The sequence below is a fragment of the Podarcis vaucheri genome, assembly GCF_965113315.1.
Source record: "Podarcis vaucheri genome assembly, chromosome: 11".
Taxonomy (NCBI): Eukaryota; Metazoa; Chordata; class Lepidosauria; order Squamata; family Lacertidae; genus Podarcis; species Podarcis vaucheri.
In genome coordinates this window covers 12,287,189-12,359,277 of record NC_138749.1, presented here as the reverse complement: position 1 = coordinate 12,359,277, position 72,089 = coordinate 12,287,189, and positions in this window count along the sequence as shown.

Below are 72,089 nucleotides of genomic sequence, written 5' to 3'. Positions count from 1 at the left end.
AAGTGTAGATTAATTAAGTAATTAAGGAACAAAAGAAGAAGAGGCACACTAATCTAGGAACTTCCTCTCTGCCCAGAACGTTGGAGGCTATACACCACACCCCTCAACAGTATTTATAGGAACTCAAACACCAGATTCTGCTCTGTTCCAGTAACAAGAAGCCGAAAGCACCAGCCTGAAGATGACGAGTGAGATCTCGTCGAAACATCGCACAGACACCCCGACTCTTACACGGGAAGACACCCGAAGACACCAAAACCTGCATTCCTGTACCCGTGAAAATCTACGAAAGCATATATATATATATATATATATATATATATATGCAGGTTTTGGTGTCTTCGGGTGTCTTCCCGTGTAAGAGTCGGGGTGTCTGTGCGACGTTTCGACGAGATCTCACTCGTCATCTTCAGGCTGGTGCTTTCGGCTTCTTGTTACTGGAACAGAGCAGAATCTGGTGTTTGAGTTCCTATAAATACTGTTGAGGGGTGTGGTGTATAGCCTCCAACGTTCTGGGCAGAGAGGAAGTTCCTAGATTAGTGTGCCTTTTCTTCTTTTGTTCCTTAATTACTTGAGGGATATCTTGAGTGATTTCATGAGTGATATTCTGAATACCACTGGGTGGGTCATTAAGTGTAGATTAGTTGCTAAAGCTTTTGTGTCTTGACCTCTTGAGCTTGTGAAGAGTTTTTCTGAGAAGATGGCTGTGCTGCATTTAGTTGTGCTCTGGCTTGGCTTCGTGTATAGGGGCGAGCTGTGGTTTTGTGCCTTGTGCCAGCCAGATCTGTGTAGGGATTGCAGGGGGGTGCAGCATCCGGAGGTGCCACTATAGTTTGGCTACTGGATGGAGTCTGTAATATGTCTGTGGAGAGGGTCTGGGTTTGGGTCTGGTGTGGTTGATTGGTGACGGCGTTCTGTGTGCCTCTGGTTCTGGTGTCGGTTTTTGTGGGGAGGGCTAATTTCCAGATGTCTGGCAGGCGGGACGTGTCGTCACGCTTGTTCATGTTGTGAGGGTGTTTCTCTATCTATGGCTTCCATGATTATTCTCTTGTGGTGATGTTCCATGTTAAAGAGCAATTTGGAATCTGCAAAATTAATTTCGTGTCCTGTTTCTTTCATGTGTTGGAAAAGAGAGGAAGTTTTTTCTTCTTTTTTGACGGCATTCTTGTGTTCTGCGATACGTGCATTTATTCGTCTGTTTGTTTGTCCAATGTACGTGGCTGGGCAGACTTTGCAGGGTATTTCATAGACCCCTTGGTTTTCCAGCTGGATTTTGTCTTTTGGGTTTCTGAGGATATTGGCTATTTTTTGGTTGGTGCAGAAGGCTGTTTTGATATTGTGTTTATGGAGGATTTTGCTGATTTTGTCTGTAGTGCCCTTGATATAAGGAAGGAGGGCCATGCCATTGTTTTCTTCTGTGTCTTGGTTTTTGGGGGGTGTTTCTTTTTGGATTAGCTTCGTAACCACCAGCACCAGCCTGAAGATGACGAGTGAGATCTCGTCGAAACGTCGCACAGACACCCCGACTCTTACACGGGAAGACACCCGAAGACACCAAAACCTGCATTCCTGTACCCGTGAAAATCTACGAAAGCATATATATATATATATATATATATATATATATATATATATATATATAACTTCCCAATACAGGGCTGCCTTCAGATGCCTTCTAAAAGTTGTGTAGTTCTTTATCTCCTTGACATCTGATGGGAGGGCATTCCACAGGGAGGGTGCCACGGCCGAGAAGGCCCTTTGCCTGGTTATCGTTTGGTCCCTATCCTCCCCCCGATGATGCGCATAAAGGTGATACTGAGACTAAGAAGGAAGAGACTAACAGCCAGTGCTACTCCCTGGTCTAGCTGGAAGTAAGGCAGGCAGGCAGGTAGAGACAAGCCAAGGACAGTGCCCCATTTCACATAATGGACCAGCCTCTGTTCAGGTGTCCCGTTGAGGTGCAAGGAGTAAACAGGAGTCATTTCCAGTTTCCTTGTTTTCTTGCCATGCTATGATTTTCTATACACAGCAAAACATTTCCACACACACCCACAACCCGCCACTAATACAACTTTAAGAGCAACCCAGGCAGCAGCCACAATGAACAAAGGTCTCCTTGCCAAGTGAGTGATGGGAATCCAGCCATTGCCTTCACTTTGGACACAATCACTTCAGTTGACATGCGGGTGAATTAGTTGCAACAGAGAGTCTGCCTGGACCATCGTATCCAAGCCGTGAGTCTCATTCCCATATTTATCTGAAGAATCCTGAGTAAATAGCTGCTCCGTATGAATTTCAATAAGGCGCGGCAGAAAATTATTACCTGTAACCGTCTACATTTGCTTTCTTTGTTGACTGAGGAGATAAGTTTGAGCCGGAAGCTGTCCTGACTTGAATATTGAATAAATACGATCAGTTCCAAGGGCGCATGGCTCTGAGACTTCTTTGACACTGAATTCCCAACCACAGCCTGATATGTATTTAGGCTAATAGAAATCACACTTGATTTGAGAAGAGCAAGAAATGGAATCGGGCACTATGTCGAGATTAAACACATACAGAGCTTGGAAGAAGCAAGTTCTTTTCAAAGAAGCTCATTGAACTAGTTCAAAATCTCTAAACTACACCTCAAAGGTGTTTGCTGGGTGAGCTGAATGTCAATTAAGTTCATTTGGGGGTAGAACTTTGAATGACTCCTAGTTCATCTTCAAGTTCATTCTCCTACTCATTTTTATTTTTTAAACTCTTTGGCCAAGTCCCCAATCCATACTGCTCTTCCCAAATACTTATACTCAAGGGATAACTAGGCAACAAATGTCACATGGGGTTCCTTTATTACAAGAACCCATCATCTCCAACTGCATATTTTGGAAAGTTGTCTGTTCATTCCCTATGCATTTGTACACCTTGTATGATAGTGTATCCAAATTCTGCATCAAGGGTCCTGAGTTCAAGGTTTTTGTCTATGCTTGGATACAATTGGATGCCATTTCAAATCAAGATGGCAGACTGAACCTTTCAAAACTTCACTGATTTTAACCACTGATTTCAAAACTGCATTGATTTTGTTGAGTTTCTTAGAATTCCCCAGCCATGGTGAGTACAAGGCAGCTGGTTTAGAATACTGTAGACTTTTTGTTCTGCTGGCTGCACATATGAGAGCATCTCTGTTGCTCATTAAAGAGGTGACAAATGAAGTTGGGGTCAGTGGGCCGTAGATTTTGAGTTGCTCATTGACCTCCCCAGCCTTTCCCTCCAAAGAGCTGGATTTTACAAATGGCATGCTCAATAAGGTTCCCGTAGAGTTTAATTGGTACGTTCATTCTCAGTGAAGCAGGTTATGTACCCCTCCCTGCCCCAACATCTTTTTGTCTAAAGGGAAGAAAAAGACACCCAGACTTGCTCTGGCACCCAAATTGCATTAACTCGATGGAAAGCATAATAGTTTTCTCACTATACTGCTAACACTCACTCAGGTATTCACAGTTCCAGAACTCTGCAGTCAAAATGATGAAGCGGCTAGGCTTTGCAGTCTAAAATGAATCTTTAAAATTTTCCCCTTTCTGAAATTGCTGTGTCTGAGGGAGAACTGGCTGGCCCGCATGAGGATGACGCTCTTTTCCAAACCGAGAGCAACTTCATTTGTACAGTACTTTGGTTTTGAAACTTCCTTTCTTCACGGGTCTTTTCCTTAGGAAACAACTCATCTGTTGACAGCAGTGCATCACAAAGGATTCTGAGGCAAATTCTAGGGCCAGGGATGAATGAGGAAACAGAATTTGATTCTGAGGCAAATTCTGAGACGTTCAAATACTGAAGAAGTGGCTCATCTGATACCTTTCTGTCCATGTGATGGTTTCTTATTGTTCGTTAGTTTATATGTTACATTTATAGTCCACATTTCTTCCAAGGAGCTGAAATGTGGTGTACATGGGTTCTCTCCCCCCGCCATCTCCCCACAGCAACAATAACCCTGCTAGATCACTCAGTGAGTTTCACAGCTCCCTGCAAGAAAAAAAGAGTAACATATCAGGAAGAAAGATTCTTTCCCAAGCTGTGCCTTAATGTTCTAGTTTTCTTATCACGTGTACTGAAAATAAGGAGAGGAGCATTCAACTATGGGATGTCCCACCTGCAGCATGAATTGGTACAGTACCATCTCAGCATTGCACCTCATTCCCACAGCGCTCTGTTGCATGCCTAGATTGAGCTTGGGTTCATGTGTGACACTGTCTGGTCCAGTTGGCCTTCACTGTTCTCTCCCTGCCAACGGAGAGTGCAAACATGATCACACCCGACCCTCTCTTGCAACTGCACTCAAGATTGATAGTATGGGCAAACTCTTTCAATCAAGGCAGCTTGTCAGCCATTACTAATCTTCTCTTCGAGGGACTCAGGGGAATAGAGTTTGCAACTGGTATATGTGCTGTAAATTGTTATGCTTCGTAAGGAAAGTTTCTTTTTTAAAAAAAAGATATCTGCCTTCTCAGGGAAGCCTCGCTTTCGCTTTGTAGCAGAGAGTGAGAGATGCTGACTTGCTAATCAGCAAAGTCCGTATTCCCTCTTGAAATGTAGAATTAAACGAAACATGCTGGGTTCACTAGGAACATGAGCCCTTTTTCCTGCACTGCCAAAGGACCCTCTGGTGCTTGCTTCATACAGACATCAGATAACTTTAACTCAGATAGTTGTTGGGGGGGGGTTGCTATTATTATTATTAGAAGCAGTAGCACTGATAGGCTATGAGGCAGAGGGATGAATTCTATTTTCAGAAGAACACAGACCCTATTCAGACTGTATCACTTGTAGAATGCTTAGGGGGCATGACATGATTGAATGTTTCCATGTAGAAAGAAATGTGGAGGTGACGCTCCGCCTGTGCTGAGGCAAGCCTCGCACCAGGCATGCAACAGTGTGCCAAGGAGGAGCATTGCGTCCATGCTCCCTGACCTTTTGCCTTCTTGGCTAGCAAACAGGGTTTTCCCCTGACCATTTGTCCTCTCACAGATTTGGTTACTAGGCATAACGTTTGGCTGGAGCATGACCGGGGACACAGATGTAATCAAGTATTGGGGAAAACATTTTAGGGAAACACCTGCTGACACATGTATTTGCTAACGCTAGAAATGTGCTTAGATGGAAATATGTCATGTTCAGAGTGGTTTCACTACTGTTTCCAGTTGTTGACTTCTGCTAATAAAAGGAGCCTCTGCAGAGCTAGTCGGCAGCTTGCTTGGAGCATGCTTGCCAGTGTGCTTCTGCACAGCTCACCTGCATGCAACCTCCTGTTGTCCTCCGTTAGTCCTACAAAGAAAGAAAGAAAATATTGCATAAAGCAAAAGATGGAAGGCCCTGGACTACATGCCACTGACAATCTACTTTTTCATAGGAAGGGTGATGTCATGGATGGAGTGCTGAGTATGAACTGGGGTTATCCTGGTTCAGATCCCTATATATTAGGGCTGTGCACCACATTTGGTCAGGTCGTAAACCAAATCAGATATATTTGGAGGGACTTGGGCATCGGACAACTCAGGTACAGACAGACAGGAGTTGCTACTGGTCAGGATGGATGGCAAAAAGGAATCTGCCTTATACCAAGTCAACCTACTGATTCATCTGGCTCAATATTATCTACACAGAGTGGGAGCAGCTCTCCAGGGTTTGAGATAAAAGTCTTTCCCAGTCCTACATGGAGCTGCTGGGATTGAACCTACAACCTTCTGCATGTAAAGCAGAGGCTGTTCCACTGAGCGATAGCCTTTTTCCAGTCACACCTCGCCAAGGCAACATGAGAAAGTGAACAGTTTGTGTTTCCTGTTTTCCCAATCCAACTTTGCGAGTCAGGAAGCAACAAGAGATCCTGGACATTTGATTCACCCAAAGAAATATTCTACAGTAGATGCTGGAATCCAGTATGACCCATCATACCATGTTTATACTAATGTGATACTTGCTGGCAATGTGGCTCTCATACCAATTCTTTGGCAAATCTACCATGGAAGTGCTTTCAAACACAGCTGTTTGGGCAGAAGGCCTCTGGATAAGAATTTTGGCCTGCATTTAATAATGTTGGGATGTTTTCTGGCTGCTTGAGCACTTACTGAACCCCAACAACTCTGGCTGCATGAATGCTTTTTGATGGCCAAGTCATCTGTCTTCCACCATTGGAATATACACAGTTGGATAGAGTGGTGCTTCATATGTGAAGAATGGGTCTCCTTTTGAGCGAATTGAATCTCCCTTCTCAGAATGGATTTTTCTGGGGGTGGGGTGGGGTTGCAGTGTAATGTATATACAGTACTTAGCTGTTTATGATTTAGATCAAAAATAGGAGGAGGGCATCACAGCTGAGCTATGATCAACAGTCTCTCGTGACCCAGGAACAACAGGCTGTGCTAGTACTCAGGACTGAAAGACAAACTAAAAAGCAGGGTCAAGGAGCATCTTGTCTTCTGCCAGAGGAGGCCAGCTTGAAAAGCTGCAAGGCAAGGCATGTTTAATCATCCAGCCGGGGACAACATTACCAGATCCTAGGCAAGGCAAATCAGTACCTTGGAGAGCTCCCAGTACTGACTTGTACTCATTCAAGGAAAGCTGTTCACAGCAAGATAGAATTGAAGAATGTCCAAAAGATGCAGGACCACACCAGAGCTCAGGAAGACTTTGCTGCTCAAGGGAGCAGCTCAGGGAGTCTTCTTATACTATTTCCTGCCCATGTAGGATAAGGCTATTAATGGTTATGAACCTTAAAGGCTATGTTCTACCTCCACTGTTGGAGGCAGTTTGTTTCTGAATACCAATTGCTGGAAACCAAAGGAGAGTGAGTGCTGTTGTGCTCAGGGGCTGCATGTGTGCTTTCCAGAGGCAACTGGTTGGCCACTGCGAGGAGAGGCTGCAGAACCATTGGCCTGATTCAGCAGGGCTTTTCTTATGTTGTTAATGGCCAGGCTGGGCAGGCAAAGTCTTTCCAGGGGCCTAGCCAGATGCAGCAACGTGCAATTCATTGGCCTACCACATGGGGCAGCCACACACAAGCCCAAAGGCTCCTAGCTGAGCCATGGCAGCTATAACTAGGGCTGACTCTGTTTCCTGCCAGGGTCCATCTAAGATCAGTGGTTTTCAACCTTGGGTCCTCAGGTGTCATGGATGACAAATCCAATCATTCCCAGCCAGCATAGCCAGCATAGTTAGGGATGATCACAGTTGTACACCAACAACATCCAGGAGCCTGAGGTCAAAGAAAACTGATCTAGTTCACCATTCCATTTGAAGCCAACCAAATGAGACTTGGAGGTTCACATGCAGGACACAAGGGCAGAAGATTCTTCCAAAATATGAACACTCTTCTGCAGCTTAAAATGGTGCAATTACTTTATTATCACAGGTAGATTGGCTCTTGTTTTTCGTAAAGCAGGGAGGGGAAACTTGTGGCAATTCAGATGTTTCTGGACTACAACTCCCATCAACCCTAGTCTGCATGACCAAGCAATGGATGTTCAGCAACATCAGAAGGGCCACAGGTTCCCCATGCTATGGGAACCAAACAGGAAGTAGTGTAAGATCACCTGACTTTGACCCAGTGCTTCCTATCTCTAGAGCTTTGTGGTATAATGAATGATGGGGTGTAGCTTGACATCTCTGCTTTGGCTTCAAACCCCACAATACTTTGAAATACATGTTGAAAGAAAAAGATGTTCAGTTTTCTTTCAACACTGCCACAGTGCCACTGCAACAGCTATTTTTTGGAGGACACTTCTGAATCTGTATGTAGGGTTGGAGAACCTGAAGATTCTTAGGATATTTAAATAATACGCACTTAAGGGAAGGTGCGCTGAAAAATGTTCACTGGGGCTATTCTTGCGATGGCTGCAAGTTGACCTAAGTTTTCACCAGACCATAAGAAATGACTGATATAAGAATGAGTTGATGGTCAGCTATTGATTTTCACTTTGGGGGGGTGAAAATAGATGTATCTTCATCCTGGCTTTTAAAAAATTGAACTCCGTTTTTTAGATCCCTGATCTAAAAAAGATCTGCAGCACTGGGGTCAATACTCCTTCATAAACAAGCAACCATAAGAGCATATGGGTAGGTTTGGTTTTAAAAAAAATGAGTCACATATTACTTTTTGACCTATGCTCCTTCCACAGCACAACTATCTTTCATATTGTACAAAGTATGGAATTTGTTTCCACAAAACGTAGTGATGGCCACCAACTTGGATGGCCTTAAAAGTGGATACTACAAATTCATGCAGGATAAAGACATCAATGGCCAAGATATTCTCCCTCCACAGAGCATATGGCTCTGAATACCAATTGCTAGGAAACAGAGTTGAGGAGAGTGTTGCTTGCAGGCTTCCCACGGGCATCTGGCCGGCCACAGTGAGAACAAAATGTTGGAATAGATGCACCTGTGCTCTTAAACTGGCTTTTGATTCATGTCCCCATGCAGAACTAGACAACTGCAAAACCCCAAACTCAACACGGCAGGCTTACCATTCATACAGAGACAATAGACATGCAGCCAAGATCTTGGCTCCAATAATGATTTTATAGAAGGACACTACTAAGCATGGGAGGCGGGTGGCGCTGTGGGTTAAACCACAGAGCCTAGGACTTGCCGATCAGAAGGTTGGTGCTTCGAATCCCCACAACGGGGTGAGCTCCTGTTGCTCGGTCCCTGCTCCTGCCAATCTAGCAGTTTGAAAGCATGTCAAAGTGCAAGTAGATAAATAGGTACCGCTCTGGTGGGAAGGTAAATGGCATTTCCATGCACTGCTCTGGTTCGCCAGAAGCGGCTTAGTCATGCTGGCCACATGACCCGGAAGTGTATGCCGGCTCCCTCGGCCAATACAGTGAGATGAGTGCCGCAACCCCAGAGTTGGCCACGACTGGACCTAATGGTCAGGGATCCCTTTACCTTTACTAAGCATACTCTGTAAATCATTCACAGCATGATGATATTGGGTGAGTGATAGGTGGGTAGTCCTACCCACCTGTCAAAGTTGACCCTGGGCAAAGGAGTAGAGTTCTGCTTCAGCTGCACCTTCCCTGCAAGGAACTAACTGGCAAAGCAGCACCCAGATGGACTGACTTTCGACTGCCTGCCCATCAGCTGACATCACCCAATGGCATCAGCTGATGGCCAGGTGGGCATGGTTTCAGGGGAAATGGCCTCACAGACCAACTTGGACTCCCTGGTAGGCCACAGGCTAGATGTTCCCCTCCTCTGGATTAGAAGCTGGACACTGCTCTCAAAAAACATTTGAGTTCTTTCATATCACTTTATTTTCAGATATTTTATTGAATTTATTGCTTTGACCCCCTGTTAGACTATAGTCTTTAAAATCACACACCTAGGAATGATGTTGTTTTTGTCCATGGAGTTTTCTTGGCAGGGATACTGGAGTGGCTTGCCGGTTCCTGCTCCAGGTGGATCACCTTTAGTCAAAACTCTCCACTATGACCTGTCCGTCTTGGGTGGCCCTGCATGGCATAGCTCATAGCTTCTCTGAGTTATTCAAGTCCCTTTGCCACAACAAGGCAGTGATCTATGAAGGAGCTTGGGCTCCATGATCACTGCAGATGGTGACAGCAGTCACGAAATTAAAAGACACCTGCTTCTTGGGAGAAAAGTGGTGACAAACCTAGACATCATCTTAAAAAGCAGAGATATCACCTTGCCAACAAAGGTCCATATAGTTAAAGCTATGGTTCTCCCAGCAGTGATGTATGGAAGTGAAAGCTGGACCATAAAGAAGGCTGATCGCCGAAGAATTGATGCTTTTGAATTATGGTGCTGGAGGAGACTCTTGAGAGTCCCATGGACTGCAAGAAGATCAAACCGATCCATTCTGAAGGAAATCAGCCCTGAGTGCTCACAGGAAGGACAGATCCTGAAGCTGAGGCTCCAATACTTTGGCCACCTCATGAGAAGAGAAGACTCCCTGGAAAAGACCCTGATGTTGGGAAAAGATTGAGGGCACAAGGAGAAGGAGATGATGGAGGACGAGATGGTTGGACAGTGTTCTCGAAGCTACTAACATGAGTTTGACCAAACTGTGGGAGGCAGTGGAAGACAGGAGTGCGTGGCATGCTCTGGTCCATGGGGTCACAGAGAGTCAGACACAACTAAAAAACTAAACAAGGAATGATGCGCACAGATGTCTCCTCCCTACCACTGCCAGTAAAGGAGAACATTGCCAACCATGTGTTCTAAAGCATTCATGTCACCTTTAATATTGTGTGCATGCATGTTCATGTAAATTTTCCATTTTCAGCATTACATTCTCGTGTCATTCTGTCATGACAAAACCCGAGAGCAGAAAAGAGAGAGAAAGACACATTCTGATTACCACTTGAAATTGAAGAGGCTTCTGATCGAATGCACTGCAGTGCTTCATAAAGATGATAATGATTCTTTGTCTGCAGGTTTCCACTCTTACTCCAAACAAGGCCAGCCAGAAGACATAATGGAAGAATTGCTTTGCTCTCAATTACACCAAGGTCCATCTAATTCAGCATTATCACAGAACTGGGTAACCTTTGGCCTTCCAGACTCCTATCAGCTCCATCCAACGAAGAGTTTTGTCCACCTCCTTCAAACAAAGTCACTTATTCAATGCTGGGAGTTGTATAGCAATATCTGGGAACATAGCTCAGTGGAATTGTTGTTGTTGTTGTTGTTGTTGTTTCATCATCATTATTATCATTATTTTCAATTTCTTACCCACCCTCTGCCGTAAGGTCCTAGGGTGGGTTACAACTTAAAAATACAATATTAAATGTTGGCTATTTGCAGTAAAGTAACGCTGCAGAGAGCTTGCTGGGGAGACCATGCATTAAAAAGGGACTCAAAAAGTACTTAAAGAAGGCTTTAATAAGAAAAACAAAAACTCCATTTACACTAATACATCAACAAACAAACATGACCCAACCACCAAGGGTAATTGGAGAGCTAGGTGCTGCTCCTTACATACTACAGAGCTTAATCAATACAACTCAGCAGCACCTGCTATGTTTCACAGGTCTAAAACTGGGTCTCATTAGTTTGCTCTGGCCCTTGCTCTGGCCCCTTAAAGACACACACATCGGGTGGAACAATGATGAACCTTTACATGTAAAGAAACCATTCAACATTAAAAACAAATTATGGTCACAAGAATGGGGTGGGTCCAAAAATGTATATCTCGTGTCAAAGACCAGGTGCATCCTCTTCACACAAACTATGCAATGAAGATGCTAGATGCACTTCTCTGGAGAGGGAATTCCGTAATTTAAGGACTGATGAAAATAATGTCCTGTCCCAAGCCCCCACCCCTTACATTCTGAGGGCATATAAAAAAATAAAAAAATAAATTGTCCAGTAGCACCTTAGAGACCAACTAAGTTTGTTCTTGGTACGAGCTTTCGTGTGCATGCACACTTCTTCAGATACACTGAAACAGAAGACCCTTATATATAGTGAGAGGGTGGGGAGGGGTATTACTCAGAAGGGTGGTAGGAATGGGTGATTGGCTGATAGGTATGGCAAACCTGTTGATGACTGTTAACGACTGTAATTGGTCTTACAGGAAAAAGCAAGGGGTGAGATGGCTAAAAATAGCCTAGTCACGTATAATGAGATAAGAATCCAATGTCTCTATTCAGACCAGGTCTCTCCATGGTTTTAAGTTTAGTGAGACTCCCTGCAGATGGGCAGGAGTTGGGATATAGCCTGGATTCACCCAATGCCTAAGCCAAACCGCTCACATCTGTAACCAAGAAAGTTGGGGTCTAATTTATCCCATAAACCTAAAATATTTGTGTCCATGTGTTTATTACCTGAGGAAACTGCAGGGCAATTGGCACACAATATTGAGCTAGGTGCACCAGTGGCCTGACTCAGTACAAAGCAAATTCCTATGTTCCTGCAGCTAAAATGGCCCATAGCTGCACAGTTGAGTTTGCCTGCAGAAGGTCCCAGGTTCATTCCCCGGGGCCAGGAATGTCCCCTGCCTGAAACCCCAGTAAGCCCCTGCCAGTCAGTGTGGACAATACTGGCCTGGATGGCCCCATCGACTCAATATAAGGCATCTTCTTATGTTCTGTTGTGGAGGATCACTACCTCCCCATCTTTGCCATGCCAGGACAAGACTAACTGGAAAATAGTAAAATATGGTTTGACTATTTTGGTTCTTGAAATTGCATTCTTCCAGACCATCATCTGGTCCCTTACTTTCCCCCTGTATGATGGTCTGACTCCTAAGAAAGTTTTTTGACTGTAGATGTATTCACAGCTGGATTACATGACTGCTTTATTCTTCTTCCTTGTCTCCTGCTCCTGTTTCAGTCTTTGCACATTTGGTTCCTATCTGACTTCAGAGGCAAACACCCTGACAGCTGACACCGTCTTCACTGTGCAGGTTATTAATCCATTTCCCCATTTCTAACCATTTTTCTATATTATTCTGTCTCGGAAAAGATTTATCTCAATTTCACCCAAGAACGTGATAAATTGTTATTCCAACCACGTGCTCAATGTCTGCTAACTCGGTTATTAAATTTTTCTTTTTTTAAAAAAAAAAAAGCAAGCTGGTTAGTCTGACAAGATTTATATACATTTGGAGGAACCACAGGAAGAACTGCTGTCAAAGATCCACACTCTTTGTTTTAGCCATGGACAAAAAGGCCGTGGACAAGATCCACCAGGTGTTATTCGAAACCAAGGGTTTTGACCCAAAGAGTTGTAGAGCTGGAAAAGACCCAAAGGTCCAACCCCCTACAAATATTCCTCAGACATGTAGAATATTGCAATAGGTTTCCTGGTTATACTGCTAGTGCTTCTGCCCTGTTTTCGAAGTCTGCTCACCTTTCCCGGTGGGCGGTGTTGCAGCCAGGCATCCAGGACCTCTCAGTGATCCGGCTGGGGGGGCGGAGCGATGCCAGCCGCATCACGCTGACTCCCGGGCACGTCATGTGCCCAGCTGTCCAATCAGCACAGCTGGGGGCATGGTCACAGGCTGTTTAAATTATAGTGTGGCTGGGGCCCTGAAGGAGCGTCTCCACCCCCCATTGTTCTGCCCAGACACTGAGGTCCAGTGCTGAGGGCCTTCTGGCGGTTCCCTCGTTGCGAGAAGCCAAGTTACAGGGAACCAGGCAGAGGGCCTTCTCGGTAGTGGCACCCGCCCTGTGGAATGCCCTCCCATCAGATGTCAAAGAGAAAAACAACTACCAGAAGACATCTGAAGGCAGCCCTGTTTAGGGAAGCTTTATTCTGTTGGAAGCCACCCAGAGTGGCTGGGGAAACCCAGCCAGATGTGCAGGGTATAAATAAATTATTATTATTATTATTATTATTATTATTATTATTATTATTATTATTATTATTCCTTATTTCGCCTCCTCTCAGGATCTCCCAGCCCACCTGCCCTCTTTTTATGCATTTCTATAACAGTACCTTGCTGTGGACAAATATCGGCCATCATATTGGTGGGGCCGGGTAGGAATTATTCTACTTCGCAAATTAGCACCAGCCATTTGCTTTTAGCTTACCTTGTAGCAATCGTCACAACTTTGTAAGGTTAGGCATTGGGTAAGCCTTTACTTAAGGGAGGGGAGGTCATAGCCTTCGCCTGCCCCTCCTCGATAAGGGTATCCCGTTAAAGGGATCTGGGGGTGTGGGCTAGGGCCATGCCATGACCCCAACAGGGACCCAATTTGACGTGTGTCATAAGGCTCCCCCACTGGTGTTTTACCCTTAGTGAGACTCCCTGCAGACGGGCAGGACTCGGGATATAGACTGGTTTCACCCAATGCCTAAGCCAAACCACTCATATCTGTAACCAACATAGTTGTGGCCTGATTTATCCCATAAACCTAAATATTCATGTCCATGTGTTTATTATCCAAAGGAACTGCAGGGCATGGGGCCTTGGCACACAATGTTCCTTTCACACGACAAAACATGTTGTGTATTGGAACTGTGGCTTTTTGGCTATTGCGCTAAATTTCATACACACCAGTGGGCATGGTGTAACACCCTTGGACAACATCACTAAACCTGTACCATTTCTGCACATGTATGTTTCTGTCGCCCCATTTTTTCTCCATGAAAACAGCTGGAAATGATTGTACGCTGGTATACTGCTCCAAATTTCATCACTTTATTCCTTTGATTCTCTGAGTTAATGGAGTTGGCTGTGGTTTCACTGCAGACCCAAAGAGAACCAAGCAGGACTGATATTATGAGAGGGGGGAAAACTCTCTATCCATTTCAGACGCAATATGCATAATTTGACACCTTTACCCTGTGTCCATTCCTTTTCCCCCCAAGCTAACCCCCCCCACCCAAATCCGTAAACATTCCTCATAGGGGAGTTGCTTAAATCCCTTAATCAGTTTTGACTTCCTCTTTTCTACACGTTTTCCAGTCCTGAAACACCCATTTTGAGATCTGGCTAGAGTGTTGGACCAGAATCCCCACCCACTCAATCGGTGGCCTCAGGCCAGTCACTCAGTCTCAGCCTAACCTACCTCACAGGGTTGTTGTGAGGATAAACAGGGAGAGAACTACGTATGCCACCTTGAGCTCCTAGGAAGAAAGGTGGACTACAAATGCCAATGTAGAAGAGTTTGGATTTGATATCCTGCTTTATCACTACCTGAAGGAATCTCAACGCGGCTAGCAATCTCCTTTCCCTTCCTCCCCCACAACAAACACTCTGTGAGGTGAGTGGGGCTGAGAGACTTCAGAGAAGTGTGACTGGTCCAAGGTCACCCAGCAGCTGCATGTGGAAGAGCGGAGACGCGAACCCGGTTCCCCAGATTACGAGTCTACCGCTCTTAACCACTACACCACACTGGCTCTCGAGCTCCTAGGAAGAAAGGTGGACTACAAATGCCAATGTAAAAAATAATAAATGTAAAAAATAAATATATCGTACTGTATAACACTATACACAGTTCTAGCAGGTGCATCATTCTGCCAGCATAGTGCCCTCTCATATGGCAGAATGAAATGCCTTCTAGGGTCCTTATGCTGGTCACCTGATGCTGGTCACCTGACACTGCTGGTCCTTAGAACTTCAGTCCCAATGCAGCTTCTGTCTTGGCTTCGGTGGGTTAGGTGATTCAACACTCTTCCTTTAATTTGTCTTGGGACTGACTTTTTTTCTAAGTAGTTGCTCTTTTGTCATGCTACATCTGGAAAATCACCACCTGGAAAAAATGAGACCTTTCATATGGTTATTTTTAACAGACGCGTATACCTATTTCCTTTCCACTGGAAAAAAATAACATTTACTCATGTTGTGTTGCTGCTGCTGCTGTTGTTGTTATTGTTTAAAAACAACTAGTTTTAAAACGAGTGAAGTAATTGAAGGTAACACTTGTACATTTTTTTGAATCACACTCTCAAACCCGACAGGCATCTGATTCCCAGAACACGTCTCTCTTTTTGTAAGCCATGTACGAGAAAATCACACCTAGGAAAAAGTTTTGCAGTTCTGCACCAGCAGGGAAATTCTCCAGCAGTCAGGATTTTTGCCTGAAGAGGTGCTTAAAATACTTTGGTGTGGATGTTGATGTTTTCTGGGTAAGAGTGGAATCATTCTTTGAGAGAAACATCACATCTGAGGATTCTGACTCAAAAAAAAACCAAAACCCACAAAGCCCCAAACCAAATGTGACACATGTCATTTTATACTCTGGTGATAGGGCAGGGCCATTTGCTTGTTCTTAAAGGAACAGAGTAATGACAAACCTAGACAGCATCTTCAAAAGTAGAGACATCACCTTGCCAACAAAGGTCCATATAGTAAAAGCTATGGTTTTCCCAGTAGTGATGTATGGAAGTGAGAGCTGGACCATAAAGAAGGCAGATCGCCGAAGAATGGATGCTTTTGAATTCTGGTGCTGGAGGAGACTCTTGAGAGTCCCATGGACTGCAAGAAGATCAAACCTCTCCATTCTGAAGGAAATCAGCCCTGAGTGCTCACTGGAAGGACAGATCCTGAAGCTGAGGCTCCAATACTTTGGCCACCTCATGAGAAGAGAAGACTCCCTGGAAAAAAAACCCTGATGCTGGGAAAGATGGAGGGCACAAGGAGAAGAGGATGACAGAGGACGAGTTGGTTGGACAGTGTTCTCGAAGCTACTAACATGAGTTTGAGCAAACCGGGAGGCAGTGGGAGACAGGAGTGCCTGGCGTGCTCTGGTCCATGGGGTCATGAAGAGTCGGACATGTCCCTTTCTCCCAGCTATAAAGGGACTCCTGCTGCAGGGAAGCCTCGGACCATCGGCTGGGTGAGGACTGCAGGGCCTGCTCCCTTCCAGGGCCTTTTCCAACTGGCCCAGGGGGCGTGGCCCAGGCCCTCCCTCCCAGCTATAAAGGGACTCCTGCTGCAGGGAAGCCTCGGACCATCGGCTGGGTGAGGACTGCGGGGCCTGCTCCCTTCCAGGGCCTCTTCCAACTGGCCCAGGGGGTGTGGCCCAGGCCCTTATTGGGAACAAACTTTTGGGGAAGCTGGGAAGTGTTCTGCAATTGCTTCCCTGTTCCAATGTGTTTTAAAATGTCCTCAAGCAGTCGGTGGCAATTTAAATTTGTATTTCTTTTTTCCCTTTTTTCTCTTGTTGGGGGTGGGTGGGTGTAATGGATATTTGGTTGGGGATTAATTTTAGTATAATTGTTCTGTTTTTGTTTTCTGTTGTTTTATTGGTTCTGTATAGTTTGTGTTTTGTTTTTAAGGGGCGGGATCGGGGCTGCCTGGGAGTGAGGCCCCAGCCAACACGATGGCTGGGACAAGTTCCACAGGGGGGGGAAGCACTGGGACATCCGATCTCGGTGATCATGGGCAGGAGGCGGAGTTACGCTAAGACCAGACCATGTCATTACTGAGGAGGCAGGTTTAGTCATTGTTTGAAGACTATCCCTGCCTCCGGGTCTGGCCTTGACCAGATGGATACTGGAATCAACAGGGGAAACCCACATAACCTGAAGGTGTTGCTGTGTAATGCCAGGTCAATGATGAATAAAACCACTGCCATCCACGACCTGATTGTGGATGGAGGATTTGACCTGGCTTGTGTGACGGAGACCTGGTTGAATGAGGCAGATGGGCCTGTCCTTGCTGCCGCTTGCCCACCAGGTTTCTCTTACGCACAGCAACCCAGGTCATGTGGGCGGGGAGGGGGGGTTGCAGTGATTTTTAGGAAGTCATTAGTTTGCATCAGGCGTCCTACTGGGAAGACCCAGTTTTCTGAGTGCATGTTCTGGAAGTTGGGCAATAGGGGCAGTACAGGATTCCTTTTGGTGTACCGACCTCCCCGCTGCACCAAGGATTCCCTGTCCGAGCTGCTTCAGGTCGTGGCGGATGTTCTCCCGGAGACACCTAGTTTGGTTGTCCTAGGGGATTTTAACATCCACGCCGACATGACCTTACAAGGGGCCGCTCGGGACTTCGTGGAAAGCATGGCCTCCATGGGGCTGTCCCTGAATAAGTTGGGCCCAACTCATAGACATGGACATGCCTTAGACCTGGTATTCACCTCTAGTGACGTGGGTGATCTGACACTAAGTAAAAGTGAAACCAAAGAAGTGCCATGGTCAGATCACTTCCTGGTGCAACTGGACTTCTCCGCGACCCTTCCCCTCTGCAGGGAGGTGGGACCAATTCGGATGGTCCGCCCCCGCCACTTAATGGATCCAAATGGTTTCCAGAGAGTGGTAGGGGATGCTTTATCCCATGTTGATGGCCTTTCAGCAGATTCCCTGGTGGCCCGCTGGAATACGGAGTTAACCAGGGCTATCGACTGTCTGGCTCCGAAGCGCCCTCTCCGATTGCATGGAGCCCGGACAGCCCCGTGGTTTTCTTCGGAGCTGAGGGCGATGAAACAATCGCTGAGACGGCTAGAGCGTCGGTGGCAGAAAACTCACTCCAAATCTGACCGGACACAGGTTAGAGCTCAACGTCGAGCCTACCAAGTGGCGATAGCGACGGCGAAGAAGACTTTCTTCACCGCCTCTATTGCATCTGCAGAAAATAGTAGCAGGAGACTCTTTCAGGTGGTCCGCAATTTAACGGAACCACCTTTACCACCGGGGCCTTGTAAAGACCCCAAGATCTCCTGCAACGATTTTGCAAAGTTTTTTGCAGATAAAATCACTCATATTCGGAAGGAGCTAGACACCACCGTGGGAGCAGGGCCGGGGCGGGAGAGTGCTAGAGCCCTGTCTGGTCAAGTTGCATGGAATCAATTTCAATCCGTTACCCCTGAGGATGTGGACAGGCTGCTTGGACGCGTGAAACCAACCACCTGTCTCCTTGATCCTTGCCCATCCTGGCTAATAAAAGCAAGCCGGGAAGGGCTGGGCGATGGGCTCTGCGGGGTGGTGAATGCTTCCCTCTGTGAGGGAACATTCCCAGATCCGCTGAAAGAGGCGGTCATTAAACCGCTTCTTAAAAAACCATCTTTAGACCCGGCCAGTATGGCCAACTATCGCCCAGTCTCAAATCTTCCATTCTTGGGCAAGGTGATTGAGCGTGTGGTTGCTGAACAACTCCAGGCACGCCTGGAGGATGCGGACCATTTGGATCCCTTCCAATCAGGGTTCAGGCCTCATCATGGGACTGAAACTGCCTTGGTCGCACTGGTTGATGATCTCCGGCGAGCTAGGGACAAAGGTGAGAGTTGTTTCCTGGTTCTGCTGGATCTCTCAGCGGCCTTTGATACAATCGACCATAACATCCTTCTGGACCGTCTAGAGGGGTTGGGAGCTGGGGGCACTGTTATACAGTGGTTTCGCTCCTTCCTCCTGGGCCGTGTTCAAAAAGTGGTGGTGGGGGATGAGTGTTCAGACCCTTGGGCCCTCACTTGTGGGGTGCCTCAGGGTTCCGTCCTCTCCCCCATGCTTTTTAACATCTATATGAAGCCGCTGGGAGAGATCATCAGGGGGTTTGGACTGGGTGTCCATCAATATGCAGATGATACCCAGCTCTACCTTTCTTTCAAATCAGAACCAGTGAAGGTGGTGAAGGTCCTGTGTGAGTGCCTGGAGGCGGTTGGAGGATGGATGGCGGCTAATGGATTGAAGTTGAATCCTGACAAGACAGAAGTACTGTTTTTGGGGGGACAGGGGGCGGGCTGGTGTGGAGGACTCCCTGGTCCTGAATAGGGTAACTGTGCCCCTGAAGGACCAGGTGCGTAGCCTGGGAGTCATTTTGGACTCACAGCTGTCCATGGAGGCGCAGGTCAATTCTGTATCCAGGGCAGCTGTCTACCAACTCCACCTGGTATGCAGGCTGAGACCCTACCTGCCCGCGGACTGACTGGCCAGAGTGGTGCATGCTCTAATTATCTCCCACTTGGACTACTGCAATGCGCTCTACGTGGGGCTACCTTTGAAGGTGACTCGGAAACTACAGCTAATCCAGAATGCGGCAGCTAGACTGGTGACTGGGGGCGGCCGCCGAGACCACATAACACCGGTCTTGAAAGACCTACATTGGCTCCCAGTACGTTTCCGAGCACAATTCAAAGTGCTGGTGTTGACCTTTAAAGCCCTAAACGGCTTCGGCCCAGTATACCTGAAGGAGCGTCTCCACCCCCATCGTTCTGCCCGGACACTGAGGTCCAGCGCCGAGGGCCTTCTGGTGGTTCCCTCATTACGAGAAGCGAAGCTACAGGGAACCAGGCAGAGGGCCTTTTCGGTGGTGGCGCCCACCCTGTGGAATGCCCTCCCATTGGATGTCAAGGTGATGGACAACTACCTGACATTCAGAAGCTATCTTAAGGCGGCCCTATTCAGGGAAGCTTTTAATGTATGATATTTTAGTGTTTTTTGGTTTCTGTGGAAGCCGCCCAGAGTGGCTGGGGAAACCCAGCCAGATGGGCAGGGTACAAATAATAAATTATTATTATTATTATTATTATTATTATTATTATTATTATTAAACGACTAAACAACAACACAAAGGAACAGAGACTTAGCAGTAAGCCGGGGTAGCCAACCAGGTGTCCTTCCATGTTGCTGACTACAACTTCCATCAATCCTGGCCATTGGTCATGTTGCCTGAAGTCCAGCAGCACTGAAGGACACAAGGCTGGTGCAAAGAGAAGTTTTCTGGTCATTTCATTTTATTAAACTTATTAGTCTCCCAAAGGTCTCCAAGCAACTTACAGTAAACACACACACACACATATAATTCCATAAGGGAAGGGAGAAAGGGGGAGAGCCATGTAAAACATTAATATATCATCTAACAAAACACTTATGAAAAAGCAAAAAAACAAAGGCAACACACCCACCATAAAAATAGTACCAAGCAACATTAACTATATTCAAAGAATAAGCAAAGAATACTGCCACCCACTGATTAGGTATCTCTGCTAGAAACCCATTTAGATCTAATGTCCATTTGACATTTTTAGCATCTGGGAATGGTTAAATTGTTAAGGCTTCCCTCCCTCCTTCTCAGGAGCCTAGAAACTATAGTTTGGTGATGGTATTGAACATTATCTGCTATAGATCTGTATTCAACTCTCTCACAAACCCATAATCCTCAGGGTTCTGTAGGGAGAATGAATACCTTAAACCAGTTACAGATAGGTAGCCGTGTTGGTCTGCCATAGTCAAAATAAAAAAATTCCTTCCAGTAGCACCTTAAAGACCAACTAAGTTAGTTCTTGGTATGAGCTTTTGTGTGCATGCTTCAGTGTGCATTCTTCAGTGTATCTGAAGAAGTGTGCATGCACACGAAAGCTCATACCAAGAACTAACTTAGTTGGTCTTTAAGGTGCTACTGGAAGGAATTTTTTTATTTTACCTTAAACCAGTTTGTGATATAGATACTCTTTAGTGTTTTACGCGAGTATCTGGATTTTCATATTAGACAGGCTCAGTACAATAAGTGCCCCACGTTCTAAGTACCAGGGATACTTGGAACTGTAATTTTCATACAGGGAACATAACATTTAGTTGTGTAGCCCTTAATAAAACAATACAGGTCCACGCACCACTTGAGCATTTCTCTTGGCGCTCCTAATGAGTGTGCCAGACAGAGAATGGAGGAATCAGATCTCTCTTTGACCACTCACACATCTCACCTTAAGGATTAACCAGGCTGTATAACTGGAAAAGGGAATTCAGAATGCAAAAAGAAGGCAAAGATGCAGCACAATTGTATTCAATTATAAACCAACCACGGAGTTCCAATTATAACAGGGGGTAATTCCTGAACTATGATGTTCTCCGCTGGTGGGTACCATTAATACCTCCAGTCTTTAGGTGGAAGTGAGACCTGGACCTTTTGTAGTTGATCTGAAGCAAGCCTTCACCAGTGGAACAGGATGACTATCCTGGAATCAACGAAAGTCCTTGTTGAAAGCTTGAACATCACCTCATCTTATTATACTGAACTTCTGAAACCAACATTAAAGTCAACACTGGCTTACAGAAACCAACATTAAAAACAAGGGTAAAAACAACCCAAAATGTTCACCAATAATATGTATGAAAGAGCAGATCCAACACAACCCCACCCTACTAAAAGCTAAGCAGAACCTGGTCCCGTGCAAATGATTTGGTCTGCAACTCCCAGCATCTCTGACTATTGACCATGCAGGAGAAAGTGGTGTTAGATAGCTCTTGCTTGGAGATGTCCCTTTGCTAGCTATTCCTTATGTCCTATTTTCAGCAAATCTAGGATACAGAGATTATGCTACTCCACAGACTATCCTGTACTATTGAGGTCATTCAAACAGCAAACCAATCCAGTGGTGTCAGCAAAGCAAAACAGTAAGTTTAACAGATCACTGTATGAATCCTAATGAAGGAGTTGTCTAAAGTTAAGAAACAGTGTCCAGTGAGTACAATCACGTTTAGGTCTGAAACAACCTCTTAAGCCAATTCTATCCCTTTTTGTTTCATTGTCTCCTTTATGGGCAATGTTTTTCAGGCACCCTAATCTAATCAGTATCATATCTAAGGGCTGCCACCTCTGCTTGTTTTGCTCACACATCTCTGCCCTTGTTGTTGTTGTTTAGTCATGTCTGACTCTTCGTGACGCCATGGACCAGAGCACGCCACGCACTCGTGTCTTCCACTGCCTCCCGCAGTTTGGTCAAACTCATGCTGGTAGCTTCGAGAACACTCATTCATCCATCTCATTCTCTGTCGTCCCCTTCTGCTTGGGCCCTCCATCTTTCCCAACATCAGGGTCTTTTCCAGGGAGTCTTCTCTTCTCATGAGGTGGCCAAAGTATTGGAGCCTCAGCTTCACGATCTGTCCTTCCAGTGAGCACTCAGGGCTGATTTCCTTAAGAATGGAGAGGTTTGATCTTCTTGCAGTCCATGGGACTCTCAGGAGTCTCCTCCAGCACCATAATTCAAAAGCATCAATTCTTCGGCAATCAGCCTTCTTGGTCCAGCTCTCACTTCCATACATCACTACTGGGAACACCATAGCTTTAACTATACAGACCTTTGTTGGCAAGGTGATGTCTCTGCTTTTCAAGATGCTGTCTAGGTTTGTCATTGGTATCTCTCCCCTTAGAAGTCACCAACAAAGGCACCAGCAAAGACAACAGGCATATCTCTCCCCTTAGAAGTCACCCCACACGCTTATATCTCTAATGTCAGAGGTGCAAATCAGCCAAGCAACCAAGATTATCACAAGTCAGTGACATAGTGAAAGCAGGAAAAGGCTATTGAGGAGGGCACAGAATGGGACTGGTGAGGGGTGTAGCCTGGGGAACAGTGGTCTAGCATCCTCTTCCTACAGTGGCCAATCAGATGCCTGTGGAAAGTCCACTCGCAGGACCTGAGCACAACAGCACTCTCTCTTCCTGTGGTTTCTGAGAATTCAGAAGCACTGCTGCCTCTGACTGTGGAGGCAGAAGGTAGACATCAGGCTTAGTACCAGTGAGAGTCCAGAAGGCTGGGTCAATCCAGTTCCACACTCCTGGATGAAAGAAATCCAAGAGTTTGATAAACATAGCCCAAGAGTGGTCACATGCCACTCAAAAAAGGCAGCTGGCACCCACAAGCATTTTAATCACAAAGGAAAGCTCAGCCCTTCATTATCAAAGTTGACAGAGGTTTCCTTCTCAATGTAGAGAGAATAAATAATGCCTGGAGCTGACAGCGTTTATCAAAAGCATTGCTCACTTGACAAGCAATGTGTTGCAATGACAGGAGAGAGGGAGCATCTATAAATATGAAAGGGACATGCCAGAAAGACCAGGGTTTGAGGGAGGAAGAGGGCAAAGTGTAGCACCAATGGAGGCAAGAAAGGCAATGGAAGTCTGAAGCACCAGAGAAACATAGGAAACTACCAAGGGTCTGACTCCATGCAGGGCAGCTTCCTCTGTTCCTTGGTTTCATCTACTGTACACTGACTGACACCTGCTCTTCAGAATTTCAGGTCAGGATATTTCCTTCCCAATCCTACCCAGAGATGTTGGGGATTGAACATGGGGCCAGTGTGGTGTAGTGGTTAAAAGCGGTGGACTCGTAATCTGGGGAACCGGGTTCGCGTCTCTGCTCCTCCACATGCAGCTGCTGGGTGACCTTGGGCCAGTCACACTTCTCTGAAGTCTCTCAGCCCCACTCACCTCACAGAGTGTTTGTTGTGGGGGAGGAAGAAGGGAAAGGAGAATGTTAGCTGTTTTGAGACTCCTTCGGATAGTGATAAAGCAGGATATCAAATCCAAACTCATACTACTACTACTACTACTACTACTCCTCCTCCTCTTCTTCTTCTTCTTCTTCTTGCAACCCAGATGCTCTACCGCTGAGCCACAGCACATTGCCTGTGCCAGTGCTACGTGTGCCACCCACACCACTGATTTTCTGTTCATGCTTTTGTTGGGTATAAGCAACCTTGCATGCTTCCAGTCAGTAGGACAGTGTTGAGACTAACAGATAGGAAAAGTACACTTTGTACTTTTGCACTAAATGCATCAGCTCCACCACTTTCTCCCAGTCTCTTCCTCTCTCTCTTCGCCCCATTTTCTTGCACAAGGATGCCATGAAGGCAGCTCCAGTCATGTCGTGTAGAATCCAAAGCCATCCTTGTGAACACAAAGCAAGTACAAGTAATGCACCTTTTATTATTTATCAGCGTGACTCCTGTGTGTTTTACCTTTTACTTTTAAGCAGTCCTAGTGATGTTTGAATGAGACAGGACGGGCCAACCAATTTTCTTATATTTTTAACAACCTTTCCGTTTTTAACGCTTTTCAACCAGAGCCCCATGTAGAATGGATTGCCGTAGTCTAGCCTAAGAGTTATGACAGCATGAATGATTTGTCTCTGACTCCCAGGGTGAATCGAGAAGATTGAATGAGTAGGAGTGTTCTCTGTAGCAAACCAGTGCCATATCTAAATAAAAGCTAATGCGGACAAATGGGTGATGTCATTCAACTACATTAGACTTCTCTACAGCTGGCTTGGTAACAGAGTGTACCATGATCCACAGTCCAGTTAGGCTAAAGCCAGGAAATTCATTACGCAGAGCTTAGTTTCAGTTGCTGGAAATTACTAGGGCACCATGTCCTCAAAGCAGCATGAGAAGAAACAAGCGCAGGTCATTTTGATTGACACTGCAGCATGGAGGAATATCCATTTATGGCAGCATAAACAACTTGCATAAGCAAAATGATCAGGCCTTATGCGATTGCATTCTACATATGGCACACCATCTCACATAAACCTCATGCACAATTGGCCAGAAAGGCTTGAAAATAAGTGCTAAAATGTTTGCTTGAGGAAAATGTGTTGTTTTAAATTAAAGAGCGGAAAGAAAGGCGATTTGCATCTGCATATCCAACCCCCCCATCTCACTAATGCACATGCACAACTATACAGTGGTACCTCGGTTTTCAAACATCTCAGAAGTCGAATGTTTTGGCTTTTGAACGCCGAAAACCCAGAAGTAACAGCTACGGTTTTCAAATGCTTTTTGGAAGCCAAACATGCCACGCAGCCTCCGTATTGAGTTTTCCAGACATAAATGCTTCCGAAAATGCATGCTTCAGTTTTTGAACATTTTGGAAGTTGAACAGTCTTCTGGAATGGATTACTTTTGAAAACTGAGGTACCACTGTATTTATAACTTGTTGATAACCAACAGAGAGGGGTTACATACTAATCTGTTTTAGGATGAACCAATTTGGATAAGAGCCAGTGTAGCTTGGTGGTTAGACAGTGCTGGCCTAGGATCTCAGAGACCAGGGTTCAAATCCCCATTTGGTCATGAAGCTCACTGGGTGATAGCTTCTCTCTCACTTGCTTCCCTGCCTTGCTCAATGCCATACAGCCATCGCACATCCCTCCACTCTCATCATTCCAATGTTTGCCTCACCCCATTCATCACCATAGACAGATGCACCATATATAGAAGCTGCAAGTTCATTCCAGCCTCTCTCTCTGCATCTCTCTCTCTCAGCATCCCTCCTCCTACCTTCCACATGGGTCATGGCAGACCTATGAGTCCTTTAGTGGTGAATCTGTACTGGACAGTCTGCACATCATTCTTCTTTATTAGTCGGTCTGCAGCCAACTAATAATGTTGGTCCCCAACGTTATTGTAATTTTGTGGTCTGGCAATATTGTTCCTATATAGAGCAACAAAAGTGGGATTACAAACCCCAGCACATTTGCAGTGTGAAAGGTTACAGGATTTCAGCAGGAAGTTACAGAACACAGGTTCATAAAAGGAAGGGAAGCATTGTAGAATAGTATGTTTGATGCTTCATGCAGCAGCTCATGTGGGTGTCATTGGTATACAGTGTTTCTGTGGGGTTTTTTGAAATCCTTCCCTCACTTCCTACGACCCAGGATGTTTGCATTCCATTTTTTATACAAAGTCCATCTGCTCCTGCATGCAAAAGCACCATAATCCCATGTCTCTGACATCACCAATATTTCTTTCCAGCATCCAGACATCACATCACCATACAAAGGATTAGGCCTTTGAGTGGCCTGCAGGGGACAAACCTTAGAAGCAGATGGGCTCTTAAGAAATAAAAGATCCTGTTTTCATGCAAATATAGCAAAGCTCCAGAACCAGAACGACAACAAAAAAGTATGATTCTCTTCAGACACATAATCTTCAAGAAGGCATCATATGTCTCAAGCTTTGAACTGGGGGGAGCAGTGGAAGATTATCTTTTTAAAGAAGAAGAAGAAGAAGAAGAAGAAGAAGAAGAAGAAGAAGAAGAAGAAGAAGAAGAAGAAGAAGAGTAGTAGTAGTAGTAGTAGTAGTAGTAGTAGTAGTAGTTTGGATTTGATATCCCGCCTTTCACTCCCTTTAAGGAGTCTAAAAGCGGCTAACATTCTCCTTTCCCTTCCTCCCCCACAACAAACACTCTGTGAGGTGAGTGGGGCTGAGAGACTTCAGAGAAGCGTGACTGGCCCAAGGTCACCCAGCAGCTGCATGTGGAGGAGCGGAGACACGAACCCGGTTTCCCAGATTACGAGACTACCGCTCTTAACCACTACACCACACTAGTCAGGAGACTAAGGCCACACCATCCATTTAAAGCATTATGATGCCACTTGAAACAGCAATGGCTTCCCCCAAAGAATCCTGGGAGTTGTTGCTTGCTAAAGGTGCTGAAAGTTGTGAGGAGACCCCTATTCCTTTCCCAGAGCCACAATGCCCAGAGTTCCCCATGAAGACACATTGATTGTTAAACCACTCTAGAGATTGTAGGTTTGTAAGGGGAAAATAATAATAATAATAATAATAATAATAATAATAATAATAATAATAATTTATTTATTTATACCCCACCCTCCCCAGCCAAGACCGAGCTCAGAGCAGCTAACACCAGGTATAAAAACAATTAAAATATAACTTAAAAACAAGATTAAAATACAACATTAAAATGCAGCCTCATTTCAGTAGAAACTCAAATCAAAAACTTTTGGGGGCTGAAAACGTCAAATCTTCACCAAGGCCAACTATCCAGACTAGTCCTACGTGGGCCAGAAAAAAGCCAGGGAAGTCCCCAGATAGGAGTTCCAACACAGAAGGAGAAAGGAGAAAGGAAAGAGGGGGAGGGAATCAAGTTGATTCCAAGCCAAAGGCCAGGTGGAACAGCTCTGTCTTACAGGCCCTGCAGAAAGAAATCAGATCCTGTTAAAGTCTCCTAACAACAAACAGCACCCTTAACCAACTACAGCACCCAGGGTTTTTTGGGGGAAGCCATTACTGTTTAAAGTGGCATCATAGCACTTTAAATGAATGGTGTGAATGTGGTCTAAGTAGACAGGATTAATTCACACATTACATTTGAGTGTACATCCAAGGGGAAGAAGACATGTTATTATGGGAAATGCTTGAGCACTGGCATACATAAAGGCTTCACATCTCTTCCTCTTTCATCCCTCAGTAACACAACAAAACATCTAGAAACACAGCTCCATGTTGCAAACTGTCCTCACCTCCATGTTCCTCCATGTGTGGAGGGGTAGAATTGCAGTTCAGTACACATTGAGTACAGTACAGTACACTTTAGAATTATGGTGCTGGAGGAGACTCTTGAGAGTCCCATGGACTGCAAGAAGATCAAACCTCTCCATTCTGAAGGAAATCAGCCCTGAGTGCTCACTGGAAGGACAGATCATGAAGCTGAGGCTTCAATACTCTGGCCACCTCATGAGAAGAGAAGACTCCCTGGAAAAGACCCTGATGCTGGGAAAGATGGAGGGCACAAGGAGAAGGGGACGACAGAGGACAAGATGGTTGGATAGTGCTCTCGAAGCTACCAACATGAGTTTGACCAAACTGCGGGAGGCAGTGGAAAACAAGAGTGCTCTGGTCCATGGGGTCACGAAGAGCCGGACACGACTAAACAACTGAACAACAACACACATTGATAGCGTGAATTTCACACATGTAAATGAATTTAAACAAATGGATAAATATTGTATTGCTAAATTTTACCAGGAAAAAGAAAAGGTGCTGCAGGGTTGCTGCTTTGAGTCTGAGAGAGACATATTTCTTACTGCTTCTAGTTCCCTCCAGCCGAAGATCACAATTTTTAAAAGGTATGGTGAATTTGACCTTTGCAATTTTCAGATATTTGTACCAAGTAAATCAGAGACAAACTGGCCTTCTCATCACAGGGCATCTGTGCAATAAACTTACCTGATCGGGGGGGGGGGTTGAAATCTGGTGCAGTGGTTAGGGCTTTGTAGACTAGGACGTGGGAGAGCAGTTGTAAAGCTCCCTTAGTGGGCTTGAGCCAGTTATCATCTCTGTACCTAACCAACCTCACAGGATTGTTGTAAGGGTAATATGGGGAAGGTGAGAGCCATGCACATCACTATGAGCTCCTTGGAGCAAAGGTGAGATATAAATGTAATCATAAACAGATAACAAGAAATTCGGGTTACATTAATTGGCTATTTTAATGCAAAATGCTCACCTGTGGCCAGCATCATTAAAAGCTGCTTTGGCTATCATTCAGTGCAACTCTCAAGGCAGCATGGAAGAAGAAGGAGGAGGAGGAGGAGGAGGAGGAGGAGGAGGAGGAGGAGGAGGAGGAGGAGGAGGAAACCATGTAGAATCAAGCAAGTGAGTGGAACAAAAGTATAAACTGGAGTTCATGATAAAATAATTATAGAGCTGATAAAACTATCACACAATGAATTGATGCTACCAGTAAAAGCCTAGCCAAATATTGGCCTGGCATCTCGAAATGGCATTACATAAACACAGTGCCACAACAAAATTTCAGGAGAAAATTCCTAGCAGCTCTTAGCAATGGAGCTGTTCTTCTGCCTCAGAAGGTGGTGGAATCTCCTTCACTGGAAGTATTTAGGCAGAGACTGGAGAACCATCTGTCAAGGATGCTGTAGTTGCTATTCCTGCATTTAGCTGAGGGTTGAAATAGATCGGAGTAGGCCACGTGGAACCTTCCAGATCAGGGGTCTGCAACCTTTAAGACAAAAAGAGCCACTTGGACCCATTTCCGAAGAAAAAACAACAACTGGGAGCCGCAAAACCATTGCGACATTTAAAACAAATATATCTCCAGAGCCACGATCTGACAGCGGGCGGGAAGGTGACGTCAGGACGGTGTGTGAATAACGCACGCACCGCCCCCATGCGACGTCACAGCCAGTACAGCACCCGCCACAGTGAGGAGTGTCGGGGCGCACAATGCGCCTCCTCCCCTCGCTAGTATCCACCCCGGAGCCACAGCAAAGATGTAAAAGAGCCACATGCGGCTCCGGAGCCGCGGGTTGCAGACCCCTGTTCCAGATGTTTAGGGCTGGCTCCATCTTCTATCAGCCCCTGCCAGCACGGCCAACAGTCAGAGATGATGGGAGTTGCACTGCACATCTGCAAGAAACCATGCTGGCAACCCCTGAACTAGATGGTGATATGATTATGATGACTAGTCACTTTTAAAAGAAGAAAAATAAAGGAACTGAAAAGTGATTTACAAATACAGTGGTACCTTGGGTTACAGATGCTTCAGGTTGCAGACGCTTCAGGTTACAGACTCCGCTAACCCAGAAATAGTACCTCAGGTTAAGAACTTTGCTTCGGCATGAGAACAGAAATTGTGCGGCGGCGGTGTGGTGGCAGCAGGAGGCCCCATTAGCTAAAGTGGTACCTCCGGTTAAGAACAGTTTCAGGTTAAGAACGGACCTCCAGAATGAATTAAGTTCTTAACCCAAGGTACCACTGTATGAACATTAAAGCAAGGGAAATGACAAATCAGCCTAAAATTATATATACAGTTGTACCTTGGTTATTTTTAAAGCGTTTATTAATCTTCCAATAAGAACATCTAATTAACATATCAAATCAAATCCAATAAAAAATAATAAAATAAAATAAAAAAATTGTCTTCCAAATTATGATAATTTTGGTTTTGGCTTCCCACAGTCAGTTGTACCTTGGTTCTTGAACGCCTTGGTACTCGTCCATTTTTGGCTCCCAAAACGCGGCAAACTTGGAAGTGAGTGTTCCGTTTTGTGGTGGTTTTTTTTTGGAAGCCAAATGTCTGACATGGCTTCCGCAGCTTCCAGTTAAGTGCAGGAAGCTCCTGCAGCCAATTGGAAGTTGCGCTTGCTTTTTGAATTGTTTTGGAAGTCGAACGGACTTCCGGAACAGATTCCATTCGAGAACCAAGGTACAACTGTATATAAATATGGGGGGGGGGGAGGGACGGGACCACAAAATACATAATAAAAACCAAATACATAATATAAACAAAGAATAAGCACAATAACTACCCACTTTTAGAGTTTTTGCTCTAAGAGTAATAAACGTTCCACTAACAAGGTAGTTACCATGCAATGATTGCCATGGTTAGGAAAGATGCTCAGGCAGCCTGTTTACACAGATACAAACCCGTTTTCCTGAACTCCAGCTGAAATATATTAAAGTCTAGTTATGGCAACCTGAGACTTTGCCATGGAACCCTAGACATCCTTTTGCTGTTGGTTCCTCGCATCAGGCAGCTGGTGCATGATATGGCCTGCGCTTGTGCCAGACTAAAACAGAAAGCAACCTTGGATGGAGCCCACATCCCATGAAAGCCTGTGGCAAAAGTCCCGCTGAAGTTAACAGAGGTGGACAGCACCCTTTCTGTCCAGTGTCCTGCCTTACCTCTGGGGACTGGATTTGCATTCTCTTCCCTGCTCTCTGAAAACGCCTTTGTCTCTTCTTCCGCAGTATCGGATAAAGCGAGAGGTGTTGGCCGACACTCGATTCCCATTATGTTTAGGCTTTGGGGACACTGAGGTGAGGCTGGAAGCAGCAGTGGCCTTCTGCAAAGCAGCCAATTGGCACATCCCAATGATAGCCAGTCACAGGAACACTGGGCGGCTTCTGCTTCATTGCACTCCAGGAAACGGGGGCCTGAATGCCTCTCCTTGCTGCGGAAGCATCTAGCCAACAGCTCTGACTCTTTGGGAATCAATAGGGAAGATCTCGTCCCCCTCCACTTGGCTTCTTGCACCAGTCATGGGGAAGGTGGCCAGCCTGTCTGGTCCAATACAGATTGTTCTCCCATGCTTTTGTGCATCTCCTTCCCACTGTGTGGTATGTGAAGGTATTGGACACCCCCCAAAGATTTCTGGCTCATCCCAATGTCATTCTCACATGGTGTCAGGTTCCGGTCTTACACAAAGCCTGGCCCCTGTTGAGTATGGGCGGGGGGCATAAAGAAGGCAAAGGGGAATGCTACTATGCTCATGGCTTGTTGGCAAGATTCAAGTCAGCATCTGGCAGACACCAAGATCAAAAGTGGACTGAAAAGTTGAATCTTTCCCTCCCTTCTTCCTCTCCTAGGTTCCACGTCATGTTAGATGTTTTACTGTGGTTTTGTAATCACAAAGCCACCAAGAATGGCTGAGGCAACTCAGTCAGATGGGTGGCATATAAATTAGTAGTAGTAGTAGTAGTATACTACAATACAATAATCTTTATTGTCATTGTCCCATACAGAACAACAAAACTGAAAAATCTACATAAGACATTCAAAAACCAACAAGCCTGCTATCCCAGCTTTCCCAACCTGGTTAGCTCCCTAAAAACTCTGATACCCCATTTTTAAATACAATATACTCCCATAGAGACTCCTTACACTGCGTTTAAAACCAAAATCGCATTTGGGTAGAAACTGTTTCTCAGGCGGCTAGTCCTAGTCTTTATAACCCTGTACCTTCTTCCAGAAAGCAGAATATTATTATTATTATTATTATTATTATTATTATTATTATTATACTGGAGCCTTTTAAAGGTGCAGACCTAAAGATGGACACTTCTCCTGCGTTCCATGGTTTCACAACAGGTACACTCCCAATGCTGTTGGACTAGCAAGGTAGCTTGGTAGGCCTCAGTTCCTTCGACTCAAGGGAGGCTCTTGTGGGGATCCTGGCTCGGGTTCTGCAGGATCCAGTTTAGTGGGTCCCTGCATGCCATCTTAAGCTTTCATGGTCCCTCGGTCACCAGCATCAACCTCAGAGCCAAGAACCTGGTCTAGGTCCTTAGCCCACCACTGTATGTGATTCATTTTTCAACTCCAGGGTCATTGCACTGCCTGATCTCCTCCCATCTATTGGTACCAAGAAGGTTATTATTTGTTAGCTTCATGGGTTTGCCTCTAGTTACAGTGGTGCCTCGCAAGACGAAATTAATCCGTTCCATGAGTCTCTTCGTCTAGCGGTTTTTTCGTCTTGCGAAGCAGCCCTATTAGCGGCTTAGTGGATTAGCGCTATTAGCGGTTTAGCGGCTATTAAAGGCTTAGCGGCTATTAAAGGCTTAGCGGATTAGCGGCTAAAAAGCTGTTAGCGGCTTAGCGGCTTAGAAAAAGGGGGGGAAGCAAAAAAAAATCAGAACACTCACAAGACGTTTTTGTCTTTCAAAGCAAGCCCATAGGGAAAATCGTCTTGCGAAGCAGCTCAAAAATGGAAAACCTTTCGTCTAGCGGGTTTTCCATCTTGCGAGGCATTTGTCTTGTGGGGCACCACTGTACTTCCTCTGGCTAGAGCTGCATGGGGTTAATCTCCTCTTCTAACCCCTCAAGTTGCTAGTTCTAAACCAATTGTTGGAACCTGCCCTAACAACCAGCTGGTGACCACCACCATCTATTTTAAATGGAGTTAGTGTGGTGCAATTGATTTGGCTACTTTGACATTTCTCAGTGAGGGAGCTTGGTTTGGGATTGCTGTTCAGACAGGTTCACTGGTGGGGCTATGGGAAAGTCACTTTCTCTCAGGCTAACCCACCTGTATTGTGCTATTGCGGATGTGGATGTAAAACCCTGAGCTTCTTGAAGGGCAAGTGGGAATAAGATGCACTAAATGAAAACAAATGCATAGGAATAAACACAGGCTCATTTGCATTTTTTGTCTTTCACGAGCAGCAGCCTGTGCACCGTCAAACAAAATGCATGTGCTTAATAAACATTTTGCCTTGCACAAGCAAACTGAAATAGTAGAGTAGAGTCGAGAATTGCAAATTTGTTCTTGGAACCGAGCGAATTTAAATTTTGTTTTAACTTTTGGGCACCTGTTATGTATATCACCAGAGGACTTGTGTCAGCACTTATTCTAAGATACAAACCACCAATATGCTTCCATTTCTCAGATTTCTGGCAAAATGCAGAATTGTCATCCCCCAAAAGAAAATGTTTCATGCAGCGAAAAGCTGTGAACTGCTTCATAAAATACCTTAAACATTTCACTGTTGACACTTTCTTAGCAACAGATCACTGGTAACCAAATGTGGGCTTGCGGTTTTTCAGCACTGAAATGTATCATTTAAGAACTACTGATCTGAGTCTATATATTTTCTCATTTCTTTCTTTAATGAAGTTTAATGAAGGCAGCACAAGGCTTTCTACAGCCAATATACTACTTATGCCAATAACCCATAAATGATTTTCCGCTGAATCACCTGAGCTCCCTGTACAGGCTAAAGGCACTTATGCACCTTAAACCTGAGAATACTAGACTCACAGGCATGTATATTAGCCACATAGACAAATGCTTACTCTTTGCATGGACAGGCAGAGTCCCCCAAACCCTGGACGGTCCCCCTGTGGAATAACGACTCAAGACAACATGCTATGGGATTAAAATTGGCTACAATTTTATTATGTTTCAGATGTGGGCTCAGGTATTGGGTGTTTATCCCTCCCAGTCCCCCACCTGGGATCTGGGGAATATCAGGGTTATCCAGTGGGGGGAGGGGGCTGGCTCTGGAGAACATATGTTCAAGCAGAGAGAGCACGCCCCCATTATGCCGTTGTCGCAGGGGAGAGCAATGACAACCTCTAGGCGTACGGCCAAAGCCTCCCCTGAAACAACCCCTTTAACGGGGAACCCTGGTATTGCTGCCACAAAGAGGAGGGGGTATGGATCACCGCTGCATGCTCCCCCATTTAGGGAAGATAGACTAAAGGATTCCGCCCAAGGCCTGATACCGTCAAAGTTGTGATGTTTTGCTACGGGAAAGGCAAACCTGCCAATGCAGGGGGATTCCTTTCCGGCCCTTCGACAGCGACCTTGACGTAGCAGCGCCTGCGTACCTGTGGAGAAAAGGTTAACCTGCAAAAGAAGTCTTAACTGAGGGTGGGTAGGGTGGGAGAAGCTCTGGAGCCAACTGACGATTCCCAGGTAAGATCCTCCCCCTATTGTGTGGGCAGGTGGTCCCTCCCCCTACCTGGCCTGATCACCCTGGCAAACCCTCTTCAGGCAGGATTGGGCAACTGGCTGAGGTAGGCGGAGACCTCCAGGTATCCCACCTGGGGAAGGCAAAGCCAAGCCTATGATAATGGTGCCGCATAGGGTCCAGGGGGCTGTGCGCAACCACGCAAAGGGCGCCCCCCATTTAATGTGGGGAGTGGTCATTCTGAGCTGAAGGAATGGTAGCCTGAATAGAGATTATTTCTCTGGCTCCTAGTAGTCGATTTGTTGCCCTCCAGATGTTTCTGAACTGCAAATCCCATCATTCCAGGACATTGACAATACTATCTGCATCTGATGGGAGTTGTAGTCCAACAACATGTATAGGGCACCACATTGGCTGTCCCTGCTCGAGGTAGGAAGCTCTGATTGGATAAAGGCCCCGTGTGGTCCTGTTGATGCCAAATGTTGCTATTCTGGACTACATCAACAGAAGTATAGTGTCCAGCTCAAGGGAAGTCATAGTACCATTCTATTCTGCCTTGGTCAGACCACACCTGGAATACTGTGTCCAATTTTGGGCACCACAATTTAAGGAGGAAGTTAACAAGCTAGAACATGTGCAGAGGAAGATAACCAAGTGGATAAAGGGTCTGGAAACCAAGCCTTATGAGGAAAGGTTGAAGAAGCTGAGTATGTTAAGCCTGGCAAAAGGAGACTGAGAGGAGATATTAAAGTACTGTATTTCTCGCTCTATAAGATGCACCAGACCACAAGACGCACCTAGTTTTTGGAGGAGGAAAACAAGAAAAAAATATTCTGAATCTCAGAAGCCAGAACAGCAAGAGGGATCGCTGCACAGTGAAAGCAGCAATCCCTCTTGATGTTCTGGCTTCTGGGATAGCTGAGCAGCCTGCATTCACTCCATAAGACGCACACACATTTCCCCTTACTTTTTAGGAGGGAAAAAGCGAGTCTTATAGAGCAAAAAATACGGTAATCTTCAAATATCTGAAGGGCTGTCATGTGGAAGCAAGCTTGCTTTTCCCCCCTGCTACATAGGGAAGGACCTAAACCAATGTCTTGAAGTAACAATCAAGGAGATTCCAACTAAAAATCAGGAAGATCTTTCTGACATTAAGAGCTGTTTGACAGTGGGACAGTCTCTCACAGGAGGTTGTGGACTCTCCTTATTTGGAGATTTTTAAGCAGAGGTTGGATGGTCATCTGTCATGGATGCTTTAGCTGAGATTCCTGGACTGCAGGGGGTTGGACTAGATGACCCTTGGGGTCTCTTCCAACTGTACAATTCTATGGTTCTAGGACCATGAATGCCCAGAAGCTGAGAAGTCCAAGCCTTATCAGTAGCGGCAAGAACTTCAAATTATAATGCTGACACCACAAATGTCAACATATACATTAGCCACAATCTCCATAATTTCTATTTCTGACCTTTCCCTCTATTGCCTTTTTTCCAAATTGAAATGCTTTTTTAAGGCAGGAGTGTGCTGTTGAAACACTTCCCATTGTGTAAGAAATGAAGTCACTCCAGTCTGCAAAACTATGAGTCTGCTTTCGCTAACCCTATGATCGCAGGTATATTATTGGCAAGCTTTTCTGCTACTGCTGCCATCCAAAGCTCTGCAGGGCAAACAATGTGTGGTCAACTGTACAGAACTTTTCCAGTTTTGCATAATGACAAGTCTAACCACAAACAGCAAGCTCTTTTCATCTCCTACATGTTCTGCCTTCTTCAAACACAGAGAGCAGTAACATTTTCACAATTGTTTGCCAGCAATGGCCAATCCTATATTAACCTTTACCATAGGAAATGTTTTGACCGGTCTAATACACACATTCAGTTTAATACAACACATAAAAGTCCATTCAGAAAATCTTGATTTCTTAAGCAGCAATTTCATCACCACTTGATGAAGAAATAGTTTTTTCCTGAAAACTCTGGAACAATTCTGTTTAGCAAACATTCATCATAACAGTTAATAGGGCTATTGTCTACTTGACACAAAACGCTGGTTTCCAGCATCATGTAAGTTTTTTCATCATGCTTGTGTTAGCCTTTGAGTCACAAAGGGGCCTTCTAAGACAAGTCACAGCCCTTTAATATAAAATACAATAGGATTATAAGACAGAAGAGAGAAGATATAGCTTGGTTGGTAGAGCATGAGACTCTTAATCTCAGGGTACAGTGGTAACTTGGTTCTCAAACTTGATTCGTTCTAGAAGTCCATTCCAAAACCAAAGCATTCCAAAACCAAGGTGTGCTTTCCCTTGGAAAGTAATGCAAAACAAATTAATCCATTCCAGACTTTTAAAAACAACCCCTCAAACTGCAATCTAACATGAATTTTACTATCTAATGAGACCATTGATCCATGAAATGAAATCAATAATCAATGTACTGTACTATAAAATAAATAAGAAGGTATTGTGGGTGATAAAAATAAAAATACAATTCTTACCTGCACTGATGATAGTCATTGTTTGGATGGGGGGGGCTTTTATCCATTTCCACAGTCACACAATCAATCAAATCAATCAGTAGCTGAACTGGGTTCCACACAGTCACAAAAACAAATTAAACTAAAAAGCCTCAAAAACGAAAACACAAAATAAATAGCCAAAACAAAAGCGCCAAACTTAATCAGTTCTGGAAGTCCATTTGACTTCTGAAATGTTCAAAAACCAAGGCACAGCTTCTGATTGGTGCAGGTGCCCCAGAAACAATAGCCAACAGCCGCATCAGATGTTCGGCTTCCAAAAAAACATTCAAAAACCAGACTTCCGGGGTGGCGCCATCGGTAATGGCGGACTCCCTCTGATCCGGAGGGACCAGCACCACTTACTTCCGGGTTTTCAGAGTTTGAGAACCGAAGCGTTTGAGAACCAAGGTACTACTGTAGTTGGGTTGAGCCCCATGCTGAAAGATTCCTGCATTGCAGGGGTTGGTTTAGATGACCCTCGTGGTCCCTTCCAACTCTACAATGCTGTGATTCTGTGAAAGCTCAAATTCAAATACCGCAGACACTTTCTGGTTTATCCCAGGCTGCCCCACCCTATCCAGGTCTTGTTAATCTGATGTTTGTTTCCCGGCTTGCTTAAAACAACAAATATTCACTTTTGCGCTTAGATTAAAAGTTTATTTCCACTCTTGGAAATATAGTCATATATCACCACAGTAATGCGAAACACACACACAGACGAACATACAATGATGGATGACAAATCATATCATGCAGATGGTTGCAAGGGCAAAATTGGGATCAACCGAAATTAGTTAGCATCACAGCGATAAATAGTAACAATTCACACAACATGGGCTTCAATAAAAGCAGCATGAGATTTAGATAATGCTAATATATAAGCTGCTGACTTGAATAATGCTTTTTAGCATCTGTTTGCCACCCAAAAAGTCAGTCACTTCAGGTTCTGATGGTTTTTCTATAGACTTGTTTCTCATAAAACGGGGTAGAAAAACTTGGGGGCCAGGTTGGCAGTGCCGGATTTACGTATAAATAAACAAGCTAAAGGGACATGGGTGGCTGTGTGGGTTAAGCCACAGAGCCTAGGACTTGCTGATCAGAAGGTTGGCAGTTCGAATCCCTGTGACGGGGTGAGCTCCCATTGCTCGGTCCCTGCTCCTGCCAACCTAGCAGTTCGAAAGCACGTCAAAGTGCAAGTAGATAAATAGGTACCACTCTGGCGGAAAGGTAAAAGGCGTTTCCGTGCGCTGCTCTGGTTCGCCAGAAGCGGCTTAGTCATGCTGGCCACATGATAATATAATAATAATAATAATAATAATAATAATAATAATAATAATAATTTATTATTTTCCCCAGCCAATCTGGGCAGCTTCCAACACAATATTAAAATACAATAATGCCTCAAACATTAAAAGCTTCCCTAAACAGGGAATGTGCTTGCTATTCACTGTTATTGTTGTTGTTGTTGTTTGTTGTCTGCAAATGACACGTAATTTATACAATTATCCCCCACTTTGACACGGCACTTCCTTTGCATTGAATTGAATGGTATGGGATAATGGCATGACAATGTCATTTATTACAGAATTATGTAAAATTTCACCGCAGTAAATAGCAAGACTAAAAGCATAGTTTATGGCAGCGGCAGAACTGCAGCAGAACAGAACCAGTGGTGCAGGTGAGTAATATAGACCAGAATGAAAATTGATGCCTTCCTACATCTCTGGTTGAGACAGTGATATACCAATTGTGTTTCAAAGTGCTGATGAGCTACAGCCCTTCCCCTGTTGCCTCCTGAAAATTACCCATTAAACACTTAAACAGTGAAAAGGCAGATGATTGATCAATCAACTACAAATTATTAACTAAGCAACAGTACTCCTTCAGATAATTGCTTTGATGACAGTCGTAACTCAAGGTGTTTTTGTGCAGCACAGACATAGTGGCCAGGAATCATTCTTCTTTGTTTCTCTTTGTGTTTTTGTGCCAAGCAATTGGTTGTGTTTCAGTTATAAGCACCTGGTAACTGCAATCCTGCAAACACTTGCTTAAGAGTAAACCCTATTAAACGTCGTAGAATGTACCTCCAAGTAAATACATCTAGGAGGAGGAGGAGGAGGAGGAGGAGGAGGAACTGCCTTCACATTTTAGTGGACATTTCTCATAAAATACACATTTGCAATGCAATGTTGCCTAATATGCACGTTTTGTAAGCAAGCTGTTTCATATACAGTGGTACCTCAGGTTACATATGCTTCAGGTTAGACTCCGCTAACCCAGAAATAGTACCTCAGGTTAAGAACTCTGCTTCAGGATGAGAACAGAAATCGTGTGGCGGCAGCAGGAGGCCCCATTAGCTAAAGTGGTACCTCAGGTTAAGAACAGTTTCAGGTTAAGAATGTACCTCCAGAACGAATTAAGTTCTTAACCCGAGGTACCACTGTAATGAATCTCTCTGTGTTATTTTCACTAAGATGTGCATTTTAAATGCAGATTTGGGGGGCTGGAGAACAGCACTGTAAAATTCAAATTCCAGATGATAGCTATTTTTTTGTTTGCATATTGTTTGGGAGAGAAATGTGCACCAGACTGAATTTCTGCCCCCATCCGAGGTGGCTTCATCCACACCAAGGTAGGCAAGTTATTTGCGCCTCTCCCACTTACGATGAGAAGCGTGGTTTCATGCATCTCCACTTCATCCGATCCGTGAAAATGCCTGGCATGTGAGTGGCAGAGAGACACATGTTTTACACAGTGATCCCTTCAATATGTATGAGCCCAAAACAAGGCATGGAAAAGCCTGACAAATGCGGACATGCAGAGGTTTTTCCTTTTTAAAATGCATCTTTCCCCTTGAAGCTTTTTATAGAAGAAATAGAGGGTGGCATCGTAAGGCTGTGTTGCAATTCAAGCGTGGCAGCAAGCTGTGTCAAGCTTAAACATTAAACATGGGTTTCTTTTAAAGCCTCGATTTGCCTTGGTCTGCGTGGGTGACCTGGGAAAGGAGACGAGTTCTCTTTGACTCCTTGCTTTCAACCAGCACTGTCTGCATCACAAGAACACACGTCAGAAGCAAATTTGCAGTGATACGGGGAATGCTCTGGTTTCTGCAAGTGTGAGTGGGTGTATTGCACTGTTGTGTATTGCTTTTTAACTGTGCATCTAGTGACAGTAAGTGATTCTGATACCAGAAGGAAATATATGCAGTGTTGGTGAAAGGGAGGGAAAGCAAGGACACTTCATGTGTATTGTTATGATTCCATAACTTACATGCTTTTCTAATCTGTATTTTGATTTGTCCTCAGTGCACCTCCTGTCATTATTATTATTATAGTTCCTGTCATTTGAGTATTACTTTCATTTTACACAGAGGGAAACCGGATTTGGGAGTTGCCCAAACAGCTCCTGTTCTGTAGACTTACCCCCTTGAGAAAACTGCTCTTTAGCACTCATTTGGAACAAACACCGATTTTGCTTTTCGCCAGATGGACATTTGCACCAATTAGTGCTAAAGAGCAAGTTTTCCCTGGGAAAGGAGTGCGGCAAGGGAGAAACTGCTCAGACCCATGCCTAGAAAGTGTAGGTTGAGCAGAAAACTGCTATGACCCATACTTTCTGGACACAGGACAAGTGGGAGTGTGGATGAGCCCTTAGAATTGAAGGACAGCACCCAGGCACCAGAAAGGAAGAGGAAAAGATGTAGGCGAAAGAGAAAGAGGTCTTCTTCTCCAGCTGCAGAGATGGCAGCAGCTCTAGCTGCTGAGACAGGAGTAATGACCACTAGACAATGAGTCTCAGGGGAAGAAGAGTATGTAAAGGTCAACAGTTTCCTTTTTTGAGGTGTGACCAGAAATAGGAGCCTGATGGATCGATCCACTGGCTTATCTAGTCCAGCATCCTGTTGCCCTGGCCCTCCCCAGCCAAGGAAGGCACACTTCTGATAGTTAGCTCTTTGTTGACATGAAAAGCACTCACAGCAGCTTCCATAGTACTCTGGACACATACACACACACACACACACACACACACTTTTCCAGCCTCTAGGCCCTGCAGAGTAGTTACAGCAACAGGGAGACCACCCACCTGTCAGGATGATCCTACACACGAGTAGGAATCTGATAGACATACATGCCCGGCTGGCATGTTCTCACCCTCCTGGTTGGTCGGGAGCTTCAAAAGCTTTCTCCAGTCCAAACATCACAGCAACCGATACCTTGGAGACATCAGCACACTTAGGATCAGTAGAGTATTAGCAGTCCTTGTGACAGACTCAGTAGCGCAGCAATATGGGTTATGCTACTTTATTTACACATAATGCACTTGGAGCATTCTGACTTAGCTCCTTCCTCTTTCTCATCAGACAACAAAGAGAAAGGACAATTGTCCCACATCACGAAACACAGTAATATAAACATCCTGTCTCTGTCACTTCCCACAATGTGGAATGAAAACATACACCGTCATGTGATAAAACAATCCAGTGACTGCAAGCATGGGGCAAAAATCCTAACACCACAGTCCCACTGGCTTATATACCCCCTTCTGACTGGTTGTGCACTTGTAACCTGAGACTTCTCCTGCACAGAAGTTGCTGCTGCTCTTCTCACTTCATGCCGCTCCTGGTTCTAGGAAACAGCGGTGCGGGGGAAGGTAGAGAGTCTACTTACCCGTCTGTTGGCTGAACAGTTTATTCTTCTTCTGCCACATCCGCTGTGCCTTCCTCCATCTTGGACTGCCCTGGCTCCCTCCCATCCTCTTGTTCCTCCCTTGTGGGTGGCGTCAAACCCTGTAAATCACTGGTTCCCTCTCCTGGGTCACTCCCCTTGTCCCCTGCCTCTACCCCACACTCTTCAGAGTCCTGTCAATCCCTGACACCTGTTCTCACAGTGGCCAACCCACAAGCAAAATCTGAACTCCAGAACACCCTCCCCTCCTGTGGCTCCCAGTAACTCATATTCATTATCATGGAGACAGAACATAGCCTTCATAGCTATGTCATGTGTTTTAAGGTAAGTATTATACAGTGGTACCTCGATTTTTGAACGTAATCTGTTCCGGAAGACCGTTCGACTTCCGAAACGTTCAAAAACCAAGGCGCAAAGGACGGCCTCCAAATTCAATAGAGAAAATTGAAAACAACTCAGAGGAAGCCGTTCGACTTCTGAGGCGTGTTCAAAAATGGAAGCATTTACTTCCAGGTTTTCGGTGTTCGAAAACTGAAACGTTCGACTTCCAAGACGTTCGTAAACCAAGGTACCACTGTACAAGCAGTTTGAGCAACAGTCTCAGCAACTGATGTTGAAAGGCTATCTGGAAAGGTGTTGGCGGGTACCTGTGAGCTAGATAAGTCTTGCCACCCTAGCAGCAACCAGTAAGTAAAGAATGGCTTTATGGACATCAGTGAAAGTCACATTTTATCTGTTCTATAATTGCAGAGGTTCTATAATTGCACATCTGGTGTGCATTTATGGTATTATGGTATATGCATTGTGATAACCTGCCCCGGGACCTTATGGTAAAGAGTGGGTAGAAAACCTAAGAAATCAATTAATTAATTGGTGGAATTTGCTTTTCCCAGATAAACCACAAATTTCATTCAAGCATCAAAGGGACTAAACTGCTCCTTTCCCTTTCACTTTCTTAGTGGCAGGCTGGCTGGTTGCCCTGGCATATTTTGTTTTCAAGCATTCCAAATGAACTCAATCTGCATTTGGCTTCTACCAAGGCTCAAAAGAAAGAAAGGAAAAATAAGTTGTAATGAACCAGATTAGGTGACTGATGTTATCAAAGCAAAAGCAAAAGATTTTGAAGCCCAGTGGTGGTGGTGGGGAGTGGAATTAATCAGAGAGTCAAGTGAAAAGATTAAACATAAGATATTCTCTTCCTTTTTATTCCTGGATTTGCAAGCTCAGTGTAATCGTCTTATAGCCGTCCTCGCTTTTGTATCGCTCCCTTCCCTTCCAGGTGTTATTAACAGGATGCAATACATTCTCCAAGAGTGGCTTCTAAAATATTTAATTTAAATGTTCAACAAAAATAAATATGTTTAATGATCAAGCTTTCGTTTCTGAAATTATTGTGTGGGAAAGTGGCAGCTTGCCAGGTTGAACAATCCTCCTTTCCCTCCCCCAACCCTGTACTGTTCTCGGGGCTCTCCTGACCTTCCAAGAGCCAACTGGGAGGGCATGGGGCATGTAAGGGACGTGGGTGGTGCTGTGGGTTAAACCACAGAGCCTAGGACTTGCCGATCAGAAGGTCAGCGGTTTGAATCCCCGCAACGGGGTGAGCTCCCATTGCTCAGTCCCTGCTCCTGCCAACCAAGCAGTTTGAAAGCACATCAAAGTGCAAGTAGATAAATAGGTACCACTCCGGCGGGAAGGTAAACGGTGTTTCCGTGCGCTGCTCTGGTTTGCCAGAAGTGGCTTAGTCATGCTGGCCACATGACCCGGAAGCTGCATGCTGGCTCCCTCGGCCAGTAAAGCGAGACGAGTGCTGCAACCCCAGAGTCATTCATGACTGGACTTAACTGTCAGGGGTCCTTTACCTTTACCTTTTAGTCAGTGATGACTACGTTTTACCTCCACTGTCAGAGGCATGGCCCTATGCAGCAATTGCTGAGAATCACAAGTAGGAAGAGTACAGGTGGAACTAAGCACCCATACTAAGTAGAAGTCCTCTTTAGGTCTCAGTCTGGTGTTGCTGAAACAGTTGGAGAACTGCATTGCAAAATCGGAATAAGTGCAAGTTTTGAAGCTGTGCTTTGCTTTACATTTTGTTTTGGAAAGTGCAAATGTGATCAATCTGGCTCTAAATGTATCAAATTTATCTTTGCCCCTAACAACAACAACAAATTTTTATTTCTATGCTATCCATCTGACTGGGTTTCCCCAGCCACTCTGGGCAGCATCCAACAAAATATTAAAGCACATAACCCCCTCAAACATTACCTTTACCTATGGGGCATGTAGGGGGACGAGATGAGGGATGACGCCAGAAGAGAGGGAGGTCCGATAAAACCTTAACCTAAATCTTATTTTTAATAACTTCTCTTGACCATTATATTCTTTCCTATAGGACAATGAGGAGAATAGAGTAAGGTAATGTAATGAAAGATTAGAATACGGTAAAAACTCGATGGTAAGGATTTGCTGAACTAACAAATTGAACTGGAATACAAAAAAGGGAGATTTGAGGAGGTCTGGGAAAATAAGTGTATGGAAGATAAGTTATGAAAATTAATGTGTTTTTAACTGTTTTGATTTTGTATGTTTTTCTTTTTTGTATTTTCTCTTTTCTTTTTTTTACTTTTTACTTTTTCTTGTTATAATTTGGAAAATTCTAATAAAATATCTTTTTTTTGAAAAAAGAGAGAGGGAGGTCCGCCACCAGAAGCTGCTAGAATGTGGTGGCAGAGAACTCCACCACTATTGCTCTACACTCCCAGGGCTGATGATTAAATTTATTACCTGCCCTTTACCAGCAGCTCCCAGGTGGGTTGCAACAATCTAAAACTGAGTATTTAAAACAGTTAAGAGTCAGTGCGGTGTAATGACTGAGAGTGTTGGGCCAGGACCTGGGAGACCAGGATTGCAATCCTCACTCAGCCGTAAAGCTCACTAGGAGGAGTTTGGATTTGATATCCCGCTTTATCACTACCCGAATGAGTCTCAAAGCGGCTAGCAATCTCCTTTCCCTTCCTCCCCCACAACAAACACTCTGTGAGGGGAGTGGGGCTGAGAGACTTCAAAGAAGTGTGACTGGCCCAAGGTCACCCAGCAGCTGCATGTGGAGGAGCGGGGAATCGAACCCGGTTCCCCAGATTATGACACTACCCCTCTTAACCACTACACCACACTGGCTCACTAGCCAACCTTGGACCAGTCACTGGATGTCAGCCTGACCGACCTCACAGGGTTGTCATGGAGATGAGGAGGAGGAGGAGAACCAGGTACCCCACCATTGTTCTTTGGAGAAAAAGTTGGATATAAATGAAATAAAGTAAATATTATTGTATTGCATTGCATTAAAACAGATTTGGCAGAATGTTGTTTTTTACTACAACTCCCATCAGCTGCAGGCAGAATGGCTATGGCAGGGGAAGATGGGAGTTGTCACACCAAACATCTGGAAGGCACTGGGTGATCTTTCCCTGGTTAAAAATAAAGAACATGCACAATACTATGAGTGGGCAGGTCAAAGAGAACCCAGCTGCTTGCCACGAGCACATTGCATGGCTCTATTATCATCATTACTTTGTACTGTTCTAATTTTCTTTTCTGGGTGTTCCCCAGTTTTCTTCCCATAAAGGGTTTGGATTTTTCCTGCACTGTGTCATCCGTAATGAAAGATGTTGTCAAGCTGCAAATGCTGATACAAGGAAATCTCCCCGCAAAATCAATTCTGGCGTAGCACATTTGTGATTATTTGCTTATTTCGGTACCCATGCTAAGGCTTCTCTTGCTGACGCACAAAAGTCCCTGCCAGAGGCCTGACGAGAAACAAGTTTTCTGCAACTTTAAATTGAGGACGTTTTATAAATATCGAGTCCTCCCTTTCTTCAAACAGGTTTAAGCCAAGCTATTTCCGATCTGAGCCTTGGGGATCTTGCTTAGCATTAATCTCCAGGGGCATTCCAAGGCAATCTTTAGCAAAAGCAGTCAATGAGGTGGCCAGCAGCACACTGCCAAAAAGAAAAGAAAGAGGTGCATCGCCCAAACAAGGGTGGAGGGAAACACACATTTGCATTTTCTAATTTATATACAGAGATGCACATTTAGAAATAAGTCATGCTTTTCCGATAACTCCTACCCTGGATTATTGCAATCTTTGTTGGCCATTCTCATCCCATCCCACTAACAGGATGAAAAATGTTTCGGCCAAATACTTTGACTCAGATTTACCACAAACTTGGTTCTAATTTTTCAGATTATTTTAAAACACAAACAGAATTCTAACATCCCCCAAATGGTGTCATGGACCGGCTAGATGCAGAGAAATGATGGGAGGAACCAGCTGGGGAACCACTAAGGGAAGAAGGCTCAGAGCCCAGGAACTAGTGGCAGAACAACAATGAGTGATCAGAGGGAGAAGACTGGGAGGAGGAGGTGTCAGAAGCTGAAGGGGTAACAGGGCTTAGTGAGCAGGGAGAGTTTGTGACAGAAGGAGTCCAGAACCAGAGGCAGAAGCTGAAGCAGGAGGGTGGGAGAAGAGAGGCCAAGAGACAGAGGTGAGTCAGACTAGTGAAGAGTCAAGGGTATCTCTCCTTCCTGCTGCAACCTGCTCCCTTCCCCCCTGGTCTCCCAGAATCAGAAGAGGCATGAAGCAAGAGGAGCAAAGGCAGGCATGCAGGCACAGTCTCAGATGGCTTGAGAAAAGCTTTGGAGAAGAGGAGACATAGCTGGGGAGATGGGGACCTTTAGTCTTAACAACTGATCCATGGAAGCAAGACCTACCGGAGATGAGTTCCTGTGCTCACTAGGCCTGAGACTCTGCCAAGTCTGTGCAGATCCTATTCTTGCTAATAAAGAGTTGGCTCCAATGGGCACAGTGTGATTTACTGTTGGCTCGCTCCCATCAAACAGACATTCTAGCCATTTGCCATGATATAAGAACATATGAAGAGCCTGCTGAATCAGGCCCATGGTCCATCTATCCCAGCATCCTGTTCTCACATTGGCCACCCAGATGCTTGTGAAAAGCCTGAAAGGATCTGAGCACAACAGCAATCTCCCCTCCTGTGGTTTCCAGCAACTGGTATTGAGGAAGCATATCACCTCCAAGAATGAAGATAGCCCCAGAACAGTGGTGGACTTTGAGTTCTCAAATTTCAGCAGCTCCCAGTCATGCCACCCTAAAACCGCCTCTGCGCAGAACTTCCACATGCAGGAGCAGTATAGCTTGGAACACCATATGGTGGTGACATGAGAAATTCCTGGATCTTCACTCCCTGGTCATCATACGCTTCCAAAAATCACCTGGCTGTTCACTGTAGGAAGCAGAATGTTGGGTGAAAACAATATTTGGTGAGACAGAGGTTGTCACTTTTGGTCAAGATCTGTTAAAAGGAAGGAGGCCCAAGAAGTTTAGAGGAGGAATGGGAGGGGCCAAAGAGGAGAAGGCGTGGCTTCAGGAGGAAGAGGCAGGAACGTGGCTTTAGGAGGGTGTGGCTTCAGGAGGAAGGGGCAGGGCAAAGGGGGTTGGTCACTGATACCCTATTGCCAAAGGGCTCACAAAAAACTTGGGTTGTCCTTGATCCACACTGCACATGAAAACAGCATAGGTGGGTTCCTCCAACCCCCCCCCCCCAGCAAGAGCAGCAGCCTGAAGAGCAATGGCACCTTTCTGGAAGAATTGGTATTCTGTGCCTTTTCCAGTATGCAAGTACCTTCAGGAGGTAGCAGACTGAGATAAATGCCTATTGCCTCAGAGTATTTCCAGAGAGCGGTTTGACGGGGAAAATATACCCCTTAAAGCATTTGACGTGTGATTTGTATCTGAGAGCAAGCGAGCGTGCTGCTCTGAGGCCAACTCCTCCAAAAGCCCCTCTGCAAACAGAGGCCCACTTCTCGTGCAATATTGTCACCTTTCTATTGAACCCATCATTTTGGAGCACAGGCTAATCGGGATGTGTGGAGATTTACACATCAGTCGCTGCTCAACCAGATGAGAAGGAAATAGATATGCAAGACATCTCCAAGCAGCAAATGGAATTGTTTCTCCAAAGGTCCCGGCTGTGCTTAAGCAAATGAACCTTGAATAGAAGAGGTGGCAAACGGAAGACACAAAGCAACACATTATAAAAATGTGGGGAGGTTGTTTATTTTCTTTTCATTTTGTGTCTTACACAGAGATGCACACGCCTGGAGCAACCTTGGAAAGTGCTGGCTCACAAAAGAAGAAATCTCATCTCTGTTTGTTTATTAACAGCATTCCGACCTTTAATCGGTTAATGCCAATCAGAACTCACAGAGAATAACATAGATCAACCGGTCGCTTTCACTGCACTCTTTTTCGTGCCTGTTAAAATTACATTCTTGTCTAGACAAGCCTACCCTGATGCTTAGAAAGTTGGATTAATTTTAATCTGTTTAGTATTTTAACTTTCGTATGTTTTTAAGTACGGTTGTATTTTTTAAATTGATTTTCTTGTGCTCTCTTTTTGTAAACCACTTTGAGGTTTGTTTGCTTTTTACAATCAAGCAGTGTATAAATTTTATCAAAATATAATATAATTATAATATAATATCACAGACATGGCCTTTTTGGTGATGACTCTGAATATGGAACTTCCCTCCCATGGAAGATACATTTGGCCACCTCCTTGTTTTTTAGGTGGACCCTGAGAACATTTGTTTTTCAGTCCGCTTTTGGTTAGGTAGCCCCTGTGGTTTGAAATGTACCTTTTTATTGTTAACCTGGTGGTGCTGGAGGGCTGTAATAATGATAAACGTTGGGTTGGCTCCACAGGGATGGGCCTCATGGGCCAAATGTGACAGGTGGCTGCTGCTGCCCACCTATCAATCACCTCTGCCCCCTTAGCCCCATCCCAACATACATTGCTGGGGGAGTGGGGCTGTAAACACCTCAGCCCTATAGAGTTGGCACCTATGGTATTTTGCATGTTATTTTCACTAATACGTACATTATTATGCACGCCTCCTCCTAATACACACCTTTTTGTTCAGTTTTCGATTGGGAAACCGCTTTGCAATGTTCAGAGAAGTGCACATTTTCAAAGGATGGCTGCGTTTCGGTTCGAATACCGCTTCAACCGAGTTATAAATTACTATTATTAATATATAATGCCGCATTATATTGGTCTACTCCCCGGAGCTATACACGTCTTGGTACAGGTAGGTTCACATTAAAATGTGCATTGAGTTTCTCGGTTATAAAATGGAAAATACAAATGAACTTGGGTTTCAAGCACAATAATTGCCATCTGGAAGAAGATTCTTGACAATGAAATCTTGACAGCTCTGAGTAACATCACCAGGATAAGATACTAGGCTTTGTCATATATGTAACAGTGTATCTTTAGATGCATACCATCTCCCCTTCTGAATCTCTCTGGGTGTTATCCTGGGGGAGGGGGTTTCACACAACCACCCCCGTCACCCATCAGATGTTGAAAGTGTGCATAAGGACAAGTATCAGGAATGTTTTCCAGCTGGAGGAATTCACTTCTGGGCAAGCAGAGTGGGCAGAAAAATAAATGTGCATTTTACCTCTGCATCGTCGGCTAGCTTCTATTTTTATTTTTAATTTATTCAATTTATATACAGTGGTGCCTCAGGTTAAGTCCTTAATTCGTTCCAGAGGTCCGTTCTTAAACTGAAACTGTTCTTAACCCGAAGCACCACTTTAACTAATGGGGCCTCCTGCTGCCACCGCGCTGCCGGAGCACGATTTCTGTTCTCGTCCTGAAGCAAAGTTCTTAACCCGAGGTATTATTTCTGGGTTAGCGGAGTCTGTAACCTGAAGCCTATGTAACCTGATGCATATGTAACCCAAGGTACCACTGTACTCCCCTTTTCCTGAAGATCCCAGGATGGTGTACAATATTAAAAACATAATTTACATATAACAACATCAACAATCCCAGAAGAACAACACAGTAACAGTCCCTCCGCATTTAAAATGTCATACAGTGGTACCTCAGGTTAAGTACTTAATTCGTTCCAGAGGTCCGTTCTTAACCTGAAACTGTTCTTAACCTGAAGCACCACTTTAGCTAATGGGGCCTCCTGCTGCCACTGTGCCACCGGAGCACGATTTCTGTTCTCATCCTGAAGCAAAGTTCTTAACCCAAGGTACTATTTCTGGGTTAGCGGAGTCTGTAACCTGAAGTGTATGTAACCCGAGGTACCACTGTAGATTGTTTAATGGCTGAAGACCTGGGTAAAGAGGAATGTTTCTCCCTGGTGCCAGGCAAGCCTCTCTGGGGAGTGTATTCCACAAACAGGGAGCCACCACAGAAAAGGCCTGTTCTCATGCTGTCACCCTCCAAACCTCTCAAGAAGAGGGGGTACAGAGAAGGGCCTCGGATGACAAGCACAGGGTCCGGGTTGGTTTGTATGGGGAGACGTGCTCCTTAAGGTATTGAGGTTCTGAACCACATAAGGCTTTATAGGTCAGCACCAGCACTTTGAATAGGGCCTGGAAACTAAGAGGCAGCAGTTGGTTTAGGATCGGCGTTATGCGTCCAACTCGTCTTGCCCCGGTGAGCAAGCTGGCCGTCAAATTCTGCACCAGCTGAAGTTTCCAAAATGTAGTCAGAGGCAGCCCCGCATATAACACATTGCAGTAATCTAACCAACAGGTTACACAGAAGTTAGGCTTTCCCTGTCCAGATAGGTTACTGCATTCTATTTCCCACAGCCTCTGGATTTTCCCCGCCCTAAGACCCTCACACATCCCTCACTGTCCTCTATGCAGGCAAACAAGAAGTATGATGAGAGTTCAAGGATGCATTCCAGCCAGGAAAAAACACTCAAGGAATGTGCAAAACAAGGCAGGGTATTGGCTAGGGAGATTATTGAGGGCCAAGTAGAGAGGTTGGGGGAGGGGTACATTTGCCATTGGGCCTGATATTTTCCATCCGTGTTTAAGGTGGTTATGGTGTTGAGCCAGCTAGCCCAGTTTTCCATTGCCTGTGTGTGTGTGTGCACGCGCGCATGCATGCATGCACACACCTGCATCCATATATTTATCTGGTGGCAGTGCAAAAGGGCCCTGTGAATGCACCAAAATATGCAAACAGGCCTTCTCCTCATAAGTGGGGCAATGATGCTACTGACCAAGGATTCCCTCCTTAAATGGATGAGCCGTATAACCTAGTGCCTTCCAGATGTGTTGGACTACAATTCCCATAATCCTTGGCCATTGGCCATGCTGAATGAGGCTGAGAGTAGAAGAAGAGAAGAGTTTGGATTTGATATCCCGCTTTATCACTACCCAAAGGAGTCTCAAAGTGGCTAACATTCTCCTTTTCCTTCCTCACCCACAACAAATACTCTGTGAGGTGAGTGAGGCTGAGAGACTTCAGAGAAGTGTGACTAGCCCAAGGTCACACAGCAGCTGCATGTGGAGGAGCAGGGAATCAAACCCAGTTCACCAGATTACGAGACTACCACTCTTAACCACTACACCACACTGGCTCCCATAGTTGCAAAAGTAGTTGCGAGTCCAACACATCTGGAAGGCACCAAGTTGGGAAAGACTTTTCTCACCTGTGTCATAGCTGGGGGGTGGGAGGAGGTTGCTACTCTGTTAAGACTTTGGTGCATCTATCTGATTCCTGGAGCATATATATAGTATGAGCCCCGAGTCCAAAGAAAAACAGAATATTATACACTTTGCACAGAACTGCCATTTGAAAATGGCGGCCTGGTGTTGCCATTATTTCCCTTCTTTCTGCATATATATCTAAATCATGAGGTCATTTCCTTATGTCTTCCTTGCCTAGCAGCAACCAATGATACGGAGCAGGGGTGGGGAAGCAATGACATCGTTGAGATGTGATGACATCACAACACACATCAGAAGTGTGCTTATAAAAAACAGAAAGGACTTGGCTTTTCTCAGAGTTGATTTTTGAATGACAGGTTCATGTTGAGAGCAGGATCCACAGTGCTGATGATACGTTTTGAACTGACTCTAAACCTACCTCCTTATAGTCTACAACACCTGATTCTCATCCTATGCTCTGCGGACAGGGAAAACAACTGCTTGCTTTATCTCAGGGTTCCCAGAAAAACAAACAGGCCATGTTCCTCAGCAATCTGCCCAGAAAATGTGGTGATGTTGCCTTGTTAGCCCCAGAAATGTATTTCTGGTGCTGTTAAGTATCTTTGAGATAGGAAGTGAGCAGATCCTGTGATAATAGGACTCAATTTCTCAGACATGCATTTTGTAACAATAACACTCTTTGGCAAGGACTGCTCTAATGAGCTGGTTCCTGAGCTTGTTAAAGTTTGAATTCTCTAAACTGCTGAGTGTTCCTGATTCTTGCAGGAGACAAAGACTGCCGAGGTTGTTAAGAGGCTAGGGCCCTACGGACCAGATCTTTGCGAAGTATTCCAGTTCATCAGTATTCCATATTCCACTAAAAGGTATCAGGGTGCTGAGGGGCAGATTTAATGTACCTCATGTAATAACTCTCTTCCTTGAATTTATTTCTCTTCCCTCTACACAAAGCTTGCTTCGGCTTATCAGCTAAATTAAGCATTACAGAAAAATAATAGAACAATTTGGTTTCCGATTCTCCAGGTTTTCAGTAATAAAGATTACTAATACTTCATTTGGGTGGGGGGGGGCCTTCGGGTAGTTCTTTTAACTTTTCTCTTTCCTCATTACATAGACAAGCCATTTCATTTGAAGTGTCCAGTTTCTTTCTTAATTTTATTAGTGTTTGGCCCCCTTCCAGAGTGTCTTAATCAACATGCTCATTATTTGTGCTAGCTGCTAAGGGTAAACCAGTTATTATACAGATAATCAAGTAAATTGCAACGCAAAAGAAAGGAATTCTGATGTCACCATAGACCAAAATGGATGCATTTTCATTTTGACGGTCTTAAGTCATTTGGGTCTCAGACTCATTTGCAGCAACCCCGATGCTTTGCTCCAGGTTAGGGTTGACTTAATTTAAGAGAACTGATCTGCTACATCGTCATTGAAAAACACAGGGAATCAGGCACCAAGGGAACTGTGTTTTCCTAGTTTAAAGTGTTTCACACTGCATGTGGCAAATTTAAATGTGTGATGTGCAAATGAGGGAGGGCAGAAATTCTCCATTAACCCCTGCACATGCAAAGCTATTGCCATGACCATAATCAATACCAAATAGCAAAATACCAAATAGGGCAGCAGAATGTGGCTGCCAGACTGGAGCAGCCGCCTGGATAACACTGATCATAAAAGATCTACATTGGCTCCCAGTACGTTTCCTTGGCCCTGTGTTCCTGAAAGTGTGTCTCCACCCTCAGCATTCAGCCCAGATCCAGCTGAGATCCAGTTCCGAGGGCCTTCTGGTGGTTCCCTCATTGCGAGAAGTGAGATTACAGGGACCTGGGCAGAGAGCCTTCTTGGTAGTGTCACCCTCCCTGTGGAATGCCCTACCTTCAGATGTCAAGGAAATGAACATCTATTTGACTTTTAGAAGACATCTGAAGGCAGCCCTGCTCAGGGAGGTTTTCTAATGTTTGGGGGGGGGGGAGGTTGTTTCAATGTTTTGTTGGATGTTGCCCCGAGTGGCTGGGGCAACCCAGTCAGACAAACAGATAGAAATAAAAATATGCTGTTGTCGTTGTTGTTGTTAGGGATGAAGATAAATATGATACATTTAGAGCCAGATTGATCACATTTGCACTTTCCAAAACAAAATGTAAAGCAAAGCACAGCACAGCTTCAAAACTTGCACTTATTCCGATTTTGCAATGCAGTTCTCGAACTGTTTCAGCAACACCAGACTGAGACCTAAAGAGGACTTCTACTTAGTATGGGTGTTTAGTTCCACCTGTACTCTTCCCACTTGTGATTCTCAGCAATTGGTGCTTAGGGCCATGCGTTTGACAGTGGAGCTAAAATGTAGCCATCACTGACTAAAAGGTAAAGGGACCCCTGACCGTTAGGTCTAGTCATGGATGACTTTGGGGTTGCGGCGCTCATCTCACTTTACTGGCAAAACAGAGCAGCGCACGGAAACGTCGTTTACCTTCTCGCGGGAGCAGTACCTATTTATCTACTTGCACTTTGACGCGCTTTCGAACTGCTAGGTGGGCAGGAGCTGGGACCGAACAACGGGAGCTCACCCCATCGCGGGGATTTGAACCGCCGACCTTACGATCAGCAAGCCCTAGACTCGGTGGTTTAGACCACAGTGCCACCTGCCATTAATAGCCTTTGTGAATTTGTCTAATCCCCTTTTAAAGCCATCCACGTTGGTGGCTGCCATTGTATCTCCATTGCAAATTTCATAGTACAACAATGTGTCGTGCAAAGAAGTTCCTTTTGCCCGTCCTGAATCTTCCAGCTTTGTTGGACAGCCCCAAATTCTACCATTATAGGAGAGGTAAAACAAAACATCTCCCTATCTACTTTCCCTATACCATGCATACTTTTAGACATTATGGTTAAGTAAATAAATAAAATGGAACCCTGCAAGAATTCAGCCCTATATAATAAATAATAATAATAATAGTTTTTCCTTCTTATCTTTAGATATGGGTTTTGTTTTTCCCAGACTGGATCCTTCGAGATGGGTGCAAACTCCACAAAATGTCAAACTAATAAATAAGCATTTATTCCAGAGAGCTTGAGTGATAAAGGAAGATTAGGCCTGATTAAATTCACACTGCCATCACTTCTACACCATTTCCAGCGCAACTCAGACGACTGACTACCTGCCGCTCCTCTTAATTCATGAAAAACAAGAGTGCTCTCGCCGCCAGACCCATGGAGGCTATTGGAAGAAAGCAACCCAGTTTCAAAGCAATTTGGCACGGTGATTACCCCATTTGTGCTGCCGTCGTAGCTTCTCCTGTTTCCATTCCTCTCGCTTTCGTTTGCAGAAAACAAATTTTCCAAATGACGTTAATTAGAGTTTTCCTTAATAACAAATGTGCAAAATCAGCCAACACACGAATCCTAGGTCGTGAACTCTATTCTTCACGTGCTGGAAATAATGGCAACCGATAAACAGCATTCAAATGGAAATGTGTGCAATCCCGGGCCTTAATTGGCTGAATATATCTAACAAGGGAATGGGGCTTCTTATGCAATCAAGATGTCTCCTTGCTTGGCTTCCATGCAGAATTTCTAACAGATGTCCTTAAGGGGTGGGCAATGTGTGTGTGTGGAGGGGTGAAATTAAAAGGATTTTGCAAATAGGCTAATCTCCTTCTGTGTATGCATACATGCAAAAGGCCTGCACGCTTCCCTCTGTCACTTTGAAGTCTTTTGACCAAGGCAGCAGAGGCCACAGGTGGCGACTTAGTCAGACATCTTTAAGCTGCCCGAAAAGAATTCCTGACCATATCTTTTATGTAAATATCGGCTCTTAAAAGACAAGTAACAGTTGTTTAGTCTTGTGATGGGAGCAAATCCTGGACCAATGGACAACAGCACAAGCACGTCATTAATAGTCAGCCTCCTCTGTGTCTTGGGCACACAGCAAAGGGACTGTATCAAGGCAGTGGCTTTACTTCTGACTGCTAGAGACAGACTACCTTTACAAAATTAAAGAAGTGTTGTTCGATATTTTTCTGCATCTTTGGTTGTTTTAGATATTCTTGATCTCTTCAGCAGCTGAGAACTTAGATATGGTTTTTCTCTAATCTTTCTTGCTTCAGATATTATTAAAAAAAAAAAACCAGGAATGCCTCAGATATGATTTTTTCCTGCAAATCTTTATCACTTTTGAATGTTAACATTTTTAAGGCTTAACACAGCACTGCTTAGTCAGTGATCTTTATCCAGAAAGCAAGTCTGATTGCTGAGTGTGCATAAGAGAGGGAAGACAGAAATGCTCTTTTTCATATATTTCCTGTCCCTTCCATTTTCAGTTAGGGTTGTGGAGTGTGTGTGTTGTGGCTTTATGACCTCTAGGCTAATTGTGTAATCCCCAGGCATTTGGGGCTGGTTCCCATAATTTTCTTGAGCAAAGCAAAACGTTTTGAATGAAAATCATCAGCATTTTCACTTTAGTGCTTGTGGTTGAGTTCTCCTTATTCTCTATGGAAGCCGGGTAACTGACCTCATCTCCAAAGAGTGATATTGCTGCATGCAGGTATGGGGTCCTGCAAAAACTGCCCCCTCCACACTCACTGTTCAAGGACCCAAGCCTAGAACCTGACTCAGATGAGATCTTCTTGGAAGGGGCAGCCCCATAGAACAAAGCGTGTGCAAGGCTCGAAGGCTTTGGCTCCCTCTAGTGTGGACTCTGACACAGCCACCGTAAAGGACCCTCTGTCCCTGGACTCTGGTGAAATCAAAGGACTTGTGGACATAGTTCTTTCCACACAACTTCTTTCCCATGACCACCTCCTGGACCCCAGTATCTTTCTGATGCAATCCTTACCTTGCCTAGCTCCTTGGTCCATGCCTTAGCAACTTTGTGGACAGCTCCTTGCTGTTTCAGCAATCATGTCCTGGGCCCTGGAGCTAGTTCTACCTTTCCTTGCTAGGTGGACACCCCCCCCCCATCTCCTTTGCACACCCATGATGCACACCAGTGTGAAAAGATCATGTGTGTGTATGTGGAGTATGCAGAAACCTCCAAGTTTTGTGTTACTGGAATGTAGGTGTCAGGTTTCAGGGATTGGGCTTCTTCACCTCCTTTGGCCATAGATAAGCAGAACAAAGAGAAAGGAGTCTCTTACCAGTTAGAAATTTTAATGATCACAGTGAGAGAACAAAGAATCCATTCCTGAGAATCAAGGTGCTCCCAATTAAGGGTCCCACCCAACTCCTCCCTCGTCAGCCACGTCACTTCCATGTCTTGCAACTTGATCTCTCAACTGCTGTGCTTTCTGCGCTGCCACCTTATCTGCTCTTCTTGACCTTGGGCTGAGTGGATGGACGCTTTCCAGCAAAAGCCAGTCTGTTAACTCTCTCTCTCCCAGTTATTCTTCTCCTAGCCCAGGGGTCAGCAAACTTTTTCAGCAGGGGGCCGGTCCACTGTCCCTCAGAACTTGTGGGGGGCCGGACTATATTTTGGGGGAAAATATGAATGAATTCCTATGGCCCACAAATCAGGGTGTCGCTACGTAGGGCGCATGTGTGGCGTCGCTATGTACGATGTATGTGCTGTACATAGCGCCGTCGCACATGCACTGTACATAGCAGTTTGCCGCCAATGCTGGGATCCTTTGCTCACAGCTGCAGCCGTGAACGGAGGATCCTCCACATGTGGCTGAGGCGGTGTGATGGCTGCTCATGCCACCATCCACCCTGGCAGGGTCCTTCTTGTCACCTCCCCAGACATGGCACCCGGGGCGCACACACCCCACACCCCCGCACCCCGTTGCAACACCACTGTCACAAATAACCCAGAGATGCATTTTAAATAAAAGCACACATTCTACTCATGTAAAAACACCAGGCAGGCCCCACAAATAACCCAGAGATGCATTTTTTTTTTAAGGACACATTCTATTCATGTAAAAACACACTGATTCCCAGACTGTCTGTGGGCAGGATTGAGAAGGCGATTGGGCCAGATTCAGCCCCTGGGCCTTAGTTTGCCTACCCATGTCCTAGCTACTCACCACCCAGTTCTTCCCAACTTCTGTCTTCTGAACTATGTCCTTCTGCAAACCACTGTTCCGAATCTATACCGTCCCACTGCTCCTGGGAAGATTCGGGATCCTGATCAGGAGCAGGGGGAGACTCCCACTGTTCCTCCTCAGTGCAGCCTTCCTCAGCATGGTCCCTGGCAGTAGCTGTACAAAGTTAAGAGCCACATTCATTGTGCCACACAATTTTGTACCTGGACGTGACTATTATGGGCATGTGGCCTGCAGAAGGATGCCCACAAAGGGATGTAACCCTTGGTCTGAAAAAAGTTCCCAGCCCTTGGACAAAAGCATGCAAAACAGGGTGCATGTGCTGGTCCCGGGGGGTTACCGTGCAGCATGGACCGAGTCCAGTCCGAGGTCGTGTTATGCGGGCTGTCCATCAAGGCTAAAGGGGTCCAAGGCAGGGAGTCAGGTGAGGTCAGGAACTCTGGCAGAAGAGCAGGACAGGGTGCAGGCAGGAACAGGCTAGCAACAACGTTGCTCCTGCAACCTGGGACTGGGGCTGACTGGCTTTTATCTGCCCCGAGGCAGAGGGCGGCCCCGGTCCACAGGTGACTCACCTCTCCTGGCCTGGAGGCGAGCACTCCTCCTGCAGGAACTTAGTTCCCTCCGCCTCTCTGCCCTGAGCCTCTGCAGCTCAAGAGAGACTGGAGGGTTACCGGACCCAGAGGCAACCTCAGCTTCCCTTGACAGGGCTGAGAGTGGAGCACCTACAGGCAATGGGTCCTCCATCCCCTCAGGAGCCAGAGCAGACTCAGTTGGTGTCTGCTCCTGAGTATCCGGGACAGGTGAGGGCCCTTCAGGTTCAAGCCCAAGCCCCGGCCTAGCTGGTCCTGGAGGCGGGGACTCCTGTGCAGGCTGGGATTCCTCAGGTTCAGCTTCTAAATCCGATTCCCAGGCCATCACAATGCAGTCCCCCCACAGGTGTTTGTCCCCCCCACACCATTTGAGAGGTATTGGCATAACCAACTCTGTCATTCCCATACGCAGGGCTGTGTCATAATGAAGCATGAAAGGGAGGAGAGACAAATGGTCCACGGCAGAGTTAGAGACATGAAACAGAATGTAAAGTGCAAAATCAGATTTCTCCAGTTTTCCGCTGAGGAAGAGACACACACCCAGGGAGAGCTGCTTTTCCCTCCGTGATTTATACCTTAATTTGGCCTGATAATGTCTGTGTTTGTCTCAGTGCTGTGATTAGCTTCTCTGAAGAAAGGAAGGGAAGTGGGTGTCATAAGGAGGGCAGGGGAAGGAAAAAAGAAAGAAGAGTGGAAAGGTATTTTGAACGCTCTCTGGGAAGACGTTGCTTTTTCTTCTCTCCTCCCCCACCAAGCATAATATTTATAAATTTCTCATATGGCATAATTATTCCAAATGAGAGCACATCTCTTGGCAGGATCAGCACAGCTGTCTGAAATTGTAACCCAATTTTATATCTAATTTTGAAGGGGGCTGTGTGTGCTTTTTTAATAAAACTATGGTGAATTGTTTGGTAGGCAGAGATTTTATTTGAAATCATCTGTAAAACGTGTACCTGTATCTGAAAAGCAGGTACAATGTTAACATGAAGGAGTGACTAAGGGCTAGGACCAGAAAGACGAGGGTTGAAACTCCTGCTCAGTCTTCAGCAGCAGCAACAACAACAACAACAACAACAACAACAACAACAACAACAACAACAACAACAACAACATTAACCTGCCCATCACTCTAAGGTCCCAGGGCAGGTGACACCAATTAATGTTAAAAACAGTTTAAAACAACTTAAAATCATAGAAAACAGTGGATCCTAAAAGTTTACATCTTTGGCATCAAAAGCCAATGTCTTGGCTCTGTCCAGCAACTATTTGCAAGCAGAGGCATATCATGATGGTCAACCCACAACAGTAATATTCTGGGACATTTCAAAGGTTGAGAGGAGCCATCGTGTCAACTCTAAAGGGTCTGTGTTGCCTAGAGTACTTGATTATATGATTGTTAATGGAAGATAATTTGAAGAACACCTGAGGAAGATGAAATTTGTACTAGAGGAGCTGAGCAAGGCAACATAAAGGTGAAACTAGCAAAATGCAGTTAAAAAGGTAAAGGGACCCCTGACCATTAGGTCCAGTTGTAGCCAACTCTGGGGTTGCGGCGCTCATCTTGCTTTATTGGCCGAGGGAGCCGGCGTACAGCTTCCGGGTCATGTGGCCAGCATGACTAAGCCGCTTCTGGTGAACCAGAGCAGCACACGGAAACGTCGTTTACCTTCCCGCTGGAGCGGTACCTATTTATCTACTTGCACTTTGACGTGTTTTCAAACTGCAAGGTTGGCAGGAGCAACATTTGCATAGCATGCCATTTGGTATTCTCTTATCTTTTTACCTGAGATCCTTTAAAAGGTAGCAGATGAGAAGAGTTTGGATTTGATATCCCGCTTTATCACTACCCTAAGGAGTCTCAAAGCGGCTAACAATCTCCTTTCCCTTCCTCCCCCACAACAAACACCCTGTGAGGTGAGTGGGGCTGAGAGACTTCAAAGAAGTGTGACTGGCCCAAGGTTACCCAGCAGCTGCATGTGGAGGAGTGGGGAATCGAACCCGGTTCACCAGATTACGAGTCCGCCGCTCTTAACCACTACACCACACTGGCTGAGGTCCTCACACACTTTAGGATTAGAGAACAGCAAACCCCTTCCTCCTGAAAGCAGGTCATCTGTGAGCCATTTACAGCAACTGAAAAAATGTTGGGCACTCAGCATTATTCTGTTCGTTTTTCTCCACCCTTGTGATGGAAAGTTAGCAAGGAACAAGGGAGCTTCCTAATGAAAGTGTTTCAATTGTATTTACTGAAAATCAGAGTGCAGGTGCCAACACGCAGCACCTGTATTCTCACTTTAAGCAACCTAAATATTAATTGCATACGCTTGGAGTGAATGAATGCAAGCCAATAGATTTCCAAGGTCAGTTATTGCAATTATTATCTGATGATTTCAGAATATTACCCAACTGAGCACCCAACAGCCATTCTTTCTCAATGGGCCTCTTATAGGCCCTCGTATTGAAAACGAATGCAAGTTGCACAGACACAAGGCTTCCTGGATTGCTTCCTTTGTGTCTAATTGCTATGGATTTGCCCTTTAAACATTATAAGGAAATTAATAAGACATGTTGTTGGTCAATAGGATCTGATTAAATAATTCAGTAGCAGCTCCCTTAACCCCCCAGGTGTAATCTATTAGGACTGTCCACAGATGAAGGATTTTTTTAAAAAAAAAGTTGATTAATGATCTGGCTTTTAATTGATTTAATTTAAATAAATTTGCATATTGCCTGCGCCTCAAGGCAAGCGACTTTTCCATGGGTGTTGTAGGGAGACTGAGATATAGCTTAAAATGTGATGAACAAAAACCACAATATACTATTAGCAGGCCATTTTTTTGCATTCACATGGCTCCATAGAAGAATAAAATGTCCCCTTTCCGCGGCAACTTCACCAGTTAACAACCCCTTACAAACACACAAAATTAATCAACTATAGCTTTATGTTGATTCCCAATGGGATGGCCATTTGCTCATTCCAGCTTTGCTGGGCCTACTTACAGCCAACTAACAGTTTTTGTTAGTGTTAATACCATGGCTGAGTTTTCCAAGAAGTTTGGATATAGTGATACTGGGCCAACTTGCAGAAGCATAAGAAAACAACTTTTAAAAATTGCCTGGAGATCATTATAGTTGAAAGCAGAGATGAAGAACCTTGTATAGTTCATGTTGCTGAAGTCCAACTCCAATTAGCCCTAGCCAGAATAGCCAATGGTCAGGGATTGCATGTGCTGATTTATATGCACAGATGCAAATTTAGAGATAATTAGCCATTATCGCCAAGTACTGCCAGGTGTTTTTTTAAAGAAAAAGAAAGAAAGAAAGAAAAAGATACTAAGTGTGTATTCAATATCACTAGTTTGTGACTTTTCCCAATTATGTACATTTTATTATTTTTAAAGATTTCTTGGTAAACAAAAGTATGTGCAATGTCTCTTTTTTCAAGTTACATTTTCTACAGGTCAGTTCCATTTGTTGAGACATTGCTGTTACATTAGGAAGAGAAGGGGGAAAGAGGGGGTGGGCATGTAGAATAGAAGCATTGCCCCCCGACCCCAATTATGTACATTTTGACAAACATCTTGCCCCAAAATGCACCTCAGCTTATGCTATGTTGGGTATGCCTTGACATGTGACTATTTTTCAATGGTGTAGGATTGTCACTAAGGCTGAATTAGATCCAATTAGACACACTTCTCCATTTTTAAGGTCCACGGTGGCAGGCAGCTGGAGGCTGTTTGCTCATTCGAAAGCAATCCCCCTTCTTCCAATGATCCCTATGATGTCATTAGAGAGTATTTAAGAATTCCGTTATAATAAGATTTAAAGAATTATAATGGTCACATATACGACATGATATGAATTTATTTTTTTTAAGCACCCTTTAGCAAAGGGGACAGGAAAACACCTACCAAACTGGGCTCTCCAATCACCAACTTTCCAATTTCAGTTTAAGGCTGTGTATACGCTAACTGGAGGCAGTGAGAGATTTTACTTTCTTGGGCTCCATGATCACTGCAGATGGTGACAGCAGCCACAAAATTAAAAGACGCCTGCTTCTTGGAAGAAAAGCAATGACAAACCTAGACAGCATCTTAAAATGTAGAGACATCACCTTGCCGACAAAGGTCCGTATAGTAAAAACTATGGTTTTCCCAGTAGTGATGTGTGGAATTGAGAGCTGGACCATAAAGAAGGCTGATCGCCGAAGAATTGATGCTTTTGAATTATGGTGCTGGAGGAGACTCTTGAAATTCCCATGCAAGAAGATCAAACTGATCCATTCCTCAGGAAATCAGCCCTGAGTGCTCACTGGAAGGACAGATCCTGAAGCTGAGGCTCCAATACTTTGGCCACCTCATGAGAAGAGAAGACTCCCTGGAACAGACCCTGATGTTGGGAAAGATGGAGGGCACAAGGAGAAGGGGACAACAGAGGACGAGATGGTTGGACAGTGTTCTTGAAGATACCAGCATGAGTTTGACTAAACTGCGGGAGGCAGTGGAAGACAGGAGGGCCTGGCGTGCTCTGGTCCATGGGTTCACGAAGAGTCAGACACGACTAAAAGACTAAACAACAACAACATACGCTAACCCCTTTGCAGTACAAAACTGTAATATTTCTCAGCTCAGAATTATTCATGCTCATCTTCGATATGCTGCATTGGCTAGATTGATTCTAGATGAGTGGTTCTCAAAACATTTTTCTCTGTGCCACCCTTTCAGAAATGTTGTTGTAGCAGCAGTATTTTATTTGTACCCTAGCCATCTGACTAGGTCAAACATAGGCAAACTCTGCCCTCCATATGTTTTTGGGACTACAGTTTCCATCATCCCTGACCACTGGTCCTGTTAGCTAGGGATCATGGGAGTTGTAGTCCCAAAACATTTGGAGGGCTGAGTTTGCCTGTGCTTGGACTAGGTTGCCCCAGCCATAAAATAAAAATTTGCTCACACCAAATCCATTCCCCCTCCCCGATATAAATACATTGGAAAACAATAAGGAACAACTCCTAGCATTGCTTGATTTATAACACAGAACACAGCTACTTTAGAATATGATCACGAGACATATTCTGCAGCTACATAAGAATGCAAATCATTCCCAAAATTTGATTATAAACAAGACTCTTACATATGTACTTTAAGCATGTAGACAAACTCAATGAGAGGTGTGTTTGCTTTTGCAGGATAATCTCATTTATATTGTGTGTAATTTGTGACAAACAAACCCTCATTTCCTCATTAACACAAAGAAGCCTTTGTCTTTCCTGATCTTTCATATTTCTCAGAAAAGATATTCTGAAAAGGTATTTATCCATATTCTGCAAATAAATAAATAACATTTTGTACTATACTGTACTGGGATGCTGAAATGCTGAAATGCTTCTTCGTTCTTGAATCTTCCCACTGCACTTGCCATCCTCACCCTTTGAGAACCATGGATCTAGATCTTGCCATTCATAAGAGTAGGTGTGGTTACTTGGTATGTGTTTGAAACCTCTCCCATTAATTGGGTCACTCATGCCCTTTCTGCCCTGCACATGTCCAAGGTGAATGAAGGAAATAGCAATTGAGATCTTGGTACACAACCCACCTACAATGTTACCGGGCAGGTGCGGATACACAGACACACCATTGCCAGGACCACCCACATCTGTTGGGACGCGGGTGGCGCTGTGGTCTAAACCACTGAGCCTCCTGGGCTTGCCAATCAGAAGGTCGGCGGTTCGAATCCCCGTGACAGAGTGAGCTCCCATTGCTCGGTCCCAGCTCCTGCCAACCTAGCAGTTCGAAAGCATGCCAGTGCAAATAGATAAATAGGTACTGCTGTGGTGGGAAGGTAAACAGCATTTCTGTGCTCTCTGGTTTCCATCACGGTGTCCCATTGGGCCAGAAACTGTTTAGTCATGCTGACCACATGACCTGGAAAGCTCTCTGTGGACAACAGTGGCTCCCTAGGCCTGAAAGTGAAAGGAGTGTCATAGTCTCCTTTGACTGGACTTAACCATCCAGGGGTCCTTTACCTTTTCTTTCTTTTTTTTTTACATCTGTTTTCAAATCAATACACAGCAAGGTAATGCAGAATCATTCTACAACAAGGTCTTACTTTCAGAATGGAACCAGCTTCTCCAGAAGGGCTTTTCCAAGGCAAAATAAAATAAAAATTGCACTAGAACTAGATCGTTTATGGGGTATGTATTTAAAAAAACCAAATTCTTAGTCTCTGTTGATTCTGGAAAGAAATGTTGCGTACATAAGTCAAGATTACCGTATTACAAGATTTCACATATAACAAGCAACTATTAGGAAAAGAACTTGGTTGCAGACAGAAGGTCAAGACCATGCATATTGTTAGTGCCCTGGAAAGACTCTTTGGGGGCCTTTCTGCTCCCATGTCTTTTTTTAGATGTCAGAAATTGAGCCTGACCCGGTGTCATTCCCCCTAATATTTTTTACAGAGAATCAATACACTGATGAGGCAATAGAAGGAACCAATGCAAGGGCAAAGCCCCAAGTCATTTGTAATATGAGAAACCATTATTTCTCGTGACATCGGAGGGGACCCAGGAGTAGAATTGCTGGTTTTCCTGTAATTCAAACCCGACAAGTCCTGGAGATTGAACTTTGGACCGAATAGATGGAGCCTTCTGTAGAAGGGGGAAACCCCACTAGCATATGGCAGGAAACGTCATCTAGTGTCCCATGGGGCAGACCTTGGCCTGTGTCTTTTGGCTCATTCTTGGTGCCTGGTGGACATGGAGGGGGAGCCCATATAAAAACATCAGAGAAAACCAGAAAACAGCCTCCTCCCTAGCTTCAGAAAACCCATCCTTAAATCTGCTTCTGGGGATTCTGAGAAGAAAGCTACACTCTTGAAACTTCATATTCAGAACTAGTGGTAACCCTACGATGGAGCGCAACCCTTGGCTTGCAAACAATGGTAGCTGCAGAAAGGTGATCAGAAAGATGAGCTCCAGCATTCCGTGCCGCCAGATGTACAGAATTACATTCTGTCTTAGTTTTCTTTTATCCATTGAGGGGGGAGCTTTTTATATGGCCATTTCAAAATGTGGTGAGCCAGCTGTGCGGTGTTTGGGGACCTTCCTGCTCATTCTGTTGGCTGGGGACCTGAAATTCTCCCCCTAAGTCCTAGCCAGATGGCATCACTAGACGTAGTGTCTCTTGGTGAATGCCGCGCCATGCATCTCAAACCACATGCTGCTTTCAGCATGGCCTAGATGAGGAGAAGGAGGGGACTTCATAAATCGGTGCTACTGAAGAGCATGCAGAGTTTATAGCAATAACTACTTGGTTTCGTTTAATTGGTTTAAGCAGCCGGTGTTAATTTATCACATACATATACCACCTTTCCTCCATGTAGCTCAAGGTGGTTCTATTCCTCCCCATTTGATTCTAACAGCAACCTTGCAAGAGACTGTGACGGGCTCAAGGTCACCCAGTGAGTTTCATGGCTGAGCAAAGATTTGAACCCTGCTGCCCCAGGTCCTAGTCCAACATGCTAATGTCAGGCTGCTGCCAGCGACTCCCAGGGCTGGTTGCCCTGGTACGTACAAAGATATGAAACGTTCTTATCTTTATTCAGTATTTACAGAGAGAGACTATAAAACCCAGCCTCTTGGATAATGGCATTGTCCCAAGTGAATCTCCAGCCCCGCTCCTCCCCGCCTTGCCCCGCCCTGCCCCCTGTCTCTTCTGCTTCCTCATTCATCAAGCTCAATGTCTCTCATACAGATGCATACCTCTGTCTTTGAGTTCTTTGTTCTCCTACTTTCAAGGCTCGCCGGGTTCTGGGAGATGGAGGGTCTGGAATGCTTTCTAATGACAACGTGTCAGCCGGATGTTGTTCCGGGTCTCCCATGATTTCTCAGCTTTTCCCCTCATCTGCCTCTGAGCTGCTACCTCCCTCAAACCTCTGTTGTAAATCTAAACTGGAAAGGTCGGGCTGGGGAGGCAGTCTCCACCATTTCTCCTCTGCCCAGTCTCTGACATCTAACCACTACACCACACTATGTTCTTGCAATCGGTCTGTCTCAGGAAGCAATGGAAAAGTGTGCTTTGAGGGGTAAAGTCAAACCGTTGAAGAGTTACAGCGCCTGCTGTGGCTGTAAAAAAAAAATCCCCCAAAAGATATCATTTGATATCATTTAAACTGTGTCATTTAATCCAAAATATTACAGTGCAATGCAACCAGGTCATTTAATCCAATCTACTCTGAAGTAAGTCCCACTAAGGGGCTTGCTCCCAGCCTCACTGATGTAGTGGATTTGCTCAAGAGTCAGCAGTTTTGGAGCTGTATTATTATTATTATTATTATTATTATTATTATTATTATTATCATCATCATCATTATTTAAAAAATCACCTCATAGGGCATTTGGGGATGAAATGGAAGTGCTATTTGGGGTGACTTATGAAGGATGATTTGTAAGTGGTTTCAACAGAGGGAGCCAGTGTGGTGTAGTGGTTAAGAGCGGTGGACTCGTAATCTGGGGAACCGGGTTCGCTTCCCCGGTCCTCCACATGCAGCTGCTGGGTGACCTTGGGCTAGTCACACTTCTCTGAAGTCTCTCAGCCCCACTCACCTCACAGAGTGTTTGTTGTGGGGGAGGAAGGGAAAGGAGAATGTTAGCCGTTTTGAGACTCCTTCGGGTAGTGATAAAGTGGGATATCAAATCCAAACACTTCTCTTCTTCAACAGGAAGCTCAGGCACTTCATGTTCCCTGTTCCCTTGCACTTATGCATCATGACAGCTTGAAACAGAACTTATACAAGGACAATATGTATACAAATCTTTCAAGAGAACGGGTGCAAAATTTCTATTCATAGAAACATGGAGTTCGAAGGGAAGCCAAGGGTCATCTAGTCCAGCCCCCTGCAATGCAGGAAACCTTTGCCCAACGTGGGGCTCGAACCCACAACCCTGAGATTAAGAGTCTGGTGATCTACCAACTGAGCTATCCCAGCTGGCGTGACCTTGGTGACATCGCAGCATCACTTAGCCAATCAGATTTGGCTACATGATGATCTCATGCAGGATCTGATTTCTTTCCGCAGGGCCTGTAAGACAGAGTTGTTCCGCCTGGCCTTTGGCTTGGAGCCAGTTTGATTCCCTCCCTCTCTTTCTTTTTTCCTTTCCTTCTCCTCCTGCGATGAGGCTACATTTTAATATTTTAATGTTTCAATATTTTAATGTTGTGTTTTAATTTTGTTTTTAAGTTGTAATCATTCAACTTGTTTTTATTATTGCTTGTAAGCCGCTCTGAGCCCGGCCTTGGCTGGGGAAGGCGGGGTATAAATAAAAATTATTATTATTATTATTATTATTATTATGAAGGGGCAGCTCCCACCAACCATTTTTTTGAATGGGGAGAAGGAATGTGTCCTCTTTGTCCAGATGACCAGCTTGATGCTCCTTGCCTTGCCAGCAGCTGATTTCTCAAAATGTACAGCATCTGGAAATGGATTGATGCCGATGGTGATATACTATGTTGAGTCTTACAGTGATGTCTGAACTACCACTGTCAGTAGACGGTCATCTGTGCCCACCCACTGACACTCCAGTGTCTCAGAGAATTTGTATGCAAGTAGGTTGTCTCAGTCCATCGTCTGTCTGATTCCACATGTTGACACATATCAGCTGTCACATACACACTGGCCCATCAAGCACGCTCATGTCAGTGTTGTCACTGAGAGATATTAGCTATTTCTGGGCGTTCCACAGAGATGTAACAACATTGGACTTAACGTATCGTATCAGTTCCCTGACCTATTTAGGTAAGATCTCCCCATCTTATTGGCTTTTATATATATGCATAGAAACTATTTATGATTTTGCAGGCACAGCAAAAGAAAAGGGAAGAAGCTGGGGAAGGTGTTAGATAGGAATAATACCTTCTGCTAACTTCATTGAGCCTATTGGTCAAATAGAGGATATCAGAGCACCTCCAATTACACACACACACACACACACACACACACACACACACACACACTGTTGAAGTTATTCCGAGAGCCTGTTCCAACAATAGCATGATGCTTGGTCATGAATCCTAAACTACCTATCACACCAGCTGATTGATGCACACTCCGGCAGCTTTCAAGGGAGGCTTTCCCTGAGGTGCAAAATAATGCAGAAGCTCCCGTCAGGAGACAGAAACATCAGAGCTGCAAAGTAGATTAGGCATTTTCTATCAAACGAACAACAAGAGGAGGAGGAAGAGCTACTTCCTCACACAGCACAGAGTTAAACCTGTCCGTTTGCATTTCTTAGTTCAGAAAGTATTGATTTGATATGTAGAGATCTTTCCTGTTCTAATTAAGGCAAGAGGGTTCTGGAAGCTTCTCTGTGTGAAAGAAACAAGCAGAAGGCTCGTGGTGTTTGGGTTATTCCTTCAGAGAAACTGAGTACAGCTGGCTTAAACTGGTTCTCTTATCTCTGCTGTCAAGGTCATGCTGACTACAGTGGATGCTCGGGTTTCGAACGTGATCCGTGCAGGAAGCACGTTCACAACCTGCAGCATTTGCAACCCGCAGCGCTGCGTCTGCGCACGCACGGGTCACAATTTGGTGCTGCTGTGCATATGCAAAGAGCGATTTAGCACTTCTGCGCATGCACAAGCTCCAAAACCCAGAAGTAACCCGTTCTAGTACTTCTGGGTTCAGCGCGGTGCGCAACCCGAAATCGCACAACCCAAAGCGTCTGTAACCCAAGGTATGACTGTATAATAATAATAATAGGCCAGAAGGACCCTGGGTTTCACTTTCTCTTTCTGTCTCTCTTTTCCTTCTGGTGCGGTGTTCTGGTTTAGACTTATTATAAGTTATTGTAAGTTTAAGTTAAGTCTGCTGCAACTGGATTCCTTATGGGCAGTGCCAATCCTGGATATATTGGATTTGTGACTATTATGCTCATTTGCCTTCAGTAGCAGTAAAGCTCTGCTGAATGAAATATTAATGGCCTCTGGTCTATTTTTTGGGAATCCTGCAACATGTTTAAGTTTTTATTCTGCTAACTATACATCAGAGTTCTGCTCTGGATCACTATTGGGTCGGAGGAGGGAGGAGGAAGAGCTACCGTACTACCTCACACAGCACATAGTTAAATCACAACATTTGCTCCATCAAGATGTAGTGGTGGCCTTTGGCAGAGGTGGGAAGCACTATTCATCCCAAGGGCCACATTCCCTTCTGTGTAATGTTCCGAGGGCCACATGTCAGCAGTAGGTGGGGTCAGAGGTAGGAGTGGGCAGAGCACGGATGAATGTTTCTTAAGACACAGCTCCACTGCAAGTTCTAGAAAGCATTTCTTGAGGTTACTCTTTCAGCCTTCATATCAACGAAAGCTGCATTATGCCAACCAAAATCAATCACTCGTCTTTACAGCAAAGGGACTTAAGTGTATATATCTATTTCATCCTTCATGAGAAGCTATACAACTTTGTGTATAGTACCAGTGAGATAATTGTAAATATAAATGCTCCATTATCAGATTTCTCTCTCACCATCTCTCTCTCTCCCCTCACCCCATATGTGTGTGCGTGTGTTGAGCCTTCAAAATTAATCATGAGCTTTTACTTTGTTACTTTTTGACACAGTTAAACTTTATTTGCAATCGATGTGGGTGTCACCCCCCAAAAAAACTCCCCACATTATTTTTCATCCTGATTTTTCATGGATCCCTCAACTAAAGTGAAGCCATTCTTATTGCAATGTTAGCAAGAACTAACAAGTTCCGAGAATGAGTATGTGGAAGGACTCACTTTTGGAAACACCAGCAGGAAACTGAAAGGAAGGTCACATCCAGGGGCGTAGGAAGGGGGGCGGTGGGGGTACCTCTCCCCGGGTGTCATCCCTGAGGGGGGGTGACAAAATCACCCCTGGGCAGATTGCTGTGCCACCCCCCTGGGCACCAATCACCCCCCTTGGACAGATCACCGCACCCATCACCCCCCTGGGTGCCAATCGCCGTGTCAATCACCCTCAATGGGTGCCAATCACTGTGCCACCTCCCTGGGTGTCAGTCTCCATGTTGGCATGCACCCAAGGAAATGGGGGCAATTGGCAGGCCCACAGCTGGATCCAGCCCACCAACCAGTGTGCTGGGAGAACTCCTGTCCTTGGTGCAGCATAAATCAGTGACCCAGGCTTTAGAAGACTGAACACGCTAATCAGCAGAGAAAACGCTGCACAAACAGAAGTGGCACGTGAGGCTGTGTGAACATATTTACAAGCAGGTTTTATTCAGCATAGATCAGGACAAAAGGAAACATGTCAGATCTCCTTCATGTCCGAAGCAAAACAGAAAGCTATACACAAACGGGAGTTCACAGCATGCAATGTCCCACGTCTGTTCCTTAAGGTGGAACAGAATTCACAACATCCTGCACCGATCGCCCCCCTGGGTGGCTCGCATGTCTGCCACTCCAGGTGCCCAGGTGGCTAACTTTGCCACTAGTCACATCCAAAGAAGAAGAAGAAGAAGAAGAAGAGGAGGAGGAGGAGGAGGAGGAGGAGGAGGAGGAGTAGTAGTAGTAGTTTGGATTTGATATCCCGCTTTATCACTACCCAAAGGAGTCTCAAAGTGGCTAACATTCTCCTTTCCCTTCCTCCTCCACAGCAAACACTCTGTGAGGTGAGTGGGGCTGAGAGACGTCAGAGAAGTGTGACTGGCCCAAGGTCACCCAGCAGCGGCATGTGGAGGAGCAGGGAAGCGAACCTGGTTCACCAAATTACGAGTCCACCGCTCTTAACCACTACAACACACATGTTGTGTCACTTGGAAATCCTTCCAACTCTACAATTCTATGATTCTATCTGCAGTAGCTTTGAATGGGAGCAATAAGCTCAGACATGTTTCTGTGAGCAGTCTTGATCAATTGAAGGATCCAGAGACTCTTCAAAGGTGGTATCACACAGAACACATCACAATAGTCCCATCTCCATATGGCCGAATGCATGCATCACCATGCATGACCCAACTGGACCCATCGTTTCCAGTTGTATGTGCAATGCCTCAGCTTGCATTTATTTTTAGTAGTACATTTCTCCTCCTTTTTAAAAAGTCCTTATATTTATTGATTATATGAGACTAAAGGCCTTATCCACACCCCTACCTTTCCTCTGCTCTTTCCAGACACGGCCTGCAATTTAAAGCTCTGTAGAAAACCCGATTGACTTTTGCTCCGATACAGCTTTAAAGTGCTGTTTCTGTTTGGTTTTTTTGCAGGAAAATGTCAAGGCAAACAAAGACAGAGTGTTGAAAGTGCAGACTTCTGTCCGGAAAGAGCAGGGCAAAAGTTAAGTGTAGATAAAGCTTAATGTTACTTGCAGCGCTACCTATAAGCCAAAAACAACAACAACAAAACCCTATTCTGGCCAATTATTTCTGCCCCTGCATGTTAAAGGTCTCTTCGAATATGCAAAAAAGAAAAACAAAACAAAAAAAGGCTTAAATCTTCTGTTTACCAACACGGTCACACCTATTTAGATTTATTTGCACAGGGGTTGCTGTTCTTAAATAAAGATCAGACAATATTGAGATAGATTTAAAAGAATTGCAAGCCTTGCATATGGTTTATTTAATGAATGCAAAGGCAGTAACTTCCATAAAGGTCATGTACACATTTATTATGAAGCTACTGTTCTCTTTTATCTCTGATTCAGCTCATCGTAAAATACTACATCAAATATTATGTTACTTTTAAGGCTCCTTAGCTCTTAGGCCTACATTCTGCCGTTATTTTCCTTTTCTTACATTCTGCCCTCCAGGCTAGTTGATTTGTTATTTGTCCCTTTTGTCTCCTCTCTCAACTTCAGCGCAGTCTCCTGCCTAGACAAATCAAACTTTCAGTTGGTATTTATTTGCAGGCGATGCTACAGAGCTCAATTCAAGGTGCTTGTGATGACATGTTTAGCCCTTTAAGACTGACCTAGGCACTTGGACAAGCATCTTCTCTCATATAGATCTGCTGCCCATGACCAGCACTGGAACCAGGAACATTAATGAGCTCTGAAGGGAGCTGTTAAACCAGCAAAGGTCCAGAGGAGACAGAGCGACTTCTACAGCCGCTGCTCCTCTGCTGGTTTGTTGCCTGCAGCTGTAGGTCTTCTTCCTCCTGAGAAGGGATGGAAGTATCTATCAACGTCAGTGCTCTCCTTTTTTTTTCATTTTTCCAATCTTAAATTCATTTCCCCACATTCTGCAGCAATTGTTTTTCAAATCCTCATGGAAATTCATCAAAGTTTTAGTGTGGATTTCTCCTAAGAAACACATTTTTATATGCAGTTTTGACTAATAGGTGCATTTCTGCAAGCTCTTTTCCTTAATGTAATGCATCACTGCAGGTTATTTTCACTAATACCTTCCTTTTTCTTTCTTCTGACGCATGCATTTTTGCAAACACTGCTCGGTTAGAGAACTGCATGGAAGAATTTGGATAAGTGCAAGTTTCAAAGGATGGCTGTGTTTCAGTTTGCATATTGCTTCGGAAAGTGCAAATGTGATAAATTCAGCTTTAAATACATACTGCATCTGTCACCCATGCC